Source organism: Eptesicus fuscus, chromosome 2 (assembly GCF_027574615.1).
Source record: "Eptesicus fuscus isolate TK198812 chromosome 2, DD_ASM_mEF_20220401, whole genome shotgun sequence".
Taxonomy (NCBI): domain Eukaryota; kingdom Metazoa; phylum Chordata; class Mammalia; order Chiroptera; family Vespertilionidae; genus Eptesicus; species Eptesicus fuscus.
Genome location: NC_072474.1, coordinates 65,060,854 through 65,132,942, shown reverse-complemented (window position 1 = coordinate 65,132,942; position 72,089 = coordinate 65,060,854). Strand labels below are relative to the sequence as shown.

Sequence of the window (72,089 nt, the reverse complement as noted above, 5' to 3'; positions counted from 1 at the left end):
TCTCTTGCTTTCTCTCACTCTCCCCTCCCCTCTCTCCCTTCCACTCTCTCTGAAAATCAATGGAAAAATATCGTTGGGTGAGAATTAACAACAAAGATATTAGAGAAATTCGTGGGCAAAGGGAGCCAAAGGATTGTGCCATTTTTATTTGCATTATTTTCAGTGCACATCCCATTTCAAGCTTGTTCTTCCAATGTTAGGCCTTGGACATCTTGATTTCTAAGCTCTGCCAGGCTTAGTTCCTGCCAACCTCCTGTCATATTTCCCCTTTTTACCTCCTGGGTGAAAAAGGCACCTTCCATTCTAGCCTACAACAGTTCTGAATTGCCTATGAAATCACCTTCTTCACTCCTCATAATGTAGCTCTGACTCTGTCTCTCCAATTTTGCTCATGAATCTATTTTGCTTAGTTCTGCTCATTTTCTTAAAACTGCATATCTGCAGTATCTGGTTCTACTTTCTGGGCATGCTCAGATTCTTCAACTTTTCTAAGTTAGCATTCACTTCTAATCCAGCTAAGACCTGTGTTGGCTTCAAAAAAAAAATCAACCAGGATACAACATATACAGTTAGATGGTACCCCAATGCTCCCGGAGATATATGGGGGTGGGGAGACTAGCACAAGGCCAGTGGGGCTGGGAGAAATGAGCACTATCATGAAGGACTAATTCACCTTGGCCGCTTACCTCATGGGACCAAACAAGGACTGATATAATACATGTAGCAAACCTAGAACAGTGCCTGTTCCATAAAAGTATGTAATAAATGTTAGCTATTATTTTCATTAACTATACATACTGAAGTTTGCCTTTGTGGTTGGATAATGCTGTCTATTATTGGTATTGATTATTCAGTCTGGGAATCATATCTCCATTTCCTGAAGAAGCAAAAAAGTAATTTGCTGTAAAATGTTAATACTTTAGACAATAAAAAAAATAATAAAAATGTTATTGTCCCACTTACTGCATATAGTTAATATTGTACCAACTGCAGACCACAAAATTAATTCATATTCAGGTCAGGGTAGAGAGACAATTTGCTATATTAGAGCAGAATTTGTAAAACCAAATTTGTTAAGAATGAGTACACAATGGTTATTTGGGAACCAGCTTTCCACATCCCTGGCATAAAAATTTATCCTAATCTATATCTCTAGTCACCTCTTCCAGTTATTCAGCTCCAATCCTTTTTATAACCTCTACACCACACTCCCTGGCTTTTTTCTCTGCCTGCTTTGATGAGCTTGTGTCATATCCTCATGAATTATGACAGAATTATCTACATTTCCTGCAAAGGTGACAGGGAGCAGCACATTGCTACTACCATGCAATGCTTGATTTCCAACAGAAAAATAAAAAACTGTAGCCTTTGCCCCAAGAATAAGGAAAGGATTCTTTCTGCATGTTTGACTTCTGTCAGCTTTCAGGTCTGCTTTAGTCAATACTTACCTGTCAGCCCAAAACATGCTGATGTTGAGCTCAGAGGAATGAAACAAATGTATTTTTCATCTACTTTTCTTTTACCTTTTGTTAGCTATAACTTTTTGTGAGTTGCATACTTTTTGACAGATACAGTAGAAATCCTTTATACCACAGACAATGGAACTGGATATAGACTTAGCTTAGGAGCTCAACAATTGAGATCCGTTAGGCAATTATCATCTATAGTTGCAGTGATTCTAAAAACATTACCAGGGTGAGAGATGGTGTCAGAAGAACCACAGTGTGAGATTCCCTTAGCCTTTCCCCTAGAAGTTACAACAATCTATATATACAACCATATAGCAACAAAGGATTCCTTATTCAATGCACAAATATACCTGAGAGATCCATGCATTGAAACATATAAAGGTAGGCAAGTGGATCAAAAAGGGAAGGCAAAAAGGGAGGGGCTGATACAAGCCAGAAATGCAGCCTGGAAGCTGGGAGCTCAGTGGGGACTCAGCCCAAAGAGGAGAGGAATCTGGTTGTCCAGGACACCATCTTCAGACAGGAGAGACTGGGTGGGTACTCCTGCAGGAGTAAGCAGCACTAGCTGTGGCTGAGTCCAGAGACCTGGGCAAGAACATAGCAAGGGAGAGCAGCTGCGGTTGTCAGGTGGTCCACAATTCAGACAGTGAAACAAAGTAATAAAGCCTGCCACCTCCCCTTAACCTTCCAGAGGTCACCTCCCTTTGCCCTTGATGTCAAGTATGGACCACATTAATTGTGCACCTAAGTTCTAATATTGCAGAATCACATTTCTCCCCAAGCAAAGGATACACTCTGTGACCGGAGCACAGGAATAACCCAGGCAGAGGACCAGAACCATCATTATTGTGTAAAACAACAAAGAACCTGGAGGAATCCCCTAACCCACCCCCATCCGGACACATCCCAACTACACTGACTGCAGAGGCACAGAGACAGCCCAGGGATCTCATAGAGCCACTAACTTGTGATTCATCGCCACCTACTGGAAAGTAATAGAAAGACTGCTTCATGATAATCTGCTAGAGAAGTACAATCTACATATTGATGCCTAGACAGAGAAGAAATACATCAAATACCATGAGTAACCAAGGTAGTGAGGCATCTTGAGAAGAAAATGAAAAAAATTTCCAGAAAACAAACTTAAAGTCATGAAAATATGTGCCATAAATGAAAGAGAATTCAAAACTGCAGTTCTGAAAATACTCAACAAGCTGCGAGAAAATACAGACAGGCAAGAAATATTCAAGAGAGTTATTCTACCTGAAACAAAGAACACAAGATCAAAACACTATAAGATCACCAAAAATCTTATAACATAAACAGGGATAATTTGTGACAATCAAAACATAAAATGGTAGGTAGAGAAGATCGGATTTGACAAAGGAAGATGGAGGTCAAATGCATTCAAAAGAAAAAGGATTACTGTATATATGAAAACTTTCTTTTTATAAACCTAACTAGAGGCCCACTGCACGAATTTGTGCATGGGTGGGGTCCGGCCAGTGGCAGGAGGTTGGCTGGCTGGCCCGCCCCAATCAGGGCCTGATCAGGGCTGGGCTGGCTGGGAGAAGGGGCTGCAGGTAATTGGATGGCGGGCCCTGCCCCTGATTGGGGTAGGGGAGCTGACTGGGGGAAGGGCTGGCCATGAAGAGGGGCTGTGAGCAGTGGGCCGGCCAGCCCCACCCCCAAATGGGGTTGAGGGTGCTGATCAGGGGCCAGCAGCCTGGGGGAGGGGCCATGGGTGGTCAGCCAGTCAGCCCTGCCCCTGATCAGAGTGGGGGGGCCGATCTGGGGTGGGGCTGGGCAGGGGGAGGGGCAGCAGGAGATTGGATGGCCAGCTCCCCCCTATTGGGGTTGGGGGGTATGATCAGGGGCAGGCTGGCTGAGGGGAGGTGCTAGGGGCCTATTGTGGTGGGGCTGGCTGAAATGGGGTGGGGCTTGCGGGGGTTGGGGGTGAAGGGAGGAGGTGATTGGCCAGCCGCCCTGCTCTTAATCAGGATGGGAGAGTCTGATCAGGGCAGGCCAGCAGGGGGAGGGGCTGTGAGGTTGGCCGGCCGGCCCCACCCCCTGAATAGGCCATTAGCTGGCCACAGTGGATGTCATAGCAACTGGTCATTATGGTTGTTATGGCCATTATGATCGCTGGCTTTTTATATATAGAGATGGTAAACACACACACACACACACACACACACACACACACACATATACACACAACAAATAAAAAAACAACACTGAGACACTTAGTATAGAAAAAGAAGAAACAGAGGAAAGAAGTTTAGAATACCATCAAACAAAAACAACAGATAGAAACACAAAGGCTGAATTCACCAATCAAGAGGCACACAGTAGCAGAATAGATCCAAAACCACATGTTGCCTTCAGGAGGTACATCTAAGCAGCAAGGATAAAGATAGATTCTAAGTGAAAAGGTGGAAAATAATTTTCCAAGCAAATAAAACCCACATAAAAGCAGGTGTAGCCATATTTATATCTGACAAAATAGATTTCAAGATAACAAAGGTCACAAGAGACAAAGATGGACATTTTATAATGATAAAGGGGACATTACATCAAGAAGACATAACACGTCTCAGTATATATGCACCCAATCAGGGAACACCAAAGTATGTAAAGCAACTACTCACAGAACTAAAGGAAGTAACAGACCAAAAGACAATCATAGTTGGGGGCCTTAATACTCCATTGACAGTTCTAGATAGATCATTCACACAGAAAAATCAATAAAGAAATATCGGCCTTAAATGACACATTAGACCAAATTGACTTTGGGTAGTGTACAACAGTGCAATATATCGATTTTGTATCATAGAAATATACACTTGAAAACTATGTGATCCTATTAACCAATGTCACCCCAATAAATTTAATTTAAAGTAGTCATGGAAATGTAAAGCACAACATAGGGAACACAGTCAATAATATTGTAACTACTATGAATGGTGCCAGGCGGGTACTAGAATTATTGGTGTGAACACTTTGTGAGGTATATAAATGTCTAGTCACTATGTTGTACACCTGAAACTAATATAATAATATATGTCAACTGTAATTGAAAAATAAAGAAAAAAATGAATAAGAAATTTTAAAAAACATTATTAGACCTACAGGGTGTTGAATCCATATAATAAATAGCTGTTATGACAAGATTCGTCAGTACCTGAAAAAAAAAATAGTGTCTAAAAACAAAACAAAGCAAAACAAAACAAAAAAACACATTTAGGCAACCATAAGTACTATGTAACCAAACTATTTTATTGATTTTGGCTGGTGTGATTTTTTTCTCCCCCTCCCCTTCCCACTTTCTCTTCCTCCGTGTTTTCCTCCCCCTCCTTTTCTCCTATTTCTTCTTCTTCATCATTGAGAAAGCATATATTTTACTGTAGTTCATTCCTGCAGTAATGCAGTATATCTTTTAGGCATGAATATGACGAGTGGGTTGTTGTTGTTTGGGTATTTTTGTAATGTATATAATGATTTCAGTTGTCCTAGGGCCTTTCTTTACTTGTTTTCTCTTACTTGGGGGTCTGAATCATTTCTTCTAACATAGAGTTGTTTTCCACCTGCTTGCTCCCTCCCTCTCACATCACTTATATAGGGGATGTTTGGAAAACAGAACAAACCAAAACTCACAGTATTTCCAGAACCTTCCCCTTTCAATCTTCTGGAAGGGCTTGAAGGAGATCCTGTCACACAGAAAATATGAACAGAAGTAGCATACCTGCAAAACAGATTTTCCTGTAAAACCTCAGCAGGGACATTCAGAGAAATTAGTAGGGCGGGATATAATCATTTACAACAATGTAAGTGTAAGATGCAAAACCAACACAGACATTTTTAGGGGGAAGCTACTGTGTCAATTATATCAGTCTTAGTAGTCCTTATTAATTAATGGCAAAAGTGGTCTGCTTTAAAAAGTAAAAGTGGAATAGTGAAAAGAAAGGCCCTTCAGTCCCAGCAACAGGAAACTGAGAAGCAGCAGCCAGTACAGAAGAGTGGGATCTTAAACCAGCCCCCATGGGGAATTAAAACTTGGTGGAAAGGAACAACACTTCACTTTTTCATTTTTATTTTATTGTATTATTATTTTGTTATCTCTCTTTTATTTTCCTTTTTTTCATTTGTTTCTTTATTTTCTATTTCTTTTCACATTATTTTTTCATCATTCTAATTTTTTTATTTTATCCTACTTTTTAATTAACTTTTTAAATTTTTTAAAATTTTTTTTCTTCTTTCTCTTTCTCTTTCTTCTTATCCACTCATCCTCTTTCCACATCCTCTATACTGAACTGAGGTCCTCCCCATATTCATCCAATTCTTTAACCTTACTTTCTGTAAAAAAGCTCGGCCTCTACAGATTCTACCCCCACCCTCTTGACTAGATATTTGGTATTTGTATGTTTTGGTTTATCTGTTCATTCTCTGTGGTGTTATATATATATATATATATATATATATATATATATATATATATTAGAGGCCTGGTGCACAAAATTTGTGCACTGGGGGGGGGGGTGGTGTCCCTCAGCCCAGCCTACATGCTCTCCAATCTGGGACCCCTTGGGGGATGTCTGACTGCTGGTTTAGGCCCAATCTAAACCAGCAGTCAGACATCCCTCTCACAATCTGGCACTGCTGGCTCCCAACCACTCACCTGCCTGCCTGCCTGATTGCCCCTAACCACTTCTGCCTGCCAGCCTGATCACCCCCTAACCACTCCCCTGCCAGCCTGATTGACGCCTAACTGCTCCCCTGCCAGCCTGATTGCCCCCAACTGCCCTCCCCTGCAAGCCTGGTCCCCCCCAAACTGCCTTCCCCTGCTGGCCTGATTGCCCACAACTGCCCTCCCCTGCTGGCCATCTTGTGGTGGCCATCTTGTGACCACATGGGGGCGGCCATCTTGTGCAAGGGTATGACGGTCAATTTGCATATTACCTCTTTATTATATATGATTTTTTTCCTTTTTCTTCCTTTTCTTCTTTTTCTTTTCTCTCATACCATTTTTTTCTCTCTTCAATATCATTTGTGCCCTCTTTTCTCTCCCCTAATTTTCTTTTCTCTGGTGGTCACTTATATTGGGATTATTGATGTCATGAGTACATTCGTGTTTTGTTTCCTTTGTGTCATGTCTTGTTGAGTTGCATTTTGTCCTGTTTGGTCAATGTGGTAAAGAGTGAGCCACATAACCAGACACCCGTAGAGGATACTCCATCCATGAATGGATCAATAACACTCCAGACCCAACTACAGAAGCAGAAAGAAGGCGGCAGTGAGGGAAGAGAGTAGGAGTGAGTGAGGGAGTGAAAGAGGAGTGTGTGTACATGGTGTGTGTGTGTGTGTGTGTGTGTGTGTGTGTCACAGTTATATCCCTCAGGGCATTAGGGGGCAGGCTGACCAGGCTTGCCTAATGAGGCAGCCTCTGCTACCATTGCAAACAGTCCTGGAGAGGCTGGTTCTTCTGCAGAGGCTGTGCCTTTTTGAAGGGGAGAGCTGCTGTGACTAGAAGCCCATCCTTCACCTCTACCCAGGGTGACCTCAGACACCACCTGGACTCTACAGCCACCCCTGCCAGGGTCCTGCTGCCTCAGCTGTGGTCCCACAGTCACTGAGACTACAGCCATCCTAGGAACAGGCTCCTGTGAGCTCCAAAGAATGCTCCCCTCTGGCTGGCCCAATGCTTTAGCCCAGGGTACCACAACCATGTGAGCAGCAGCCATGTGAGCAGTCAACCCCCATCCGAGGAGCAGCAGCCCTGTGAACAGCCCACCTTAGTCTGAGGAGTGGCAGCCTCACACAGCCTGCCCCCATCCGAGGAGCAGCAACTCCATGAGCAGCCTGCCCCCATTCAAGGAGCAGCAGCCACATGAGTGGCCCACACCTGACCAAGGAGCAGCAGCTGCACAAGCAGCCTGACCCCATATGAGGAGGAGCAGCCCTGCAAGCAGCCTGCCCCCATCAGAGGAGCAGCAGCCTCATGAGAAGCCTGCCTCCATCTGAGAAGCAGCCTGCCACCGCCAACCAGAGAAGCCACCACTGCTGTGAGCAGTGCCCACCAGAGGAGCCACCACCACTGAGGATCAGGTGCTGCTGCGACTGTACAAGAAGCAGCCGCCGCCTGAGGAGCTGTTGCCACCCAAGGAGCAGCACCCACACAACTTGACACCTAGATCCTTCAGTGAGAGCAAAAATGGGGAGAAAAAGAAACCCCCAAAGGAAAGAAAAGGAGGAATCACCAGAAAAGGAGCTAAGAGAAATGGAGGCATGCAATATGTCAGAAAAAGAATTCAGAATAACGGTTATACAGAAAAACTTAGTAAGAATCAAGAAGAAATAAAGAGTGATATAGCTGCAATAAAAACACTATGAAAAGTTTCAACAGTAGACTAGGAGAAGCAAAGGACTGAATTAGCAAATTAGAAGACAGGGAAGCAAAACACATCAAAACTGAACTGCAATTGGAGAAAAAAATTAAAAGACAGGAGGAGAGCCTAAGGGAGCTTTGGGACAACATGAAATGAAGCAACAGATGAATAACATGGGGTGCCAGAATGACAGGAATAGAAATAGGGCTTAGAAAACCTATTTGAAGAAATAATGTCAGAAAACTTCCCTGATGTGGGGAAGAAAAAAGTCACACAAGCACAGAGAGTCCCAAACAAGATGAACCCAAAAAGACCTACACCAAGACATGTCGTAAATACAATGGCAAAGTTCAGGACAAAGAGAGAATCTTAAAGGCTGCAAGAGAAAGAAAGAAAGTTACGCACAAGGGATCTCCGATTAGATTATCAAATGATTTCTCAACAGAAATGTATCAGGCCAGAAAGGAATGGAAGGAAATTGACAAAGTGATGCAAAGCAAGGGACTGAATCTTAGAATACTCTACCCGGCAAGGCTATCATTCAAAATTGAAGGGGGAAAAAAAGAGCTTCACACAAAAAAAAACACACAAAAAACTAAGGGAATTACCACCAAGCCAGCAATGCAAGAAATGGTAAAGGGACTGGTGTAAAAATAAGAAATAAAAAGGGAAGAAGGAACACAGGCAGAAAAAATAAAAATGGCTATAAACAAGTACTTATCAATAATAACTTTAAACGTAAACAGTCTAAATGCTCCAATCAAAAGATATCGAGTGGCTGAATGGATGAAAAAGCAAGACCCATGCATATGCTGTCTGTAAGAGACCCACCTCATAACAAGGGACTCACACAGAATGAAAGTGAAGGAATGGAAAAATATCTTACAGACAAATATCTTAAAGAAACAGCAATCCTAAATAACTCACTAGATCAGATGGATTTAATTGACATCTTCAGAACATTTCACCCCAAAGCCATGGAATACTGGTATATGTTCTCCTCAAGTGCACATGGGACATTTTCAAAGATAGACCACATATTGGGTCACAAACAAAGTCTCTCCCAATTCAAGAAGATTGAAAACATATCAAGCATCTTCTCAGACCACAAGGGCATAATATTAGAAATCAACTACAATAAAAACAATAAAAAAAAATAAACACTTGGAAGCTGAATACCATGCTATTAAACAATGATTGGGTTACCAAATAAATCAAAGAAGAAATTAAAATCATCCTGGAAATGAATGACAATGAAAACACAACAATCCAAAATCTATGGGACACTGTGTAAGCAGTCCTGAGAGGGAAGTTTATAGCTCTACAGGCCTACCTCAAAAAAAAAAAAAAAAAAAAAAAAAGGTAATAAATCATCTAACTCTACAACTTAAAGAATTATAAAGAGAGCAACAAGAAAAGCCCAGAGTGAGTGGAAGGAAGGAAATAATAAAGATCAGAGCAGAAATAAATGACATAGAGTCCAAAAAAACAATACAAAAGATCAATGAACCCAAGAGCTGGTTCTTTGAAAGAATAAACAAAATTGATGAACCTCTAGCCAGGCGCACCAAAAAAACAAAGAGAAAGGACCCAAATAAACAAAATCAGAAATTAAAGAGGCAAAATAACAACAGACCCCACAGAAATACAAAGGATTGTTAAAAAATACTATGAACAACTCTATTACAACAAACTAAACAACCTAGAGGAAATGGACATATTCCTAGAAAAATACAACCTTCAAAAATTTAATCAGGGAGAATCTAAAAATCTCAATAGGCCGATAACTATGGACGAAATTAGAGCAGTCATCAGAAAGCTTCCAGCAAACAAAAGCCTGGGGCCAGACAGCTTCACAGGGGAGTTTTTCCAGACATTCAAAGAAGAACTAAAACCTACCTCCTCAGACTACTCCAAAAAATTCAAGAGGAAGGAACACTTCCAAGCTCATTCTATGAAGCCAGCATCACCCTAACACCAAAACCAGATAAAGACACCACAAAGAAAGATAATTACAATCCAATATTCCTCACGAACATAGATGCCAAAATCATCAACAAAATTCTAGCAAATCGGATCCAGCATTACATCAGAAAGATCATACACCATGACCAAGTAGGATTTATCCCGGGGATGCAAGGATGGTATAATATCCACAAATCAATAAACTCGATACATCACATAAACAAATTGAGAGATAAAAATCACATAGTCATATCAATTGATGCAGAAAAAGCATTTGACAAAATCTAACACCCTTTCTTGATAAAAACCCTCAGCAAAATGGGAATAGAGGGATCATACCTTAACATAATTAAAGCCTTATATAACAAACCTACAGCCAACATCATACTCAATGAGCAAAAATGAAAACCATTTCCCCTAAGAACAGGAATGAGACAGGGATGCCCACTTTCACCACTACTGTTAGACACAGTACTAGAAGTGCTAACCATAGCAATTAAACAAGAAGAAGAAATAATAGGTATCCAAATTGGAAAATAAGACATAAAACTGTCATTATTCACAGATGACATGATACTGTACATAGAAAACCCTAAAGACTCCATCAAAAAATTATTAGACTGAATAAATGAATTTGGCAATGTAGCAGAATACAAAATTAATGCCAAGAAATCTATGACATTTATATACACCAATAGTGAACTTACAGAAAGAGACACTAAAAAAAAATCCCATTTACCATCACACCAAAAAAATTAAGATACCTAGGAATGAACTTAACTAAGGAGGTAAAAGACCTGTGCTTGGAAAACTACAGGACATTGAAAAAAGAGATAGAGGAAGACATAAACAGATGGAAGAACATACCATGTTCATGGATTGGTAGAATCAACATCATTAAAAATGTCCATACTACCCAAAGCAATATACAGATTCAATGCAATCCCATTAAAATACCAACAGCATATTTCAAAGATCTAGAACGAACTCTCCAAAAATTCATCTGGAATAAAAAGAGATCCCGAATAGCTGCAGCGATCCTGAGAAAGAAGAACAAAGTATGAGGGATCTCAATACCAGATATCAAGCTGTATTACAAAGCCACTGTTCTCAAAACTGCCTGGTACTGGCACAAGAACAGACATATAGACCAATGGAATAGAATACAGAACCCAGAAATCAACTGAAACCACTATGCTCAATTAATATTTGACAAAGGAGGCAAGAACATGCAATGGAGTCAAGACAGTCTCTTCAATAAATGGTGTTGGGAAAATTGGAACCTCTAGCCAGGCACCAAAAAAAACATTTAATCATTTAAACATGCAAAAAAAAAAAATGAAACTAGATCACCAACTTACACCATACACAAAAATAAACTCAAAATGGATAAAGGACCTAAACATAAGACAGGAAACCATAAAAATACTACAGGAATCCACAGGCAGCAAAATCTCAGACATATGCCGAAGCAATTTCTTCACTGATACAGCTCCTAGGGCAATGGAAACTAAAGAGAAAATAAACAAATGGGACTACATCAAAATAGTGAGGTGGGGAGCATTTCCCAGGAAGCCCAGAGCCCGCGGGATCCGCCAGACAGGGCACTAAGGAAAACTAATGAAAGCAGGTGGGACCTGCCGAGAATGAGCAACACCCTTCAGGAAATGTAAGTCATAGAGGAACTTCCTAGGTTTGCAGTGCCAACTTACCATCTTTCAAGTTGTTTACTTTAGAAAATGGACCCTGTTTCTTACTCATTGTTAAAAATAAGACTTCATAAAAAGTACTTTTCCAGTTGTATAACCTATAATCTACTGCTCCCTTCACCGCTGTAAAGGAACAGGAAGAAAGAGAATACATGCGCGGAGCTTCCACACCCTTCAGCAGGTAAGATTTAAACAGTGTCCTCGGATTCTGCTGTGGGACACCTGTGTTTTGGGGTTCTGTGTGTAGGACGAATACCAGAGTAAGGGGTGACTTGCACCACATGACCTGCGGGGGCAGGGGCAGCGGAGGCTTGAATCGGGGACCCAGTTAAATGAATCTTCAGTTGGACTGGAATTCTACCGAGTTGAACTGGAAAAACGAGGAATTGCCAAAGAAAGGGATTCAATAAAGATCCAAAGCCTAGAAAATTATGTTCAATTATAAAAATAAAGATTGATTTTTGTATCCCTATGTTTTATGGACTGCCGTAACTATAAAACAGCACAGCAGTCATACATACTTTGTTGTGAATTAATGTAAGCAGGGCATTTTTGTATTTTTTTTTCTATCTGGGATATAGAAAAATATAAGAAGCTCTTGTAAGTAAGGAGACAAAGAATGAAGGAAAATAATATTTATTGTGTTCTATATGTGTAATGATGTCCATTTTACAGATTAACTTACCTGTAGTCACACAGATGTTACTCAACTACAACTCAAAAATAGTGTATGCCCTTTCCCTACAAAAAAACACAGCAATGTCAAAGACAAATGCTGCTCACTTAAGAATTTTGCTGAGGGCTAACTTCTTGCTTCTTAAGGGCCCAGATTTCTCACCAAGTTAAAGCCATTTCTTGCTTGCCCCAGTGCTTATTTTTACAACTCCCACAAGGTGGCAGCATTTCTCCAAAAATACAGTGGTCAGCAACTAAAGTTAGAGGAATCGCACAATGGCACTAGAAACAGAAATCAGGGAACTGATACCAAACAGGTAAAAATGAAAAGTTCCAAAATGGTGATGGCGCCCAACCAAAATAAAGGGTTTCAAACCCAATCATTACTTTCCAATGGAATAGCCTCCAGCCTCTCTGCTGCTTAGAAAAGTTCATTCCTATTGGGTGATTTTAGAGCTGTGCTTGTTTCCACCACATGGTGGCAATATGACCCCTCAACTACCTAATACCCATTTTCTGTTCTGAAAGTTGGCCGTTCTGTCCCAGAAGTCCAGGGGCCCATGCCTTTATCCAGGGTTTCAGTTCCTCCTGCTTACGCTTCTGTGGGAAGGCTGCTCTGATCCTGCGTTAGGCCCATGGCCTCTCTCTGAGCTGTCGCTGGGAGCTAGTGTGGGGAACTCACAGACTCACGCTTTCTCTTTGGTTGGTCTAGTAACTTTCCATCTCTAATCCCCTCCACAATTAACCAAGCCTTCTCTGGTCCCTCCTGCAAATAGCTTGTGAATGACCATCTGCTTCCTGTTTGGCCTATCACATCTATACCTGCAACACCCAATATCCTCAGTTGCCCAGCATTCCACTCCAGGCCTTGGACACTGACACTGTGAAATGCAGTTCCTCCCTCGCTGTATCTAGTGGTGCAAGCAGCCACCAGACAGCTCCTGGAAGCAGAGGCCATGTCTTGGGCGTTCTTTCTGAGGCCAGATTTAAGTTTTCAGCAAAGAACCTAGCACAGTGCACTCCATGTGGAGTTATTGAAAGAACAGGTAATTGTGAAATTGTGAGTTCCTTTGCTTCAGTGACACTGATGATAAATTTCTTGAGAAAGGGACACTTTCGGTACCTCTGCTTTGACATAAGCCTACTGCTGGCCTGGTGATCCACAAAGATGATGATAGCAAGGGGGATAGGGAAAGGGGAGAATTAGGGGGTGAGGGAGAGTCCTGTGAGCACAGTGTGCTGACTCGATTCCACGACACAGCTCTTGGTGGCTTTTACAGCAGAGATGATGGCCCACACTGAAACTTGCTCTCTCTAGGCTGCTGTGCCTCCAGGATCAGCAGTTGGCTTGAATGCCTGCTGTGGAAATTGTTTTCCTGAAATGAGTTCAATTATACATCACTTTGGCCTCCTTAGCGATAATTTCTTGGCTGAACATTGTTGGAAAGAAACAATGGAGAGGATTTAGGAAGGCCACTCAGAAAATGAAAAGGCAATAGGCTGGAATGTCTGAGGTGTTGATGGGGGAAGCTGAGGAGAAGGCTTCTGTCTGGCTCCTCAAGTTCTTAAAGTTTGCTGAAGAAAGAAATGAATAAATGAATGAATGAATGGACAGGAGTCATCCTCAGAAAAAAAAAAGGGGGACCTTCATAAGATCATTTCAGTCTCTACACTTTCTTTCCCTCTAATCCAGGATGTACTGTTCCTTTCGCCTCTCGGGTGACTGCTCAGATTGTATCTCTGTGCCAAATGAAGCAACGGCGTCTTGGCACTCAGACCATCCACTCGGGGTGTCTGTAGACAGTTATCATATCATTAGTCATTGCTAGTTAGTTCGGCTTTCATGTTTCCACACAGATGGATACCTCCCACTCCTCTGTCACGTCTGCCCTTACTCTCTGATCTCCTTCCAGCATTTTCATCTCCTTCTAGGCCCCAGAGCACCTCGCTGACAATTCACTGTCTCGGATACCATACCAGAGGTACCCAGATGAAAAATAGGGTGTGGGGACGTAGGGGAGAGTTAACCATTTTCATACAACTCCAAAATTGGAACCAAGGACGAAGAAACCTCATTATTTGAACACCTTATTTGTATAAAATGTCCAAACTGTTTGGAAGGTCTCTTGAGAGTGAGCATCCCTTAAATTTGGTGTCCTGGTGCCTGACTAGCCTTGTCCTCACCCTGGCCCTGTGTGGTTGGTTACACAGCCATGGGTGACTGGCACAAGTATCTTCTTGATTTGGCTCCTGGAGAGATTATGCTGGACAATCACAGTACCTATACTGTGACCCACACACACACACACACACTCCTTGATCTCCTTGCTGCGTCTGATCACAGGTATCCAGGTAGCTGTGTCCTATGTATGACCTATTGGCCTCTACTTCTATGCCACCCATGGGCACCAGGGTAAGTCACCTGCCCGAAGCTTTACAGCAAATTAAGAAGGATCCTGACACAAAAAGTTCTGTTCAGACAAGGCTAGTGGTGTTAGCTAGACCAAGAGACTCTTAACCTTGGATTTTGAATCAGGAAATGTAGAGAAAATCTATCAGCGAACAAAAGTATTGACCCATCAGCTCCCACCTCCACACTCCCCAGAGCACCCTTGAATCCTGACTTGCCTTCCAGATTCAGCATCTGTGAAGCAGTTACATGAAGCACTGATGGAACATGGTTCTTAGATTTCCTCACGATTCCTGCCTCTGCTGAGCTAGCCTGGTAGAATTTGTCCCATTGGTACCACAAAAATCTACCACCCTAGTGGTTTTATTTTTTAGCCTTTTCCACCTTATGTTCTACTCACCTTTTATGTATAGTGATACTGCATCTCTTCTTCTAAACATCATTTTTTATGCCTTTGCTCAGTTAGTCCTTCTGTTAGAAGGCCCTCCTTTCCATGTCTGGAGAGGACCAGATCACCTTAACCATACATGATCCTTTTACCGCATCTCGCTTTCCTCCAGATTCTCCAGGCTCTGCTACTAAAGCCACACTCACCAGCCAATCAGGGTGAGTATGCAAATTAACCCCAACCAAGATGGCTACCAGAAAGGAGGCTTTGTTTCCCTGGCAACAGAGGAAGCCAAGCTTTCCACACACTCTGGCGGGCCCAGGCCTCCACTCAAGGATACAAAGTTTCAATTATAGAAGGTGAATTAACCCCAACAGAAATGGCCGCTGGCCTCGGAGCGAGCAGGCGGCTTGGCTCCGCTCTAGGATACAAAGTTTCTATTGTAGAAGGTAAATAAATTCCAGATACCAGGGCCTCTGCTTGGGTCACCAGGAGCATGGCTGGCCTGCAAACCACCACAGGCCCCTTGCCCAGGCCTCTCCACGCCCCAAGGGAACCCACCCTGATCCAGGACACCCTTCAGGGCAAACCAGCTGGCCCCCACCCATGTACCTGGCCTCGTTCCTATCTAATAAAAGAGTAATATGCAGATTGACCACCACTCCAACACACAAGATCAAGATAGCTGCCCCCATGTGGTCAAAGATCCTGCCCCCAGATGGACACAAAATGGCCACCACAAGATGGCCAGCAGGGGAGGGCAGTTGGGAGGCACCAGGCCTACAAGGGAGGGCAGTTGAGAGGGACCAGGCCTGCAAAGGAGGGCAGTTGGAGGCGATCAACCCTGCAGAGGAGGGCAGTTAGGGGTGACCAGGCCAGCAGAGGAGGGAAGATGGGGGCAAACAGGCTGGCAGGGGAGCAGTTAGACATCAGTCAGGCTGGAGGGGAGTGGTTAAGGGGTGATCAGGCTGGCAGGCAGAAGTGGTTAGGGGCAATCAGGAAGTCAGGCAGGCGAGCAGTTGGGAGTCAGCAGTCCTGGATTGTGAGAGGGATATCTGACTGCCCGTTTAGTGATCCCAATGGGATCGGACCTAAATGGGCAGTTGGACATCCCTCGAGGGGTCCCAGATTGGAGAGGGTACAGGCTGGGCTGAGGGACACCCCCTCCCGCCCCCGTGCATTAATTTTGTGCACCGGGCCTCTAGTATTAATATAAATAAGGGGATGAGCAACAATGTTCTAAATGACCACCTAGCCAATATGTGGCCATAGAAAGCAAAGGTTTGGGAGGCTATTGCAATAATCCTACCAAAGATGATGATGTCTTGATATGATGAAGATGGTGAGACCTAGTCAGTTTCTAGATATACAGGGTGTCCACCAAAAATGTACACGCACTTCACAGCTGATAGCTCAATTTTGAAAATGAAATGTATTTTAATAAACATCACATTTATAATTATTCAAAACGTGTCTATCCATTTTGGAGGGACACCCTATATTTGAGTAGTCGACAGTACTATTAATGTGCAGTGAAAGAAAGAGGAATCAAGTGATTTGACCTGAGCAGCCCAGAGGATTGAATTGGTGTTTATTGAGATAGGAAGATGGGAAGAGGCAGAGATTCTGGAAGTGTATCAGTCAGCATAGGCTACGTTATGCTGTTTGTGGTAACACCCCCCAAGTGTCACTGGCCTAATCCACAACGATATCTTTTTCACCCTTAGTACAAGTAGGTTGCCCGTTGGCAGGGAGCTCTCTGTTCATTCAGGGACCAGGGAGCTGAGACTTCAGCGTGACCCTCTTCCAGGAGGACATTAGGTCACTTCCACTCACACTTCCTGGGACAAAGCAGTCACAGAGCTCTGCCTAACTTCAAAGGGAATGGTGGAGTGCAGTCCCACCTCATGCCTGGAAACAAGAGAGCTATGGAGCGACTGGCCTCTGGTGGGAAAAATCAGGAGGTTTTCGGTTTTTCTTTTTTGGACAAGGCTGTCCAAGTGGAGGTGTAGCGTACAAGTCTGAAGCCCAGGGGATGACAGTAAAGAGTGGATCCAGGCTTGTGGATCCAGAGTTTATATCATTTTAGGGGAAGGTTCTTTCAGATAAAGAACTCAATACAAAGTTAGATATAGCATCTTACACATGGGCTGTGGGAGTTAGAGGCCCTGAAGTGTAAGCTTTGTAAGCTTTAAGGTGACTCTACCTCCAGGCAAGAAGACCTAGAGCTACAAGGGGGGAAGTCACCAGGTGGTAGAGGATTTTAAAATAACGAGACTGAATGAAGTAATCTATAAATGAATATCAATAAAGGAGTCCCTGAACCCCAGTGCAATCCAGTGCTTTGAGACTGAGAGGCAATCAGCAAAGAGACTGAGAAGTAGCCAGTGAGGTCATTTCAATAACAAAATAACTTCCTTTCTCTTCATTTACTCACTGCTTGCTCTCCTCTAGGCTGCTACTTATTTTTATTATATCCCTTTCCTTGGATGACTGCAGGATAGAAAGTCTCAGATCATTTGACTTTTAACACTTGCATTCTGAAACTGGGGGCAGCATCTGATCCACCCAGTTCAAGGGGAAAATTTTTTTAAAATTTCTTTATTGATTAAGGTATCAGATATTTGTCCTCATCCCCCCATTCCCATCCCAAACCCCTCCCCTCGCATGCCCCCACCCCCCTGTTGTCCGTGACCACTGGTTAGGCTAATATGCATGCATACAAGTCCTTTGATTGATCTCTCCCCCTTACCCCCACCCTCCCCTACCTTCCCTCTGAGGTTTGACAGTCTGATGGATGCTTCCCTGTCTCTGGGTCTGTTTTTGTACATCAGTTTATGTTGTTCATTATTTCCCCTAGATGAGTGAGATCATGTGATACTAGAAATACACTTATAAGAACCGCATTACCACCATTTGTCCACCATCCAGAACTGAAATATCATTGCTGACATGTACACATAAGGCACTGTTTGACATTGAAATTGGGTCTCAAAAGAACTGTTGGCCCAGAAAGAAACTCACTACAGACTGATTCATTTGCCTCTCAGCATAACCATTATTGCTTGTCTCATTTTCAGTTCTTATAAGTTCAAAGGGAAATTGAATTGCACCAGCAATATAAGGAGGAAGAGTTGACTCCTGGTCAAGAGATGAAATCTTAACATGTAGCCCTGTCACCACTTATTAAATCACAAGCTCAAGGGCACATCAATTCCCTGGGCCTTAGTGTTCGCATCTGTAAAATGAGGGCGTATATTTTCCCCCAGAGTTCTTTCTGACTCTACCTTTGGCCCACAGACTCCATCTCACCATGGGCGGCGCCTCGGACTGCATCACATCGGCTTTCACCATCTGTATTTCATTGCATTCCCTGATTTGTGGAAACATGTCCATTTCCCTATTCATTTGACATTGATTAGGGTATGATTGGAGGTAATAAATAAATGAAATGTGGAACCTAAAGAGGATATTTGGCAATAAAATGGAATGCTTATGGATGTGGAGTCCAAGGTAAAGTGTAGGAAGTATTATCTGATTCCTTTATAAACTCCTCTTTATTAGAAGGAGTTAATTAATGGCAGATTTCAACTAATAAATGAATTACTCATAAAAGGGAGAGCCAGTTTTCTAGGATTGCCATAACCAGGGAACACAAACTGTGCAGCGTAAACAACAGAAATGTATCATCTTCGCGGTCTGGAGGCTGGAAGGCTGAGATGGAGGTGTCGGCGGGGCCGGGCTCCCTTTGAAGACACCAGGGAAGGGCCTTGCCCGGCCTCTCTCCTAACTCCTGGGAGTTCCTTGGCTTGTGGCCACACAACTGCAGCTCACAGGGCGTTTTCCCCATGTCTGTCTGTCTCTGTTTCCACTCTCCCCGCTTTGTAAAGAATGCCAGTTGCATTGCTTAGATCCCATACTAATAACATCACTTTAACTTAGTTATCTCTGTAAAGACCTTCTCTCCAAATAAGGTTGCATTCTGAGATGCTGGAGTCAGAACTCCCATATATCTTTTTGGGGGGACACAGTTCAGCCCATAACACAGACCTACTTAAAACTGCTACCCCCAGCCTAGGTTCCTTTTCATTCTCCAGGGTGTCTACACCGTCAGTCACCTCCACCCTGGGCTCTCATCTCTGTCTTCTTAACACTTGATAAATGTATGTCCTCCTCTCCATCCTCTGTTTGGCTGAGGTCCTCCTGATCTAAGACAAGGATCTCCTACCCAGTTCCTCTAAGTGATCGTCAGGATCATCACCTCCCCACAAGCCACCCCCATGCCAATTCATCCTCTACTGAGCGGCCAGTGTGATCTTGCTAGAACGCACCCTGATCTTGGCACCTCACCATCAGTGGCTCCATAGACCCGTAGCATAAAGTGCTATTTCTCAGCACAGAGCCCAAATCTTTTCCCCATCGGGATGCTGACTACCTCTCAAACCTCAGCTTAAACCTTAACTCGGCCGTAAGAAACACGAGTGAGGGCTGGGTGGATTTCAGGCCCCAGCCATCTTCCTCCCCCAGAGCAGAATAACATGATACATCCACATATGGCTGCCTGGCCCTGTACCCACACGCATAGGAGTTCCCCAGGCAAACATTCATAACATCTCAGGTTTACATCTACCAGGAAAAGCTCTCTGATCTCCCAAGCTGATTAGCTAAGAATAGAGGACTTAATGGGAGCACCAAGGAAAGACCTACTGCCAACACCTGTTGCTGCATGAGGGTGATTTCCTCAGAAGGCAAGCTCCTTCATGTGGGTGCTGGGTCTTACTCACATCTCAGGAGCTTGGCATTCTGCATGGTGTGCAGCTATGTAGGCACTCAGTAAATCTCAAATGAGGGGTTTTTTTTTTTTTCTTCTTCTATTTTTTACAATTAAAGAATTAGTGAATTCAAAAGTCCTGGAATGGCTGCAAACACCACCAATAACCAAGGGTATGAAACTGGGCAGAGTCCCAGGCAGGCTGGCCTGTTTTGGAGGGAATCTGCTTGGCACAAGGGAACAGCCCTAGATTGTGGCTCTTGTCCCAGGCCAGACACCAACCAACTTGATGGCTAAAGGAATCAATCACTTGGTTATACCTTTAAAACTCTCATATTTTATGGCTTTACAAGGTCTCCTTCACCACATGTCTTCTCTTGCTGCCTAAATTTTTAAATTTCACTATCTTCTATGCCCTAGAAAGCTAGCATGAAATAATTCTCAGTCAGTCATGTAATAGCACAAATTAATGAACAAATTTTAGCCTTTGACTTGTTAGCTAAGGTCAAGAGACCCTGAAGAAACAGATGTTTTGATTTGGAGAGAGAAATGAGGGTACAGCACACGGTGAGGCGGTAGGATGGGAGCTAGGAACTTACCCGCATCGTGGAACAGCACTGTCTGTTACTGCTAGAGCTGAGTTTCTGCTCTTCATCCCCCAATCTTCTGCAGGTGTGGGTGGGGCCGGTGACCACCCACCTCCCAGGGCCCAGACCTGGTCCAAGCAAGGATAATTGATAGAACTCTTTGTTAAGCAAAGAAAAAAGAAGCCCTCTAGACACAATAGCACCTGGGAATTGTGTGGAAAGAACTAGCCAATCTTAGCAGTACCAGAACTATCTTCCTTCATTCTTTCCATCTCCGCTAGAACCAATAGGTTAATGAAGGAGAAAGTGTCTAGGAATTAAAGGCCCAACAGCCTACACCTGGATAAGGGGAGAGTAAAATTCCCTTCAGGGTTGTTCCATCTTAACAGAGTATGGACCGAAAAAATAACTCAAGAAAGAAAGACCAAAAACAGTTTGCACCATATTCTGAACTCTCTGAACACAGGAAATTCTATTAGTAAAAGTTTTTGGTAATAGCCCTGTACCCTTACTTCCTTTCTCTTTTGTTCCTGGTCATCACAGCAGGGCTGCATTTATTTCTAAGCCATGAGAATACCTTAAAGAAAAGAAAGCATTTTACAATTCTTGAGTCTTTTGGAAGGTACCTAAGAACCCTTTGGGTTATCCTTATTTTTTTTTTTGTCTAATTCTGAACTGACTGGCAGAGTGAACACTCCAGCCAGCTCCTCAATGCCCTGCGCCACGGCCTTGTTTGTTTTGATAGGTAGAAAGGGGCTAGTGATGCCTACTGTCCAGAGGTTTCTATAATTTATTTTATGGAGTTAGTTCAGTAAGTTCCTGTCACTGAAAAGAATTCTCCTAGTTTTTTTAGTTTTATTCTCTTACCTCACTTACCTACTATCTATTTGTAATTTCCCAAGAGAGCATATTTCCTAGCTTCACTATGGTCTTATTAGATTAGAAATGAGTTTGAATATTTCAGAAGCTCTAACACTGTTAATGTCACACCTCTTCTGAAACTCCTGCTTGGCGAATGCTTTCTTTACACATCCCTCTACATTTTTCTTCTCTTCTGAGTTCCTTGGTCTTTTCCTTCCTTCAATCTTCTCTCATTTGCAGAGCTCTTCCTGGATCAGGGAGCATATGTGGTCCCTCCCCAGGATGGAACATGCACTTTCAAGGCTTCCTCTAACAGGTGTGTCAAATAAAGTAGCTGGCCACTGTCTGGGCAGCCGTCCGAGGAGGTCTCTGCTCCAGTTCAAGGGATGAAAGTTGATAAAAGGCAGATGGGGATTCTGATCATCACTTATCTGAGTCTTGGTCTTTTAAGCCAAATATTGACTCATTTACCAATGAGTAGGTATGAACTGGCACTTTATATGTGATTTTATCTATGTAAACAAGAGCAATTACACACCAAAGTTATTTTCATAGTCTTTGGAAACTATGCTTTCTTAATCTAGTCCCTTTGAAATCATACAACTGGCCTTACACAAGAGGTGTTTTCTGGGTTTTGGTCTGGGTAGCAATCCTTGGTTGCTATAAAGATTGATCTCACTCATGATCTATCACTATCACATGATCTCACTCATATGTGGAATCTAATGAAAAAAAAACAAATTGATGAACAAAATAGATACAAAGACATAGAAGCATGGGACAAACAGATGAATCTCAGAAGGAAGGTGGGGTGGGAGGTGAGGGTTGGGAAGAGATCAACCAAAAAAGTTATATGTATATATGTATAACCCATGGACACAGACAATAGTGTGGTGAAGGCCTGAGGGTGGGAGGGCAGGTGTGTGGTGGAGGGGTCAATGGGGGAAAAAAGGAGATGTCTATAATACTTTCAACAATAAGATAAATTAAACCACAAAAGTGAAATCATTGACCCTAGAATAACTGCAAAATAACATATATCACACTTCATATGTGTGCAGCATTTTATGCTTTACAGGAACATGTTCACTTGGATGACCTCACTGGATTGTTACAATATCTGTGGAAACTAAGCTTAGCTGTCTCCCATTTTACCAAAGAGAGAACTGAACTCCAGAGACATAAATGACTCACCAATGTCCATAAATTGAGACTAGTCTAGTGATATTGCTGTTCCACTACATTTTTTTATTCCACAAATACATTATTTGCTCCTTTGTAGATCATTTTGTCTGCTTAATATAAAGTTGCACGTAAAAATAGATTTTTGACTCTATAGAAATTCTGAGACAAAAGATTTCGCTAAAAGAACATAGGTGCCATCTCTATTTTTAATACTGTGTATATTTGCTTTTCAGTTGATGTTGCTTTTCTCTGTGTATGATTATTCTGAATGAGTACTTCCATTTGGTGGTTCTAGATTAAAATTTTACTGAAAGGAGCTGGAGAATTATTGTCCAGTCAGATTCTTGACCCACCCATCCCAAGGTGATCCATCTCTAATCTGTCAAATCAATCTTTACTGGTTTTTATTTGTGCTGCTGAACAAGGTCATCTGCAGTATTCCACTCCAGAGGTCAATGAAAGTCACTGTTTCCTTCTCAAGATCAGCTTTAAGGAGCAAAAAAAAAGTGTTTGGACTACTTTTATAGCCAAGAAATAATTTGTCTGCCAGAAATGCAATTCAGAGTTGAGCTATATGATTTCCAGCTATATTTTTCAAAATTTTCTTTTAATCCCTAAAACCTCTTATAAATACCAACATAAACAGAATAAAATTGACAGTAACTTTTACCTGTTCCTTTGCCAAGGAAAAAAGCAATGTTCATTGGCCTGCACATTGATAGGCATGAGTTCAGTGTCCATTCAAAATGAAACAAATGAAGCCTAGCCAGTGTAACTTAGTTGGTTGAGCGTTGTCCCATGCACCAGGAGGTCACCAGTTCAATCCCCTGTCAGGGCACATGCTCAGTTTTCGGGCTCAATCCCCAGCAGGGGGCATGCAGGAGGCAGGTGATTGATGTTTCTCTCCTTAATGTTTCTATTTCCCTCTCCCTCTCCCTCCCCCTCTCTGAAATCAATAAAAATCATATTTTAAACAAACAAAAAAAGAACTCTATCTTGTTATGTGGCATGAGGTGCAACTGGAGGGGTGAGTTATGAGCCTTTATCACTCCTTTGTCGCCTATCTCGTAGCAATTAGCCTCTTATCCCTTCCCTCTTCAAACACCATGAAACTAAACACAAAAGAGCCAGGCAGGAAGAAGAAAAGGTTGGAAGCACAAATGCAGGATGCTGTATTTACTTGCTAATTCACCTTCGAGTCCCTCAAACTGAGAAAGTGCTTTCCCAAACCACAGACACTTTGACGGACATTCCACATCACTTAGTCCAGACCCATTACTTGCCGATGAGGACACAGGTGAAAAGGATGGGGATGTGGCCCCAAAGCCTCAGAAATCTGGGGGGAGTGAGGTTTAGCCCTTAGTTCTCATTCCACATCTAGTAATCTCATAGGGTGTATGTCAGACTTATCCGATGACCTTAAACAATATTGGTCCCAGTTGTTTTTTTTAAAATGATGGATTTTTATATTATCTTAGAAGATAGATTTCTTGTCATGATTATCAGTACTAATAAACATGTAACTAAAAAGCACTAATACTAATAATTATTTGGAGTGTAACCAACCTAATTAATAACAATATAAAACCAGGGCCTCAGATTTCCTTTGCTGATCTGTGGGGATAGTGCCATCCATAATTTCCAAAATCCAGATATCTTTGGGGGACATTTGATATTTATTCAATCTAAATAAACCAAAACCCTATGTCTCCAATAACCAGACTGGTAACAGACTGGCTCATGGATTCAGTATATATCTAGTGAGCACACATTCACTCCCCGCATGGCTCACTTGCACTTAGGAGGATTCATAATTGCATGGTGACAAAGTTAACACTGCCCACGGGCCACCACACTGGAGGTCTCAGCCAAATTGACAACACATTCTGCTGAACTTACTTTCCCACAATGATTCACCCAGAGAAAGATGATTTCACCATAACTTCAATTTTCTCCAGGCAGCGTAGGTGGGAGGAGGGAAAGAAAGCAAACTTTGTTTCACAGTAGAAAACCCACTGGTTTGGCACCCTTCAAGGAGTACCTGCTGAATTCTCTTGTTTATTCTGAGAAATATCAGTCCCTTCTTCCTCCTTAGTTCCCGACATTATGATCTCTACAAATCATTTTTTTGGAAGTCCTAAAATGTTGGCTTATGTGCACATTGAACTTTAAGTAGGTTAACAATATCCTATGACAGCCGCCTCATACTGTCCAACCCTCACACACATTGGGATGTTTCCTTTCTTATTAGATGGATGCTTGGAGAAAGGAAGCAGAGTTTCAGGCTGGCAAAATGGGATTTAAGTCTGTGGAAGGCTGCCAGCACTCAGAAAGGAATTGGCTATCTGGGAATTTCCTCACTGCATTAAGTAAAAAAAAAGAAAAAAGAAAAGCATTCTTTAAGAGTGGATTCTTATCACAGAATTAAGGCAGTGGTCTTCCATGCATGGAGCCAGCCTTATGTGCTAGTTTTCAATGATGGTCCTTAACCTATAAGGTTTGGATACATAAGTCACAAACCCCAACTTCTCTTTTGTTAGCATTGAACAGTCATGTGATCTTGATTTCATGAAGCAGGGACTTGAGGCAATTATCTGATCATTTGTAGTCAGAAAACAAGGCTTTGGCTTGAATCATCAAGAAAGTACCCCCCGCCCTAGCTGGTTTGGCTTAGTGGATAGACCATCGGCCTGTGGGCTGAAGGGTCCCGGGTTCGATTCCGGTCAAGGGCACATGCCCGGGTTGCGGGCTCCATCCCTAGTAGGGGGCGTGCAGGAGGCAGCTGATCAACCAATCAATGGTTCTCTATCACTGATGTTTCTATCTCTCTCTCCCTCTCCCTTCCTCTCTGAAATCAATAAAAATATATTTTTTTAAAAAGTACCCCCTTAGAAAAGTGCTCATTTACTATTAAACCTCAAAAAGCCCAAGTTTGACAGAAGCCCTTCCTTTTAAAATGCCTTAGGGTAAGGCTAATAGCATTGCCATCAGAATATCTTCAAGATTTATACATTTGGTTAGTAGTTTCCAGGTCCCTAACCACATTTATCTTCCCTAGAAGCCCAATCTAGGAATCTCTTTGAACCCTTAGCTCCAAAAGAAAGTTAGCCTCACCCTGCTTTCTATTCCAGTGTTCCTTCTCCATCAGAATAGTAAGACGTGTTGGGAATCGAGGTAGGCACTGTCTTCTGCTGAGAGAGGCCACGGAGTCAACAAAATGCACCCAAGCAGAAGGCAGAGAATGTCAACAATGCACAGTTCAGCACTCCTATATAGTTCAGCATCTCAGCTTCCGATGGGGGCTGTGCTTCCTTGAGATTCTAAGCACAGAGGCATATGGACAGCAGTTTAAGATGTGAAAGTGAGCTAGCAGTACAAGAGAAGTGAGGACATGGACAGGGGTGCCAGCGCCAGCGCCAGGCCAGGTGGAGAGGCAAAGCTGAAAACCTTCAAAGACCCAGGCAAGACAACCCATCTCTGATGACTGTCTTTGTTCTTTGTTGGATGAAAGGCCACCCCTGGGATACCCGTGTCCTGCTAAACAAGGGACGCTTCAAAGAGTGAAAGGTGCACTCTTACTTCTCTACTGAACCCAGCATGTTCTGAGGCTCCCTCGGGCCTCAGCTCAAAGCCTGCTGCTTAGCAATGCCTGGCGTGCCTGGACAGGACACATCCTGAATGGCAGTCTCCCCGACTGACACTGCCTGCTGCCGCTCATGCCGTGTTTACCCAGGCTTCCAGCCAGCTACACGAATTATAAATGCACCAGTTACCTGCTGGAAGTCCAAATCCTCACGCAGCACTAAGAGGAGGAGAGTAAATGATTTCCACAGACAAGTTAATGCATGGTCTAAATCTCTGGCTTATACGGACATTAAAACAAGAGGCTTGCCTGGCTGGTGTGGCTCAGTGGTTGAATGTTGACCTATGAACCAGGAAGTCCAGGTTCAATTCATGGTCAGGGCACACACCCGGTTGTAGGCTTTATACCCATGGGGGGCATGTGGGAGGTGGTGGATCAATTATTCTCTCTCATCATTGGTGTTTCTATCTCTCCTTTTCCCTTCCTCTCTGAAATCAATAAAAATTTAAAATAAAACAACAACAACAAAAAAACACACAAGAGGCTATGTGTGCGAATGGGAACTCTGTGAAACTCATTGATTAAATGGCCTCAGAATCATGTTTTAGGCCTAATAGTACTTCAGGAAATTTTTTCCATAGCCACATTTATATATCTAATGCTATAATAGAGACCTGATAGCATTTTTGCAGACTTATTGTAATGCTCAAAAGAACCACTTAGGTCAGGAGTCAGCAAACTTCCTTTAAAGGGTCAGAGAGTAAATATTTGAGGCTTTGAGGGCTGGCCATCCAGTCTCTGCTTCAGCTACAAGGCTCTGTAGCCGAGAGCAGCCACAAGAAAACACATAAACAAATGAGTGTGGCGGTGTTCCAATAAAACTTTATTTATGGTCACTGAAATTTGAGCTTCATATAATTTTCATGTATTATGCAGTATTTTCTTTTTCAACCACTGTTACCTTGTAGGCTGTAGAAAAGGGGCATATTTGGCCAGTAGCCCATTGCTTGCTGATTCCTGACGTAGATGGTTGCAAGTTAAACATCACTGCTGTCCCAACAACAACTACAGGGCCACAAAGTTCAGGGACAAGCAATGCAGGGGGAAAGGAGGCAGCTTTTGGGGGTGTCTTGCTACTCTAAGCCGATTCCAGGACTGCAGCATCAGCACCCCCTGAACCTCACTCCAGACCTATAGAATCCAAATCTGCACGAAAAGAAGATCCACAGGTTATCTGCAAGTTTGAAGGTTATGTTGAGGTTTACGAAGGCTTGGCGGTGGGTGGAAAGCTTGGCTCTAGAATTAGAAGGCTTAGTTTAAATCACTGGTCTTCTCATTAGCTTGGTGGCCTTGAACAAATCATTATTAATATGCCTGTTTCCGCACCTACGAAGAGGGGATGATGATCTATGTTAAACGCTTAGTGCCTCAGGCCTCAGCTCAAAGTAATGATTATTAAATGCTAACTATGATTCCTTTTCATCAATTCAGTGTCCACACACATACTCCCAAAGGCCACTTCCTAAGGACACACACATTTTTAGAGGGTCACTTGCGCTGCACTTCTGCAATGACAGCCCACCCCCACCCAACAACCCACCCACAGAAAAAAAGACGCCACCAGTCCAGCTGCAGAGTGTGAACTGTATTGATGATTCTAAAGGGAGAACTTGGAGAAGGGCAGGTCTGCTGAGATGGCGTGCAGCACACACACATGCTCTGTTTTCTGAAACCACGTCATTAAAATTTTCAAATACATCTCTGTTTCGAGCACGATGTTTTGGTTTGTTCATTAGCATGGTTTACTACTTACAGCTTCTCCTAGAGTAAATACGTACAACGCCTTTTTGCAGAGCAACTACAGACTTACTGAGATGTTTAACAAGGTGAACAATTTTCACAGTTAGGTTGACCTTTGAGTTAACAGCAAGATGTTTTTCATTTGCTTTGTGCACGGCTGTCGTGGGGGCGGGGGTGGCATGGGGGTGGTAACCTTTCCAACTTATTCTTTGTTCACATGTTTAGTCACTGACAGCCTCCGAAAGGCAATGAAAAATAACGGTCTGTTAAAAAAAAATTAAATTGTAATTAGGCCTGGGTTTTTCCAAGACCCTTAAAGTCAGATAATTTAAATTTACAAGAGAAAAAAAAAATGAGTCATGGAAAACTAAGTAACAAAAAAACTACTGAAAAACACGTCTGTCCAACACAGTGGTCAGCAGTAAACAGCTCAGAGGGGTAAAGGAAACAAAAACTCCTAGAACGTTAAGCAGTCCAATGACAAACTCTGCTTTTTCTTTTTCCTAGTGGCTATTTTCCTACCACAGTGTTGAGCTTCATTATTATATTAAATAACTTATGTGGGTAAAAAGGAGTTTGCTAACCAGCAGCCAACTCAAAACCTTGTCGGAAGAGGGAGGAGAGGAATTCACAACACAGCACACACTAAGGGAAACGAAGTCCACAGCCAGCTTTCAACCAGTCTTCCTCTCCTGGCCATTCACCGAGCTGAAGTTTGGGATCGAATGGGAGGGATGTTTCCTCTCCCTCCTCCATTTAAGTTAACAAAGAAACATGGGCTTCCTAAGAGCCAGCACTCAGCTGGACAAGTCCCATTAGCAGCAAATGTTCAACCAATAATAAAAACACACACAAAAGAAAGCTCCATCCAGGTGCAGAGCTGTGAGTCACATGGAAATTCCAGGAGATGAGTCATGTGCAGAGCTGGGATCCTCAGAGGATTCTTTCTCGAGTGTCTTCAGTGAACATTTCAGTCTCACGAGATCTGAGTCAGTCTGTCAGCTGTGGGGAACGAGTTCCCCGTCTGCTCTTGAGAGTTTGTTCTTCAAGGTCCCTTACAAATCAAGGCTGGCGGGGACTTCCTGACTGTTTGCAGTCCCAGGTGCCCGACAACGAAGGCCAACCCCTCAGTGACGGCGTGACGCAGCGGCAGCCAGCATCCCATGTTAAACTCTGCCTAAAAGGCTCGACCTGAGTAATAAAGAAGACAATGTAAGAACAAGTGTGTCAGGGTTATTTGAAATGGGATTTAAACGCCTTGCCTAACACTCATTTCATTTTTCCTGTGTTTTAAGTTTGTGTGTGTGTGTGTGGTTTTTTTTTTACAGATTTTAAAAAAGGAAGAAAAAAAATATTAAGTGTTGTAGTCCTATTTTTTGGGGAGAACTGCTAGTCACTTAAAATAACTATATATTAATGGAGATGGCAAAAACTTTGTTTATAGATAAGTCTGTATCTTGAGTGGCTTTATATTAAAACAACAAAGCTCAGCCAGTGTGGCTCACTGGTTGAGTGTCGACCTATGAACCAGGAGGTCACGGTTCGATCCCCGGTGTGGGGTATGCAGGCGGCAGCCAATCAATGATTCTCTTTCATCATTGATGTTTCTATCTCTTTCCCTCTCCCTTCTTCTCTGAAATCAATAAAAATATATTAAACAACAACAACAACAAAGTCATTAATGATAAAAAGCTTTTAGATACGTACTGGTCTTATCACCGATGGGTTAATTTAGGAAACATAAACATCCTCACATTCCATGCCCATCAGGGCTTTTAAATGGCAAGTGACAAGAGAGGTGTTTGCCCTCAGAGGTGTGTTTGTCATTGTCACTGCTAAACTTAAGTGTCTGAGTGAATGGCTCTCGGGCCAGCAGGAAAAGTGTCTATTTAAAAATATCTTACTGCCTTCAAAGCCAATGTAAATACAAGTTTTCAGGTAGAGTTAATTAGTCTTAGCATCCACTTAACATACATGGCTTTGCAAATGATCACAACTTCCTTTCTTTTCTTCATCCTCTCTGTGGGTGCTATGCCCCAGCCAACACCTGCAGGGACCGATCTCAGTCCTCAACACTGCAGGGGTGTGTCCAACCTCAGGGAAGACCCCGCACTGCCCTTACGGGGCTCACTAAGTAGGAAGAAGAAGGACATGCACTGCAAAACAGCACGGGGTCTGGACAGGAGAGGAAGACAGCCTTAGAGTGCATGGGCTTAGGAGAGAGATGGGCCAGGGAGTGGGAGGCGTTACAGTGGGGCCTTAAAATGGACAGGATGGGGAAGAGGCAGAGTTCATGCCTTAAACCGAGACACAAAGAAGAGTTTGTTCTTAAAGGTTCCTTACAAACCATTTTAACATGAAAACTAGTCTTTTATACCAATAATACATCTCTACTGGGTTTATATGCATATTCCCTCAGATGCCATTCATTCTATTTGTGCCACTTCTTCCAGAAGCATTACTGAGCACTTCTGAGTTGGGTACAATGGTGGATGAATTTACGCCAGTACAGTGCAACCTCTCGTTCACTTCACATTTCTAAATTCTCTACTAAATTTTAGAGTCACATGTCAACCAATCAAATGTTAACTGTTGTTCTGTACTGTGTGTAGAGTACATACAAATATGGGAAGAAATTACACAATTCAGTCTTTAGCTTCCACTATCAACCGTTTTACTGACAAACCTTACTGCCTTCAAAGCCAATATGAATACAAGTTTTCAGGTAGATTAATTAGTCTTAGTATCCACTTAACATATGTGGCTTTGCGAATGATCACAGTGAACTATACTCAATAAGAATATGGCATAAAAGAATAACAATCCAAGAGAATAACAACTAGACAAGTATGTGATACGTTTGGATTATTTTAGTGTGTCTGGATTTCATAGGTAATGCAGGTATCATTTATGTATAGTGAACTCAGATGCATAACAATTTTTTAAAAATCTATAAGAAAAGTAACAATAACTAAGTTGTACTCAGGGGTTGTACCAACTTAATGTTTTTAAAAAACAGAAAGGAGGATTAAAAAGAGAAATATGGAAGGCAAATTTTATCTAAAAAGAATAATTTAAAAAAGGAATTCCCAAATCTTTTATCCAGTAAGATGTGTACTCTGAAGCTCATGTTTCTCACATGAATGATATTTAAGAGTGTAGGTAATATCATTTAATACCAGCACAAAGTAATAAATGATTTTCAGTAAATGTGCCACTAGCAGGCACAAAACTTCATAAAAGTAGAACCAGGCATCAGCCCAGCAAGCTGTACATTCCCATGATTCCAGGTGATGGCCATACCATCTTCATGTCTGTGTCTGGGGATAAAAGTATCCCCAGTCCTCTACCTTCACCCCAATTTGTTCTAAGCATAGTTCCAGTGCCAATGTACCTCAGCCTTCTCATTGAGAAGTACAAGGAAGGCCTAAATTGTCCACTGAAACAAACAAAATTGCACAAACCAAATACATCTTAGATTTGTCCTATTTCATGAAACCTAGTCCAACATCATTTAATGAAGGCTCCCAAATGACTGTAGGAAGAAAAAAGAATGTGCTTGTCAACCCTGGTATAAAAAGGTACACATTCCCAGAGTGTCTTAAAAGAAAAACAAATATTGCAACTTTGATTATATTATTACTAGAGGCCCGGTGCATGAATTCGTGCACCAGTGGGGTTCCTTGGCCTGGCCCATGGGATTCGGCTGAAACTGGCTCTCTGACATCCCCCAAGGGATCCCGGATTGCGAGAGGGTGCAGGCCAGGCTGAGGGACCCCACTGGTGCATGATCAGGGCTGGGGAGGGATGCGGGAGGTTGGCCAGCCGGGGAGGAACTACAGGAGGGCTCCAGGGTGTGTCTGGCCAGTCTCTCTCAGTCCTAATCAGCCAGACCCCAGCAGCAAGCTAACCTACCAGTCAGAGCTTCTGCCCCTGGTGGTCAGTGCACATCAGAGCAACTGGTTGACAGGTTGACTGTCTGCCTCCTGGTAGTCAGTGCATGTCATAGGGAGCGGTTGAATGGCTTTAGCATATCATTAGCATATTACGCTTTGATTGGTTGAATGGATGACCGGACACTTAGCATATTAGGCTTTTATTATATAGGATATCCTGCGATGCTATTGCCTATTATTGTTATTGTTGTTGTGAATCCTCACCCAAGGATATTTTTTCATTGATTTTTAGGGAGAGTGGAAAAGAGAGGGAAAGACAGAGAGAGAAACATCAATGTGAGAGAAACACATCGATTGGTTGCCTCCTGCACAAGCCTTGACCAGGGCCCAGCCTGGGGAGGAGTTTGCAACCAAGGTAAGTGCCCCTGACCAGAATTCAACCCGGAACCTTTTGGTCCACAGGCTGATGCTCTATCTGCTGAGTCAAACCAGCTAGGGAGCTATTGCCTATTAAAGTATCTCAAATGGTTAAAATGTAAACTTACCTATCCTAGTTTTGTTTGAAACTACATTTATTTGAAAATACTAATAGATTAATACAATTTGTAAACTTGAAAAGATGCTGGATTATGTTTAAAATCCCAACTTTATCTCTCTCTCTCAAACCAAAGTGGGGACCAAGATCCAGTTGGTATGTGACCCACTCAAATTTACTGAACCAACTGGCATTTAGGTCTCTTTTATCTCAGATCTAATAAAATAGTGTAAGAACTATTCAGAAAGATAGTCTGAACTTCTTATCTTTCCGATCTTTCAGACGAAGACAATGAGTCACTGTTCTTTTTACCACACCAAGGGGTAATTTCAGTTCCTCATTCCATAAAATAATGGGAGATAGAAAGAAAAACAGAGACACCATGCACATCTGCCAATATAAAAAAAAGAAAGACAATAAAACTGAATGATGGCAATGAGGATTTTAAGCCACAAAAAAATCAGTCAACAGGAGGCAAGACACACAGGACTTGGAACACACAGACAGGAACTTCCTGCAGAAAGCATGCGGCTTTCTTCAGGTCAGGCGACATCTCCTTTAAATGTGTGCAGCCATAAGAAGCAATGAGACCCACCTTAAAGACTTCCATCTGTCTTTCTCTATATGATTTTCAGGTCCTTCACTCTCATAGGAAGCCAAGTACAGAGCTACAATCAACCAAAAGTAAGAAAGCATTAACATTGGAGCCTTCTCCTAATAGATTATCCACCACCTCCCATCCCCTGTTCAACCTGAGCCAAACGCTCTAGCAAACACATTCCTCAGCCCGCCAGTTGTGACTAAGAATGGTCATAGTTTTATTAAGAACACAGAACATCACTTTGCCTCGGATTGACCATCTCAACAAAAACTGAAGGGCCTCTGGGCCAAAGTGGAACTTAACTATGAGACAATTTATGAGGCCAAACAATAGGCTTACAAATACAAGCCATGTGTGCTATCATACACTCACATTTATGTTCTTTACAAAGGGGATGGGAGGCCTTCATCTACTCCTGGTAGCCTTCATCTTTTAAAAAAAACAGGTAATAAGCCTGATTTTTAAGGCTAATTTTCCATTCTCCTGATATATATATATATATATATATATATATATATATATATATATATATACATATATATATATATATATATATATATATATATATATATATATTTTAAAATCAAAAAGCATCTTCAATCAAAGATTTAAAAGCTTGTTATCAATCTTATGTAGAGGTTTAAAATGATCAAGTCCCCTCTAGAGTGATCATATTCATTCAAAACGTTCTTCAGACATTATCATGAACACTATGCATCTACCATAGGATATTATCAGTAAATAGGTGCTATTGATTTCTGTAATATTAGGATCTAAAAAATCAATAGAACAAATCCACAAGTCTTTTATAAACCTTAGCTCTCTTTTGGCCAATTTTTTCTGTATATCATCAATCACTTTATATCTGCCTCAAATTCCCTAAAGACTTTCCACTACTTTTTAAACAGAAGGGGGTAGCAATGGATTATTATTATTTTTTTTTTACTCAGATTAACTTGAATATTGATATATCACAAAACATCTTTCTCCACTGAAGCAAGCCCAAACAAGGGGAGAAAAGTCCTTTGGAAACTCTCCATTGATGCCCAAACCTCTGCAGATCTCATATTAGAAAGAATGTTTAAGCCCAGAAACATACTCTTTATGGGTGAATATTAAGTGAGTGTGTGGAAAATATGTTAGGGATACATCCTATGGTTTTCTGTGCTTTTCTGAAAACTGAATAGGTCAGAAGACAGGCCTCATACTATACGAAGAACCGGGCACCAGCATTTATACACTAATCTCCCAACAGCAGGGTCTGGGGACACGGATGGCAGCCCAGCTGGACGGCCTACTCACAGTCTTCACTGAACACTGGTGCTGTGAGCAGATACTGCAAGATCTTCCGGTCCCTCTCAAACGGGCACTCCACTTGTTTCCACGTCATGAATTCACTCACTTGTTTGGCCAGTTCCCAAAATTTCTAGAAAAGAATCAACGAATTTAAAAGCAGTCATCACAAAGCGTAAGCTCTGAAGAGCCAATTCCATTTAATGTTTTCCTCTGGCTTCTAATCTTCTGGACCACATCATTTTCTTAATTTAATAAAAATTAGGTCTAGGTATCTGCTAGGCGTTCAGGGATGGGGAACCTTTTTTTCTGCCAAGGGTCGTTTGGATACGTATAACATCATTCCTGGGCCATACAAAATGATCAACTTAAAAATCAGCCTGCCATATATGGTCAAACATTTAATTAACTCACCCCTAATGCCTTGGTAGGGCCAGACAAAATGATTTTTCGGGCCTTATAAGGCCTGAGGGCCGAATGTTTCCCACCCCTGCTATAGGTAACCATTTATTCAATGTTTAGAACTTCAGAATCAGCTTCGGCTGCCTGGCCGGAGGTGCAATGCTGGAGAAGTCCGCCCTCTCTCTGCTCAGATTTGTACACTTACTTCAAAGTTGACGTGGCCATTTGGAAGGCGGTTGGCACAGCCCTCGTTGAGGAAGTAAATATCTTTGATTAAAAGACTGAAGAATGGTATCACAATCTAAAGAAACCAAAAAGAGATTCTGGTTAGTTTTGGGCAAATAAACGTTTCACCTCTCATCAAACAATCCAAGAAATTAATGAACATTAACTCTGGATTACGTAAAAGGCTGGGGTGAATTAAGATACAGTGTTTTGTCTACCTCCCATGACAGCAGTTTCCTTACTTACATAATTTTGCTGAAGACACAAATGCTCTTAATAACCAAACCACAGTAAAGACGAGTAGCACTGGAAAGCGGATGGCTTCATGTTATTCCCCCCGTTTTCCTATTTTTCTCAATGCAATAGTATATAACAACATCTGACCATTCTAATTATAATCAAAGAAAAAAAAGATCTAAAATAACTTGCTTTTCATTTAGCAAATTATTAACAGAATACCTAACATTGCAGGTACCAAGATTTCAAGAGGTATGACCTATCTTCCTGCTAGAATCTTAACTATTATATCATTTAGATTCTACATTTTAGATGGATTTTTTTCAGATGAACACTTCATTTTAATCCAGAAGACATGGCTCAAGGTGATGTGAGTGCTCCAGGTTTCAGGTATTAGTTAATACGAACTTCCTACTGAGTAAACCTGGCCTTCGGATGACAGAACAAGTTCGCACCTGCTTTCCCGGGAAATCACCGAAGAAGTACTTTACACAATATGTTGTGAGATGAGCCCAAGTGAAGGAGGAATATAAATGTGCACATTAAAATTAATGGTTACTTAAAAAACACTGAGCCTTCTTTAGTAAGGCTTGCCTGCCTCTCATCTTTAGTTTGATGAGTGGTATTTAATTAACGAACTTAAAGTAATAATTATCTCTAAGAGTGCCCTAAATCCTATTACGCCCCTAATGAAGGAAGAACAAAGCTCGGGCACAGTAACTTCCACTTTCCCTCACATGCCAACATGATTTTAAAGATTCTAAAGTTGCTACGATGCAAACAGTGCTCCACACAATTGTGGGCCTACGTTGTTTACCCAAGAGCCAGTTTTTTAAGTTTCCCTAAGCTTGTGACTCATGAGATACACCTATACTAAATAAATGGGAGGTCTGTGAAACATACATTTCGGCTCATACCCCAACATATTAAATATCCATTTCCACTTCTAGAGAGCAATTCAGATTTTCCCCTAAAGTCGTTACACAACTTTGATTATTTTTTGTTTCATTGATCTCTGAAAATTCACTGTTGCAAAGTGAATCTCGGTCCTGACAGCCTCTTTGAATACACTTTTAATCATTTGCTATTGTCGGTGGTGGAAATCTCTTAAAGTGAATTATTAAAGATCCTCCTCTTCTTTCAAATGTCACTGTTTCTGTTAATTTTAGAATTCAGCAGGCACAGTACCAATGATAAAAGCACAGCTGAACCTCATTTCTTGGAAAGACCACTTGTGACTAGCAAGCAATGGACTTGGGACTCTGCCAAACATCAGTTTAAAATCTGGCTCCACAATTTACTGGCAACATGAGGCAGGGGTCTGCCCACTGTGGCCCGTGGCCCGGCCCCAGCCCACCACCTGTTTGGGGATAGCTTAAGTGCCGCATGGTTTACAGTTTTAAATGGCTGGAAAAACATCAAATGAATAATATTTCATGAGCATGAAAATGATACGAAATTCCAATTACAGTAGCCATAGAGCTTTACTGGAGAACAGCCACGCTCATTCACCCACACGTCTGTGCCTGCTTGTGTGCTACTATGTCAGAGTTGGGTAGCTGCAACAGAAAAGCTACAGCTCACGAAGCCTAAAATATTTACGATCTGCTCCTTAATGGAAAACGTTTGCCTAACATACTAAGAAAGCCTAGTGTCCTCACCTTAAAATGAAAACAGCAGCAACTGCCTCCTTGAGTTGTGGTGAGGATTAAATTAAATAATACAGGTTTCACTTCACTGAAGCAGTCCCCAAAAAACCAATGGGCCCCATACAAAGGGACAGGTACATTACTGATGCACTTAAAAGATAGTAAGAATACATCATCATAAGGCAGCTGTCGGGAAATGAAGCACTATTATAACTGAGGTGCAATATTTACATAGTGTAATGCTGTTGAGCAAGAACTCTATTTCTGTGCTCTATTCTGTAGTACTGGGCTGTGAGAGCCAGGGGGTGCTGATAATTTATGTCTCATAGTGATAGTTAAACTTTTCATAAGTTCATGTCATGTGCCTCTTGTTGGGTGGCCAAGGCTATGCCTTATGTAGTTTTTGCATTCATGGTGCTCCACTACTGACTGAATCACTCTTCTAGAAAATCTATATAATAAAAGCCTAAGCGACTGGTTCGGTGGAACAACCAGAACGACCAGTCGCTATGATGCGCACTGACCACCAGGGGGCAGATGCTCAACACAGGAGCTGCCCCCTAGTGGTCAGTGTGCTCCCACAGGGGGAGCGCTACTCAGCCAGAAGCCAGGCTCACGACTAGCGAGCACAGTGGCGGTGGCGGGAGCCTCTCCTGACTCTGTGGCAGCACTAAGGAGCAGTGAGCCTAGCGGTAAGGAGCAGCGAGCAGGTGGGCGGTAAGGAGCGAGGGCTCCCGGACTGAGAGGGTGCAGGCCAGGTGAAGGGATCTCCCCCACTCACATGAATTTCATGCATTGGGCCTCTAGTAGAAATATGAGTAATCTTCCTTAAGATACTTCCCTGCTCTGTTCCTTAGGCCCATCTGCAAGAAAAAGGCTTCTTCAACTTCTCATTCACTCATGGATAGTTCCCTTCAGCTCTCTCGTCCCTATCTAAATCCAACATAGGAAAAATCAGGAGAGTCCAAGGAAGTTGAGTTTCCCTGAGCTAAGGTGAATGCATGAGTTACTAACAGGAGTGAGCAAAAGTCTGGTTTCTAGGAGGTTTTGCCAATGATGTTTTTCATGGGAGAACGTCTCAAAAAATAATGTCTTCCAATTCCCTCTCAAAATGTGCTCCATTAGGAGATCCAGCCATTACACCTTAAAGGCATAATCAGCTCCACACCTAGAAATGAAGGCTGATGAGCACAAACAAGTTCCCAGGAACACAAGGAGAATGGCAAAAAGGAGTTATAAACATGCAAGCAAATCAAGAATGGTTAAAGACATGGAGACACATGTTCCCATAGGAAAAACACAACAACAACAAACCGGAAGGCCATTGAAGGCCCCTGTGTGGAAGACAGATTTGATTTCTTCCATAATGCGGTGTTAGATATGCCACTTTGGCCGCATAAACTCGAGATCTGAAAGAATACTAAAGATTCTAGTACTCTAATCATGTGGCCAGGAAGGTTTTAAAGTGGCATAAGAGAGTTCACCCTCACTTCAAAAAAGGAAAAGAATCCCAAGTCTCTTGAATAAAAGATGGATTTTATCTAGAAATGTTTATATTCACAGCCTTTGAGACCAATCGTGCAAGAGAAACAGCGTGTTTGTTAATGGTGGTGATTTCATTTGTTTTATGAACTAGAGAATACAATTCACATGCTCACACAGAATTGGTTTTAAAAAAAACAACAAAACTAAGCATTTATTAAATTATGTAAAAGGTAAATACTTTGGTGGAGGTGTTTTTTCCCTAGAAAAAGCTATTAGAGGCTCACAAGTATAATATTTAATGAAAATTGTTCTGGCCACTGCCACAGCTCCCTGCTAAGAGAGCTGATTCTGTGGCCGCCTCCCTGAGATGGAGCCCACCAAGCCCTCGGTGAGGCCGTGCAGACACGCAGAAGCTCAAAGGCAAGTGAGAAGCTGCGGACAGCCTCCAACACATCCTCACGCTTCAGAAATGCTGGGATATTCCCAGGCATGTGGTCATTTCTCAAAGCTTGAAAAGCTTCTGATTAGATCTCGTCTCAATCTAGTCACAGGAGTACGGGGATTTGGGCAGGTAAAACTGAAAAGCTGGTGAACTCCATGGGGCTAATTTAGAGAAAGTGAACTCTGCTTCATCCTTCCTCTGACCTGATTTATTTATTTAAAGAAAAGTTAATGCATTTATAAAACCTCTCCAACATGATCAGAACTGCTATTTCAGATTTTGTTGAGACTCAACTTAGCCTTCTTAAAATAGGGAGTTATTTTTGCATTTGTTTTTATTTTAGATCACAGAGGCTGAAGCTTTCTGGGGGAAAGCCCTGGATTATTTTTTACCTTTATTTTCTTCTATTAGTTGAAGATATAGTTTAAGGTAAAAGACAGACAGAATCGATACAGAAAATAACTTTCGTCAAGCAGCCTTCATCAGCCCTTTCCCACAAGCAGGTCTCTACTCCTCAGATAACATGATATCCAAATGTCCAACCAGCTTATCCTTCCCAGGAAAGGAGATACAACCCTGAAATATGTGCCAAGGAAGGACCCTCAGAGTCAAGAGTCTGATGGACCCAGGATAGCAGCCCACTGTTTAAGGGCAGGGTAGATACAGTAACAATAATGAATTTCTCAAACATCATTCTGTACTTTTTCTGCCACCCACATACCCAATGAGTAATAGCAAGCCTAATGCTACAGCCACTAACCTACTTTCTGAAAAAAAAAATGACTTAACCGTGGGAGGTAAGCCGATTCTTTTAAAAGGTTACAGTAAGTGAGCTACCTTGTGCAGAGCTTTAACATGTATTTCCCATTCAATCAAATTACTCTCTAACACTATAAATCATCTTAACATATGACTTGATGTATTGCTTGAAATGCAACTAAGACACATTATAAAATAATCATTTAAGTACGCAATAATAACACGGTGATATACATTTGCAAAATTCTACACCAAGTTACTCTTTCCCTTTCCCCAGTCCAACTTTCCTTTAGCACTCCCCTTCCCTATGCGGCGAGCGATACAATTTCCACAGTGTATCAGCTTTCTTAGATTTGAACAGGTAAAAGCAGCTCAGCCTAACAGTTCACATTGCGTTTCAGTGCAATACATGGCAACTCTACCATGACTAGAATGCCTGTAAACACATACCTTCTCTCTGCTACTGTGAGCAGTTAAAGACCTTTGCGCTGCCCCACGAAGAGCTGTTCGATAATTATAGAAATTACTGGAAGGGTCCATCTGATGCTATGGACAAGAGAGAGAAGAGTGTGAGCTACTTACTTCTCACCTGCAGAAAGTTTATGAGGTCATCCTTTCTAACTCTACACAGAAAATCCAAAATAACTAGAGAACTCATTGAGAATGTCATTTACCTCTCTTATACACACACTTAAGCATGAAACACATAAGAACACAAAGGTTTTCTTTCCTGAGGTTTGGTTTATTTATACAAGGTCTACGTCAGCTTCAATAATGTTAAACATAGACCAAATTCTTTCCAGGTGAACTGCTGAGATTAGACTTCAAACTGATAACAAAGAGTCAAACACCAACATGAGAAACCATTTCCCAGTTTCCTTTGAAGGTTAATGTGTCAGTTGATGGTTACCCATCATACAGTGACCCAACGCTTCAGCGTGAACTTGTGCTTTGTTGCAGGTAACAAACCATTCACAAATAATTGAGGCATACTACCTTTCAAGAAGGAAGTTTATTATACAATATGAATAAAGAAAATGTAACAAACCCAATGTTAATCCTCAAGTTGGGGGAAAAATACTTTATTAATGTCTACAAAAATAGTGCATTCAAAGCACCAATATGCCAAAGCAATAATGATATGAGTAAGTCTTACTATCCTGAGAACTATATGGAAAGGGCTTTTTCACAGGTTAGCTAAATTCGTTGGAAGGATGGAGAATGAATATTTCTGTGGGGATGGGGAACTCCTCCTTTGGGACACTGTGAATAAATTAAGTTAGCAGACACACTCTGAAGTAGAACTCCAGACTGTTTTGGATCCAAATTCCATCCTGGCATACAATGGGACGTGACTGACAGGTCACCATTTCTTCGGTCCTATGAAAGGTCTAGTCTACAAGCTGATTATCCCCCTCCTCCGATTCTACTTCCTTTCCTCCCCTTGGGTCTGTAAGGTGGGTTTTCTTCTGTGTAGAACTATCTGATCAAAAGGCAAGATCACACAGAGGAATTCCACTTTCCAGGTATAAAATGTTACTTAGGAGCGAAATACCAGCTACACATACCTCAAGAACATCAAACTTCGCAGTCTTCACTTTGGCCCAAGTTTTCTTTAGTCGAGACACTGGGCTCATATTCATGCCGGCTTCGCATTTAAAATGGGGAGGGGGAGAGAAAGTAGAAAGAGAGACGTAAGAAAAGCCATTCTAACTTATACTCTGAAAAGGTGTTCACTACCAAGTATAAGTTAAACGTTATAAATTACTGCCAAACAGTAATACCATTTCACACTCCCACCAAGAATGTCTGAGAGTTCCATGAGTTCCACTTGTTCCACTTCCTCACCAATATTTGATGCAACCAATCTTTTGAACTTTAGTCATTCCAGTATGTGAAGTGGTACTTCACTGTGATTTTAATTTGTATTTCTCTGATGACGAATGATGTGGATGGAGCACCTTTTCATATACTTATTATCCACTAGTATGTCTTCTTTGTGAAGTGTCTGTTCAAATATTTTGCACTTTTTTCACTGGGTTATTTGTCTATTGATTTGTAGGGTTCTTTATAGATTCTAGATACAAGTTCTTTGCAACTATAAATATGATAAATATTTTCTCCCATGATGTGGCTTGTCTTAACATTTTCCTAATGGTATAGGAGGAAAAATAAATACTGAACATATTCCATGAATTCTTATATACTTAAAATTAAGTCATCATCTATTACCTAGACCTTGGACCTATCAGTAGAGGCCCGATGCACGAAATTTGTGCAAGAGTAATCCTTCCTTCCCCCAGCTCAAATATCTCACTTATAAGCTTTTATAGGTAAATATTCCGATGAAGATAAAGTGACTAAATGTATTCCATGAATTCTAGTGTACTTATTAAAGATTATTCATACTTGTATCAATTTGGATATTTAAAGCTTTCTGAACACTCTGAAACAATTCAGTATTAAAGAGTATAGTTTTCATTAAACTGTATTATGTGCAAATTTTCAGTGGATACATTTCACAGGACCTATAAAAATAAAGAAGGTGGGAGAGGGCAATGGAGGGGGAAAAAGGGACATATGTAATACTTCCAAAAATAAAGATTTACAAAGAATTAAGAAAAGGACATGTATCTTCCAGAAAACACTCACAGATTATTGCCATTAAGGAATTAAAGTTGCCGATGTTAAAACACTCCCGAGCGACGTCAATGAAGTACTCAATCATCCTTGCCCGGTGCTTCTTCTTCACAGGCTGTATAGGAAAAGCAAAATGAGGCAAGTTATCCAACATGCAGGCCCCACAGATGTAAAATAATTATGGAAAAATAATACAGAGAGCCAGGAGACAGAGAAAATTCATTTTCTCACCATGCAGATTTCCGTTGCAACCAAGTAGCTGAGGCGATTAAACCATTCCACGTAAGCCTCCAAATTCCGTGTTTTCTTCCGTTCACTGTAGCAACTCTGAAGGAAAGACAAATGAGCAGATGAATTGGAGTGGGAAAAAAAGAGGCACTAATTTTTGTCATATGTGGGACTTTATTCTCAGTTTATGGATTAGGAAAGCTTTATGGGAAAAGAGAGATAAAGAGATGGAGAAAGACAGACACTAACATTCTTGACTATCTTTATAGACATATCGGAATCTCAGTATATATAGTCCAGCGAAACCCCTAAGGTTAGAAATGTACGCGGATGCATTCATTATGGTGCCCTTCCCTTCCAAGAAACCAAGTTACTCTGGGTGGGAGCTGTCCTCCAAAACACAAGTCAAAAGAAGGGTTTGGCTGCGTTCTAAGACCATTTTGCCTGATGCATGGGGTGTGAATATCAATTGCTACCAACACAACCAGGAGAAGCTGAGAGTGCCAGAGACTAGCCAATTTTTTCTAAAACCTATGTCTAGGACAAAATTTTGGAGCATGATATAGCAAGAAACTAAGTATCTTTCGAGGTAGATAAATGGAAGGCTACACCATCACGGTCCTTAGGAGGTTGAGTAACATAGTGTTCAAAAACCAAAGGAGGTAATAAGCTCATCTCGGAGTTCAAAGCCAAGCTTGTACAGGTTAATTACACCCCTCTGTCCTTCCTCCCGAAAGAAACAAATACCCAAAAAAGTCCACTAGCCTTCAATTGATTGCAAAACCTAATCTTCACTTCCTGTACTGCAGGAAACTATTCTAAGGCAGGAAAACAGCTGTTGCCCAGTCTCCCAAGGGAGAGTGTCATTAGCTGGTGATCCAGACTTTGCCTAAAAATGTGAAATGTTTCTGGAGGTCACCGGGGAAAAACTCCTTATGTGTGTACACTGAGTTTACAGTCCATGCCCAGTGTTGTTTTCCTTACATGTGGGCTTCACTCAGGCCATAAACCATTCCTGAGGGATTCACCTTAAAGCAAGAGGCCAAGCAGTAAATACCCTTGCTCAGCAGCCTGGATGTGCATCCTGTCTTTCCTGCCCCTACGATTGTTGAGTCATGGGCAGAGTATTTTCTTTCTCACTTAATCCGCTAAAACCATTACTCTGGTTATCTCCTAACTTCATCACCACAAATGCCTGCATCCACTTGCTTATTAAACTTCCCAACAAGGAGCAAGAAGAGGCTCAAAGTTGGTGATAGGGTAAGAATGCTGTAATGGCACTTGGACACCTGACTCAAGAAAACTGCAATGAATCAGGCAAGGCTAACTAAATAAAACTTTCGATTTTAAAACCTCAAACAAAATAGTTCCAATTTCTGTCTCCTCTACCCACTGCCACAGGCTAAGGGATTCCATTTCCGATTTCAGGGCTGACCCCTGGGTGGACTGATTACCTTGTCATTGTCCAAAGGGTCCTTCTGCACAAATGCCTGAACAAATTCTTCTGGTCCGATGTAATTGAGCCTTTCCTGGAACACAAACCCAGCAGGTCAACAGGATTAAAAAAAAAAAATTAGAAGAAATGGACTTTCAACTATCTATTGACTTTTGGCACTACCCCCATTTTTTTTATGCAGCTTGTAAAATGAGCCTTTAACCCTAAGCAAGAGGCAATTTTCTGCTTGAGTCAATGCTACACTAGATAGCAAAAGGCTGAACAAGTTACAGGAAAATTAATGAGAGGGGCAAGAGGAGGAAGGTCAATAAACTCTTTGCTCTTTCAGTCTTTACTGAGTATTTATTTTAAAGTGAATTCCCAGAATACCAGAAACATTCATATTCAAACGTCTAAACAAAACCCATTCCAGCTATTTCATAGTTTAGTTTCCATTTGGACTGTTCTAACCTCTCCTGTGACATTGCTGCTGACACACACACTGGTTGCCACAGCAAACCAAGCATGTGGCCACGGAGAGCAGGATGACAATAACCTTACCAGCTCTATGTGAGTCAGCTGCTGGGCCAGCGTGTAAGGGTCACTGCAGACAGTGATGATGTCCCTCTGTATGGACTGTGGCTTGGTCCTGATAACTGTGAGCCGGTCTGTAGATGTGGAGCTGATTTTTGCCAGGACTTCCTCGTACTGGCTGAGGGCAGCAAGCTTGCGGATTAGACATTGGATCATCTGCTGGACGTTCTTCCTATATGTCTGCCAAGGGAAGAAGCAACTGGTTACGTCCTCGCTCTGCAAGTCTGTTTCACCACTATGCACACTCACAGAGTATATACTTAAATGATTTCTTGGCCCAGAGCAGTTACGGGAGAATCCAGCCAAACTCTAACAGTTTAAAAGAGACAAATACACAAGGGCTATCTTTTCAGGCTTGTAAGATTTAGTTCTTTAATTGGGCTGCTCTTGAGAGTAGACTGGACCAAGAAAACACTACAGTGACGTTTGAGATTACCTATAGAAGAAATCCAGTGTACTAAGCGCCATGTATAACTAAATGTTCTCTGGGTTGCATAGGAATGTACTGGTTTAATTTTGGTGTGTTAAAATACTTGGATCTCAAGTCAGAGCATCCTTTTCCTAACACTTCTTATTTCGAGCCACCCCCGTGATTTCCCCACTCCTAACATTTCCAATCTCATTAGTCAAAGGCATGAACAGCTACTTGACAGAAATACACCAATACTTCCCACTCACCCCTCAACCACCTTCCTGGCTTCCACCCATAACGTGGGTGACACTAAGAAGCAGTGGATATCCATATATCTACCTGACCTCCACTTGACTCATGTCCATTTCTTTTGTACTCAGGAGTCAGTGCTCAAGTTCACAATCTCTTTCCCATGGCAATGCTCCCCGTAATGCTACTACCATCTGCCACCTGTTCGCTACTGCATTTGCTACGGCCACAACACTTAAGAGAAACTGGTTTTTAAAGCAATGCATATAGAATCAATAAAGGTCAATCTTCCTTTTCTAGCCCCAAATTGCCAAACAATTATCCTCCCTGAGAAGTTATGAGGCCGTATCAGAGCACGGCACTCTGGCCAGTTCAATGCCAGCATGGTCCTTAGGCTGACAGCTCCACAGGGGAGTCCCAGTGAACTGCCGGACAGAGAGGGCCTGTTTACATTCCACTGCCTAATCAGCTCCTTTCTAAAGGTTTGCCACAAAATCATTTCTTGAGATTAGTTATCTGAAAATTAAATGGCATCTTACCTACAAGTGTAAGAACCATGTTATTTTACGGAGGTAATTTGGTTACCAGAACATATTACAAAAACTCAAATGAATAGATATTTGCATACTGAAGCCAAGGAAAACCACATCTGGAAATGATCAGTTCTCACATAGTCAAGGCAAAAAGGCCTACACAGACCCCCCTTTTTTTCTTCTTCTCAACTTATCTGGTATATATTCCACTAAGTTCTTTAAACTGTCCATTAGATGACCCGCTTTTCTCTCAACATTCAAGACCACCCTAAAATCACTAGTGAAATGCCTAAGTGTTTTAAAAAAATTGAACCTTTTAAAATCTATCTTCTCCACGGCATTAAGATGACCAGTTTTGAAGATGCCATCTATCTATCTGTCTGTCTGTCTATCTATCTATCTATCTATCTATCTATCTATCTATCTATCTATCTATCTATCATGCTTGTCACACAGAGACAACATCTTTCTTTGAAATTCAAAGCAGTTCAAGGCTGAGTTAAGAGCTATTTCAAATCTTGCATTGGATTACTGGGTCAAATGGGAGTTCCATTTTCATTTTTTTGAGGAAACTCCATACTGTTCTCCACAGTGGCTGCACCAGTCTGCATTCCCACCAGCAGTGCACGAGGGTTCCTTTTTCTCCGCATCCTCGCCAACACTTGTTGTTTGTTGATTTGTTGATGATAGCCATTCTGACAGGTGTGAGATGGTACCTCATTGTTGTTTTGATTTGCATCTCTCGGATAATAAGTGACTTTGAACATGTTTTCATGTGTCTCTTGGCATTCCTTCTGTCTTCTTTTGAAAATATCTGTTTAGGTCTGTTGCCCATTTTTTTATTGGATCATTTATCTTCCTCTTATTAAGTTGCATAAGCTGCCTGTAGATGTTGGAGATTAAACCTTTATCAGTGATAGCATTTGCAAATATGTTTTCCCATGCGGTGGGCTTTCTTGTTGTTTTGTTGATGGTTTCTTTTGCTGTAAAAAAGCTTTTTATTTTGATGTAGTCCCATTTGTTAATTTTCTCTTTAGCTTCCATTGCCCTAGGGGCAGTGTCAGTGAAGAAGTTCTTTTGGCATATGTCTGAGATTTTGTTGCCTGTGGATTCCTCTAGTATTTTTATGGTTTCCCGTCTTATGTTTAAGTCCTGTATCCATTTTGAGTTTATTTTTGTGTATGGTGTAAGTTGGTGATCTAGTTTCATTTTTTTGCATGTATCTGTCCAGTTTACCCAACACCATTTATTGAAGAGACTGTCTTGACTCCATTGTATGTTCATGCCTCCTTTGTCAAATATTAATTGAGCATAGTGGTTTGGGTCGATATCTGGGTTCTCTATTCTGTTCCATTGATCAATATGTCTGTTCTTGTGCCAGTACCAGGCTGTTTTGAGAACAGTGGCTTTGTAATACAGCCAGTCAATGAAAGAAAAATACCACATGATCTCACTCATTTAGGGATAGTAAAGAACATTATAAAGTGGTGAACAAAAAGATAGATACAGAGACAGTAAAGCATCAAACAGACTTTCAAAGTACAGGGGGAAAGTTTGGGAAAGGTGGGGGAGTTATGAAATCAAACGAAGGACTTGTATGCATACATATAAGCATAAACAATGGACGCAAAACTCTGGGGGGGGGAGGGCATGTGTGGGTGTGGGGTGGGGGGTAATAGTAAGATATGTACACATATAATACCTCAATAAAAATATTTAAAAAAAAAAAAATAAATAAAGATATTCATATAAAAAAAAAAAAAAAAATCTTGCATTGGGAGGCTGAGGGGTTAGGAAGGCAGCACAAAATGAGAGGAGGGTCAAAAGTTATCAACTTCCAGTTATAAAATAAATAAGTCCTGGGGATATAATGTATAGCATGGTGACTATAATTAATAATCTTGTTTCGTATATTTGAAAGTTGCTAAGAGAGTAGATCTTGGAAAGTTATCACAAGAAAAAAAAATGTTGTAACGATGTATGGTGATGATTCTGAATATTGGACAGACTTACTGTGGTGATCATTTCACAGTACAGACTAATATTAAATCATTATGTTGTATAGCTGAAAATAATATAGTGTTGTATGGCAATTACACCTCAATAAAAAATAAATAAATAAAACCCCTCTTCCCTAGTCCCTTGCCTCTTCTTTCAAAATTGAGTTACAACAAAAGTTTATGAACTTAAAATTTCTTCAAAAATTTCTTCAGTCTTCTGTTTCAAATGTCATAATACATGCTCCCTCGGTGATTCTGATATTCAGCAAAGTGTGGGCACCCATGCTCCACTAGCATACCTGGTGAAAGGTTCTTACTCTACACTTTAGGGAATGCTTTCTTAGGAAAGAGATAGTGGAATGTACAGTCAGGGATTCAGCTAATGAGCAAAAACAACAAAGCATAAGGGGAAAACATATACAATAGCCTATGGGAGAGAAAGCTATTTAAGTAACAAAGAACTGGTCTCTTTCTCTATGTGTGTGTGTGCATGTGTGAGTAGGAGAGAGATGTTGAGAGACAGAAAGCACATATATATGTGCATGACCTCTTTAAAAGTTTCCTTTTGCCATTTGATTCCTTAAGAAACTAAGCTTTGTGTTGTTAAGCATGCTTCCTTACTGAGTCATGAATTGCTAAATATGTATTTATTCTTTTTTATAACTTCAAATGCCAGTTACAGTAATTACCTGGCAAATAAAGATAGAATAACGACCAGCTCCTTAAGAAAGAGAAAACTGCATTCTACCCACGATAGTCATTTGTCATGCAATTCACTCATTAGTTTCATTTCATGTTTCTTGCAGGCAAGTCTTAATAAACCACTTTATTTTGGGCAAACCCCCAAGGGGGAAACATATTAAGCCAAATTATGTGGAACTGTCCTAGCAGATTAAAAAAAAAAAATCTGACTAAAGTATATCTGGGGCACACCTGGATTCATTGACTGCCAAAAAAATCTGTAAAGTCCCAGGCAAGAAGCAACAAGTCCCAACCCCAGCCCACGCTCCTTCCAGTGGAGGGAAATAATTTTTCTGTGGAGGGAAATATTCTTTTCCTATTCCAGTAATTGAATAAGAAACAAGTCGTTCATTTTGTTCATTCATTCTGCTTGGAAAAAAAAACAATGAAAGCCAATAATGGGGGGAGGATGGTTGTGGTTGGGGGGCGACACCTAACCACATCACAGGTAAGTGGCATGCCAAGCAAAGAACTGAGGAAAGAGCATCTATCCCAAACTTCTAGAGCTGAAAGGGATATTAACAGGACAGTCACCTCTATGATTTACAGAAATGAAGGAGCAAGACATTTATGGACTTGCCAAAGCACATGCAGCTGTCAAGGGTGGACCCGATTCTGAATACTGGACAGCAACAGAAGGAACAAATCTCACTATAAACCCAACCTGACCATCTCTCCACTCAACACCATGGTTAATCAATTCTTTGTAGATTTGGCTTATGTTCTCATCTCTTTTCACACTCAAGAGTATCTGCAAATCTAAAGGTTTATCAAGGATTTGTTATTAACACGGAAATGCTGGTAAGAAGCCAGGTCAGAAGGCTGTTTGCCCTTTGCAGGTTCATCCAACCCCTAAGTGGCTTGATTTTGTTTAAAACAAGATCCACCTGGCCAACACAGATAGAAACCACTTCCTTTTCTCCCATGGCAAGAAGGACAAAAAGCCATCCATTTGGCATTTTCAAACCACTAACTTTCTTTAGTGTTGATTAGAAAACGGTGTTCCTTTTGGAAAGGACCAAGTCACCATTTCAGCCATATCAAGATACTGCCTTATCAAGAACTCAAAACACCACGTAACCGGGAGGAAGCACTGACAGACTCGGGGCTCAGCCTTCATACAAGAAAAAAGTTCCTATGAATTCACTAACCTTCTGAGCAGCTTGTCATAGTTAAATCACTGAGCCTGCACTGACCCTGCCAAGCAACCCAACAGCCAAGCCTCTAGTAAAACATTCACTACAAAAGTGAACTGTGATGCTTAATGTGTGCCTTTGTGAGTGAGGGACTTACCAATTCATACTCCGCTCAAACCTGTCACACACACTGGCAAAATGCTTATAACAGACGTAACTTGCAAAATGACTCAGGAAACCCCTCATTCAGCCTTATGGAGACAGTGCTGTCTTCAGCACCAGAGTCAATGTCACAAGGAAACAGTAGAAGGGTTAATTCTGTTTTCAGGAGAACATAATGTGGGGAAGCAAGAGCAAATTTTTCAAGCGCTAATCTTATAAAATTTTATTCTGACTTTTTATAAGTCAGGGGAAATGGTACTAAGACGTGTTCACGAGAAATAGAAGAGATACAGTGTCTCGTGACATGATCTTTATAGCACGCCAGTGAAAGATTGAATTCTCAAGGAAGGTTACTGTAAATGGGAAATGCATTGTAAGATGAAAGAAACAAGACATCACTACAACAGCCAAGAGCTTCATCTATCTCTTTCTATGTGGAAATGTTGTATCTGTGCCTAAGTCACTTGTTCCCAGGAGCTCACCAGCAACAGAGAAACTACAAAGACACCTTTGCCCAACAAGCCTCAACAACAGAATACCAACCCTCCAGGCCTGCTTCAAAGAGGATAACCTTGAATTTGTCACAGCTAGTTAGCTCTTATCAAAGGCTCACCTGGGGGAAGTGATATTTATGAAAGGTTTTCTAAGAGGCTTACTTTCCATCTCCACCTATTGTAGGTGCTAGCCTTGAATCAACTTCCGGATGCCTTGGATCCTTCTCTTTCTCTTCTCCTCTCACAAAGAGTCACCTTTGCTAATTTACCCATTAATCTTACGGTCTCTGTTTTTATCAAGGAGCATTTGTTATCAACACTACACACGGTGGTTTCCCTGACCTCATTCTATGGCCCCTGTACAAAGTCTCTCATACAAATGTTTTTTAAAATAGCATTTAACTCAATGCCCCGAAAAATTAGAATGCTTTCTCTTTTCTGACAGTGAAAATTACATAACCAACTGTATTTCCCTTTTCTCTGGAGCTTACACTCAAATCACAGCACACCTGTCCTATTGGACTGGTCTCAACAATAGCCTATTTGTTTTCCCATTTCCATGGTACAAACTCTATTTCTATTTTATTAATATACTACTTCTATCTGTTATTATATTAATATGTTATTTTCTATCTATTAGTGTTTATGTCTACCAATATGAAAACTAGTATCTATCTTAATATGTCAAATCTTTTTGGAGGAAAGAAGGCATATGTACAGTCAAATTAAAAACATCTGCAAAGGGAGGGGGAGGATGAAGAGGATAAAGGGGGTCAAATATAAGGTGACGGAAGGAGACTTAGACTTTGGTGGTGAATGTGAAATGTACAGATGATGTATTACAAAGTTGTACCCCTGAAACTCATATAATGTTATTAACCAATGACATCCCAATAAATTGAATTTAAAAAAAAATAAAAGAGACAAAAAACACCCACGCTTGCAACAGGAATCCTGTGCATGAATTGACATGAACATACCCCAAAATTAATCACATAAAGCTCTAGATCATACCCTTTGAAGTGGGATTGTATAATCATCCCCAATTAACACCCCAAACAGACCAATGTGCTATGGAGAGAACTTGCTCAAAGGTAAAAAACAAACAGGAAGCCGTGGAGATTCCAATACCTCGTTCAGCATCGTTCCTCACCAAGGCTCTGCCCAGAGATGCAAGCAGTCATGCTAAAGTCAGGTTACCCACCTCCTCGCCACTGGCTATTCGGTGAGCCAGATCTTTTAAGTTTCTCATCATTCTTTCATCCCGAAAATCATAAGGAAAAGTTTCTGTCCATTCTGTCAGAAGTTGAAGGATTTTGGGTGCAATTTTTCTTATCTGGTTCTAGGGAGAAAAAGCAAAATCTAATTCAGTGATGTCTACCACCATGGACCACATCAAATAAATAATTACAAACAGTGTCCCTGATAAACTTCTAGTGCAAAGTCTTTGGGGTTGAAGAAGCTCTAGTTCCTCCTTCCCCCAGTCAATGCCAAGTGCCACCAACTTAAGGCAGGATCCGGAATGTTCCATGGTATTAGATGTGTATTGAGCTCGTTATGCCATTCCCAATCCCCTTTGCATGGCAACAATACCACTTATGCACCTCAGTCTAGGGATAAGCTAGGGTCACTTAAGGAAACCAATTTCACAAAATCTAAGCCACAGAGTTACCAAACCTAATAGAAAAAAAAGTGTGAATTTCAAACATATAATTACCTTATCGCTGTTTGGGTCATTTAGTCTCTGGTGCTCAACACATAAGTGGCAAACTTTGGCCATTAGCTCATACGGATGCATAAATAACCGAGAACTGAGTAGAAAGGTAAATATGTATGTTCTCTGTGGAAAGAGTGAAAAAAAAAATCACATGGTTACATTCCTTCTGAAACTAATATTTGTCCTCTATATTACACATCTTTTTTCATTACGTTCTCTCAAAGTTAAATGCTGCAGTTTCAAAGGTGATGCTTACTAGTAGTAAAATACCACAAGATGAATTTCTCCTTTATCTTTTCATGTGTCTTTTCCTTTAAACCATACTAAAAATAATAAAAGTACAAGAGAAGTTTAGCTACTGAAATTATCCACAGCTCATTTTCACATCTATCCTCTGGGAGCCAGGACACCAGGGCATATAACTCATTCTAGAAAAAAAAGAATGAAATTCAGCCCAGAGAGATAAATCTAACTAAAATATACTACCAATACAGAATCATGTTCTGTGTTCAAATATTAGGGTAACTCAATGGAAACCAAACAAACAGCCAATCACATCAGCTCAGTAATTCTCCAGAGTGCCCAGTGTAACACACTGCAGTGTTTGTGCACTCTGTCCAGCTTTAAGAGGCAGGCTTTCAAGTCATCTATTTACTTGCTCAAAGGCTAAGCAATTTGATAAAATACAAAATCACACTATATTCTTTTCTTTAACCACATTATCTCCCAAGAAGCCAGTAATGAAGTAGTGCTTATTTGTTATAATAGTTTCAGACTCCTAATGAAAAAAAAAAAATCCCATGGGATTTTTTTCCCCAACCTTGGGCGCCTCCAGTAGCTCATAAACACTTACAGGGCTGAACAAGGGACTCCTTTTACTTCTGATTACAATTTTCCCTGTGTGGCAACATATTTGAAAATGCTATGTAACAAATCACACATAGAGAGATAACTCAGTAAGAAACATTATGTTGAGTTATAGAGGCAAGCACACACTACCCTTTGCACACCAAGGTCATTATAATAATAAAAGCGTAGCCCTAACCGGTTTGGCTCAGTGGATAGAGCGCCGGCCTGCGGACTGAAGGGGCCGGGGTTTGATTCCGGTCAAGGGCATGTACCTTGGTTGCGGGCACATCCCCAGTAGGGGGTGTGCAGGAGGCAGCTGATCGATGTTTCACTCTCATCCATGTTTCTAACTCTCTATCCCTCTCCCTTCCTCTCTGTAAAAAATCAATAAAATATATTTTTTAAAAATAAATAGTAAAAGCATAATATGCAAATAGGCCAAATGGCCGAATAGCAGAATGACCGTCCTGATGACCACACTATGACATGCACTGGCACCAGGCCTGCCAAGGCAGGTGCAATGCAATTGGTCGGGGCGGGGGGGGGGGGTGTGCATCACCCTATGATCGCCCCACAGAGAGGCCTAGGCCACCGGATGGTGGGGCGATCGATTGGGGGGCTCCTCAATTGATCACCCTAAAGAGAGAGGCCCAGGCTACCTAGCCAGTGGTGCTGTGGGGGGTGGGCAGGGCCTCCCTCTGAGGGGCAATCGATAGCGGAGCTCTGGCCAGGGAGAGGCTCAGGCTACCCAGCTGGCAGCACTGAGGCGGGTGGGCGGGGCCTCCCTCTGTGGGGCAATTGATCACGGACCCCGGCTGGGTGGGTGGGACCTACCTCTTTGGGGCGATCGATTGCGGAGCCCTGCAAACGATCGCCCCAAAGAGGGAGGCCCAGGCTACCTGGCCAGCAGTGCTATGGCGGGTGGGTGGGACCTCCCTCTGCAGGGCAATCAATGGCGGGGCTCCCAGACTGTGAGAGGGTAAGGGCACAGACCGGGCTGAGGGACCCCCCCCCCCACCCCCAGTGTACAAATTTCATGCACCAGGCCTCTAGTTATACTTATAAAAACATATGAATATGTGTCTACAGATTTTCCTGAAATTATTATCAACAACCGGCTGCTGGTTGGCAGGGGCAGCTGTAGCACCAAGAAAGGGGGGACTATCACTTGCCCCATAATTAGAAAAGCCAGGTTTGATTGTTAATACCAGGAGTGAGACCATGTGCAAATTTTGAATTTGTTTTCTCTTCTCTAGCTTTTGGAATTGCTGTAAAGATTGAGCTAATGTAAATGAATTGCCTAGATAAGAAAGTGTGATCTATAGAAATGTCCGTTATCAAAGCAAAACATAAGCTATCTTGTCATCTGACGTCCAATCACAAAGAATTACATCTTGAATATAACACTTGTTCTCTTTGCTATGAAATTTCTGACTTTACTTTTCCCAGCATTGTGATGCTCTTGGAAACGCAAAGGCATTCAATATTCGGAGAGCATCCAATATTCTCCGGCATGTCTCTTTAAGGACCAAGGCACATGCCTGAATCAAACCTGCAGATACTTCCTTCAGAATAGATGGTATCTGACTGTCTTCAATGTGGTACCAACCCTGGGAAGAAATTGATATGCAGACAACCAAAGTTGGGATCTTACCCAGGCTCACTTTGACCTCAAAGCAGTTAATGATCATAAGCAATTTCTTATTAGAAAAACCTTTAACATCCCAGATATAATTCTGTAGTAGCTAAGGTCATGACTATTATATCATACTTTCTGCTGAAGTAGAAACCAAGGATGTATTTCAGAGGAACACGGATACCTACATCCGGATAGTAATCCACGTTAGGTACTAAATGCTGGATGAGTGCTTCCAGAGATCCGGAGAGGAGGTTGTTGTCATGGTAATTCAACCCCCCGCAGCTGTCCTCTGCAGACTGATAGAGGTTTCGGTTATAACCACTGCTGTCAAACATGGCTGAAAAGGGAGGCGTCTGAGGCATGCTTTCCTAAAGTAAACAAAAAAAGGAGAAAGTACATTGTTAGTAATATACAATCCAAAAGAAAAGTAAGTTTTAACAAGCTTTCACAGTAAGGCAGGAACAGGAAGTTTAAAAAACAGGTTAGGTTCTGACACAACATCAGAATCGATCAAGAAGCAAACTGCTCTTTGAGTTACCTGTATATGCATACTTTTGAGTACCGATCTCATTCAATCAAATACCATGAAATGCTTAGATCAAAGGACTGTATGGACTTAAATTCGAGTTTCTGGCTGCCATACTTAGATATCAGTCCTTCACATTTGGTCACTGCTTTATCCCCGTGGGGCAAGGATTATACTAAGGAGGAAACGTGCAAGCTTTCAAAGTGCATCAGGAAGTATGACCTAACACTTAAGAAATATCAGAGTAGCACTGGGCCTAGATTAGGAGGCAACTGAAGCAAAAGTTGAAAAAGTGAAACAGTAAAAGAGGCCTAGAATGAAAGTGCACAGCAGGGCACACAGTGTGTGTGCTCACTGATGTGAGTGTGTGTCAAGAGACTGAATGCTGAGCCCTGAGCTTCCCTTGGAAGATGGGGATGCTGTTGATTTCCACCCCTTTGTGTTAAATTCCTGTGGGGATGAGGAGCTCTAGAGAGCCCGAGTTCTCAGTGAGCACACAGGCTGAGAAGGCGCCTGGTGTGGAGGACAGGAGCACGGCGCCAGGCCTCTCCACCCCTGTGTGTGCAGCTCACAGAGCCTTGTCAGAGGTGCTCAGCAGAGGCCAGAGGTTAGTAGGTTATTACCTGGATTCCTAAGGGCAGAGCTCCCGGCCCTGAGAACAGACCCCTGTTCTGGGAGCCTATCTAGACAACGGAGGCATTCAGGAGCTGCCCGGACTGAGGGTGTCAGAAATCACACAGTTGAGAGGAAGCCAAACTCCAGCCTTGGGCTGACAGGCTCAGGGTGTGTAGAGGCTGCAGGAGGATACAACCTGGGCTAATCCTTCTTTTCAAGATGCTGAAAGTCCTCTGCACCCGGATGGGGCAGGGGTGTGGAGCCCTGCCTCAGAAGGCACATCCCTCACTGCTGGGGCATCTGTTGCAACTCCAGAGAATGGGCCACAGCCTCACAATGTGTGCAGGTGCCTGGCAGCAGGCAGCCAAGGGTAGTGTTGGAAAAACAAACAAACAAAAAAAAACACATCCATGATATAGCCGACCTGGCAGGTGAAAACAGCATTTAGGGAAAGTAGCATCCAAAAAATCTTGCACCCCGCTGCTTTCGGTTTGATAACGTTAAGAATTGACCCATAAAACAGTCAGGTGTCACTCGGCACCAAAAGCCACCAAGGACTTGCACACGTCAGTTATGGGCTTCCATTAAGCAGATAAAGCCTCCAATCTAGACAAGGACTCCGATTTAGTGAAGTCCTAATCTGGTGCTTCACAGCCATGAACATTTTGGAAGGTCATTTGTCCTGCAACCCCCACCCCGGTAGGTCCTTCATCTGGAAAATTACTTCCAATGTTGTTTACCCCTTCTGAAATTCTAACCAAACTACCAATTCTCCATATAGCAGAGTTCTTCTTAAAGCCTTATTAGAGCAATGGCAAAAGGCTATTTTAGTGTCCCCTGGAAATGTGTCCCACACAGAATGTGTCTGAAGAGGTACAAAATCTCAACACTTAGAAAACCCCCTCCAAACAGGCGCCTAACAAAAATACTACAAGTAGCAACGGAAACCAAACCGAGCTTGGGCAAGTTAATTGGGGTTATAGCTTATTATACTTAAAGACCAATTTGAAGAAGAGAGTACGTCACAGGTCCTTCTCTGCCTTCCAATTAGCCCCAAGTTCTGTCGCTAATCAGCTGACTTGATTTTTCCCACGAGCCACCTTGATAGATGAACTTGCACAGAGCAACTACTGAGATTCAAGTCATTCCAAGAGATTCCAGCCCCTTCTTTATGCACAGTGGTCACATGTTCTACCTCGCCATGTATTCAAAAGAGCATCTTACAACTCCTTAGGCCTCCCCGCTTCCTCAGCTGTGCATTCCTCTACTATGGGATCCTGTGTGCGGGAAAAGGTCTCCAATCCCACTGTCCTTTACTCCTCCGATTCCCCCTCAAGGCCACTCGCCTGAGAAGCATGGTGTGGAAGGCTTTGAGAATGTCCACAGCCTCCATCTGTGTAAAGTTCACCACCTACAGATGCCTTTTTGGATTCTACAACCCCCCTGTTTGGCAGGCATCCCCACTGTTTTGACGGCATGAGAAGCTAAGGTTCAGGAAACCTGTAATAACTCGCCTGGGGTTATACATCAGATAAGGGGCAGAAAGGGCAGGGCTTCAAACCTAGGTCTTCAGATGTCAAGTTCAAAATTTATTACACCACATCGTTCCACTGCAAGTGGTCTTCTTTGAACTTCTAACGTTTAACCATAAAAAGAAAAGCCTGTCATTTTGCCCCAAATTGTAGGCTATTAGAGAAATTTATATATTTTACATGTTCTACATAAATCCTGGCTCCAAAGATGTATTACGGCCATTACGTACTCTTCTTACAAAGCAACACTATCAACAAAAGAGTTTAAGCTACTGACCTTTGCAATCAAAACATAATCCCATCTAAATAAAGATTTCGGAGACCCTAATATACATTTCTTTACATTTTAGTGCCTTTGAAACTGGGTTGGACATAAATAGTCATGTGATAAGAAAACATGTTTAATTAAGTCTTTTTTTAGTGATATATGAAATACAAGAGCAGCTTACAATGGATGGCATCTTAGAGTCAATGAAATACAGAAATATTTGCTTGTGTGCACTCTCTAGATTTCCAGTAAAAAGATTTAATGAGACAAATGACCAAAACAAAGATCATGCATCACAGTATTCACCCCCCACATCTGGATAATCTCCAACAAGTGGCCTGCCTAGACATTTTCTGGGAAGATCAGTTGCCTAGTGCACTAGTAATAGATGCCTTTGATAAACAAGGGGAAAGGTCAGCAGAATGGTACAGAAGGTGCTGTTTGTGAAGTGTATTTTTAAATACCTAAGAAGTAAACACACTGCATTCTTTTTTCTCCCAAGTATCACCCACATCAAGAACTACTGTTGTTCAGTATTACTCGAATTTCACATCCAGGACTTTGAGTTCTACCTGCTTCGCTTCTGAAAGTGAAAAGATTTAGAAGATTAAATACTGCCTTCATTCTTGTTTAAGAAGACAGATATAAAAGCCAAGTACTGGACATGAGGATCCAGAGAACCATTTACCCCTGGGTACTATCAACTCTAGGACTAATTTGCTAATGGTTTCCTAGTGGAAGGAGGGCTAAGTGTAAGGCTCCTATCTCATAGCTTCCTTTTCTTTTTTTTCCAATGTCACTGTAGTTCTGACTTCTTATCTGCAGCGAACTTCTTTACAGCTCTCACAATTAATATTTCCTGGTGTCCTGTGAACTCTCAATGTACTCCTCTGTACCCTTTCCAACATAATCTCAAAATCAACTTCTGCACGGTCTGTCATTCTTCTGTAGCAGAAATTTTGCCCAACCCAATATACCTATCTATGGGGACCTGCTAACCAAAATTCTTATTTAGGAAAAATAGACTCTGTCCCAAAATTACAATGTGTGACAGCATAAAGTTAAAAACCGGCATTAATTTAACCATTAAGTCAAACTTCAAAGTAGTTAATTCCTTTAGAAAAAAAGAGAGAGAGATTTATGATTGACACTTGAACAAGCTGTTGGCTTTATTCAAATCACTGCCAATAAGATAAGGCAGAGGGCAGGTTAATCTCCCAAGTAATGCTCACCTTACTAAATTTCATTTGTAAACCAGCTCCTGGAAACTCAGAATATAGTCTATTTGGTCAGTGGCTCTTAACTTTTTTTGGGGGAAATCAAACACCTCTCCCCATAAGAAATGCATATACTTTCAGGGAGCTCAGACCCTAGGTTGGGACACACATATGTGGGCACATGTACAGAATCTAGTTATTTATCTACTCTGGCTCAAAGGAGGAGAACGTGGTGGCTCTGCAGGGAACCTTGATCTACCATATTCCAGACTCCTCCTTCAAAATCAAGGAATACTGTATTTTTAGGCAGTACCAATCATATGGAGTTGGAGAGTATTATAAAAAGGACATTGCTTTTGGATTGGGTAGAGATATTTAAATAGACTTCCCCCCTCCTATATTAGAGCAGCCCTTTGGAATAGAGAGGACATAATGAGACAATGGAAAACAAATTTTGGTTTCTTTAAAACAAGGAATCGGGCTAGAAGAAAGTTTAGCAACACCAAAATTAGCATGCAGATTACAGGTCCTGCCAGGAGACTTCCCTGAGGGAAGTAAAAGATACATCCAATCCAGGTAGACAAGATGAATGTTCTTTTTAAAAATCAATTTGGTAAGCTGGAAAGTTGGTTGACAGACCAGGTATCTTACAGGGGCAGCTAATTCAGTCACAAAGATATATCATGTTCTCCCAAGGACCCTGAAAAAGTTCCGCCTGACATTGATCCAGCAGCAAGGAAGCCAGCTCGGGGTGATTTACGGGATGAATGGATTTGAAAGGCATGCCTAATGGTTTCAATCCAACTAAAGCACCAGATGAAAAGCTGCCTTTTTCTCAACAGCAGACTGTGTTTGAATTAGCGGCTGCTTTTGCACAACGTTATTTATGATGAGGCAGGTGCACCAGGATAAGGTAGTTTCAGGTGACAATTCGGATTGGAAAAGAGCTCTAGGAAAAGATGGGTGTGGGAACTAAATCAAAAGCTATCCTTCAACATCTGCTATAGTTGCATTGTAAATCTCTCCCAAAAGGTCGAGTCAGCATTCCCTTCACCCTCAAGTGAATGAGATAGAAAAGGCAGGAGTCAAAGAAAAAGTGTTGCTTCCCCCCCCCCCCCCCAAAGACTTAATAAATCCAATGCCTTTGCATTGATCACTATCTTTTAGCTTCTGTTCAAATGCTGAGCATATGTTCCAATTTAAAAAAAGAAAAAAACCAACACTGAGGTGGAGGAAGGCCTTCCTATCACAGCTGAACTCTGATAGCATGTTCATTTAGTGAGGAGTGGCCTAATTTAATGTCCTGGAATTACCATCTAGATCCTAAGGGAACTTTGCACTTGGGTGAGATATATCTTCTTCCTATTTACATTTGAGGTTCCAGAGATCTGAATGAGAAAGAGTTCCTATATTTCATCTTTAGTCCAGAGTGTATCTAACTACAGATTTGAACCAGGGTGAAAGTCAAAGTCAAGTTTTTGATACTCCCTAAAATACGGCTTATATGAGCTTGAAAATGTCTAAAAGATTATCTCCTCAGGTCTTTCCTCAGCCAGGGAAAATCTAAAAGCAGCGATCTCTAGCAACAGCCCTGAGAACTGTAGAAATCCTACACCTCTGCTCACTTCCTTGGAAAAAAAGAGATATTAGGTAGAGAGTACAAATATACAAAACCGACAACTCAGATCAACTCACTTCTCTGGCATCTGAACAAAAAGTAAGTAATTTCCAGACAAGTACACTCTTTGGAAAGGCGCCCCAAATGCTGAGTAGATTTCAAAGTCAAGGGAGAAAAATCAGTATTTTTGAGGAAAGAAGGTCCAATTTTTCTCCATAATAATGAAATGGTGGTATTATTTTCTTATTTTTATATAGGCTTCTATACAAAAAGTATTTTGTATTTTTTATTGATTTCTCCTAGATGTTACTTTAAAAAAAAGTCTTTATTAATTTCTAATTGATGAAAGGAGGGGATTCTGACTCAGATAACTATTATCTGGTTTCCCTGGAAGATAAACAAAGCTAAAACTTGTCATCTTTTGTCTTACGGATATCTTGCTAGTAGTTTATTAAAACACAAAATGACATTTCAGTACATGGAAACTCTAAATGGGCTTGGATAATCATTTAAAACTTCTCTATGAGATAAATCTTTGCAGTGTGGGAACTGATCACAGAACATGTTGACATTATGCATTGGTTTAATCTACAACTTTCCTGCAGTTCCTGCACTTAACAGCAGATGGCTCCACATCCCTTGTCTTTGAAAGAGTTGGCGCTTTCCAGCAATAACAGCTGGTGCTGGATCAGAAAAGTAAAAAGGACAACTACAGTTTTGGGAAGAAATTTTGAGAAATTAGTGTTTGCAATCTTGGCATATCATTGATCTTAAGAAAGTGGCATTGTTCATTCTGTACAGTTGAAAATATATACTGGCTGATAAAGCCAGTTTGTCTTATTTCCTATGTCTTAGGTGCCTGTCTAAGACAAGATTTAATTACTTTGTTTTCCCAGAGGAATAAAAGTGATCTTCTGGATAATCAAAATCATCACTAGCTAATTAAGTGCTGCCAAAAAGAACTTCTGGGATATTGGAAATGTTCCCCTTCAGCACTGTCCAATACTGGGCCGATAGCCACATGTGCCCATTGAGCACTTCAAATGGCTAGCACAACTGAGAAACTAAATTCTTTATTTTATTTAATTTAAACTTAAGTTGAAATACCCTCAGGTGGCTATTTGCTGTCATAGTGAATGGCAAAGAAAATAGCTGAATCATCATTTATACATAATGCATCCCAAGCCAAATTACAGAATATTATTTGGGGAGAATCCTTTACCAAAAGGATATATTTTTCTCAACCCAATTCATCTCAGCAGTTAAATGGCCTAATACTTAAGAGGACATTTAGTAAACAAGCAGAATTTTCTATTTGAATTGCACTATAAAACATGATTACTGAGATAATTTTATTTTTTGGCTGCAAGTTCTTAAAAAACTACCCTAATGTCTCCCCCTCCATTCTTTTAGATAAATAGAAAGATACTAGTAGTCTAAAGTGTCTTTCTTTCTTACAAGGCTTATTTGTGTTTTCCCTGTGTTCAACTAAAATTTTCATACCAGAGTTTCCTAATAAAATTTCTATCAATTGAATGACTTCCCAGATGTAGACATACCTTGAAGTAAAAGAGTAAACATATAAACCTAAGAAAAAAATGACTGCTCAAAAAACTGATTAAAAATTTAGTAAATAGTAACACTGACTTAATTCAAAAAAAATGTCCTGACTCAACCTCTTGATAATTAGTACTTCTTAAACATACTAACAAGAGAAAAAAAAACAGTTTAATAAAATATTAAATCTCTACATAGTTTTCATCAATAAAAATAAACTTCAGCCCGGCTGGTGTGGCTCAATGGTTGAGCGTCAACCTATGAATCAGGAGATCACGGTTAGATTCCGGGTCTGAGCATATGCCCAGGTTTCAGGCTCGATCCCCAGAAGGGGGCGTGCAGGAGGCAGCTGATCAATGATTCTCTCTCATCATTGATGTTTCTATCTCTCCCTGTCCCTTCCTCACTGAAATAAATAAAAATATTTTTAAAAAAGAAAAATAAACTTCATTCTCCTATCCTCTCTTCCATGCACCACCCAGAAAGGAGGTGAATATCTGCCTGCAGATCACTTCAACCCTCATTCTTCCCCCGCTAATACAAGGTGCAAATGCATGAAGTGATGGCACAGCAAATAAATAAGTTATCACAGAGCTGAAAGAGACCCGTAAATCATCGAGTTCAACATCCTGTCTAATTTTACAAATACTGCAGGTACAAGGAGAAAGTAAGTGACTTGTTAAGGCACCAGGTCTGCCAGAACCTTAGTCTCTCTCTATTCAGAAATCTGTCCACAGCACTAGGCTACAGCATCTGTCATTTTAGGATAAGGGAGGGTTGCAGGAATATAGTTTTTGTAGATTTCACTGGAGGACCGAGAAAGGACAACTGTGGTTCTTAAAAAGTGAAGAGGATGGGGAGGCAACTCCTGAATTCAACCACCACAGCACAATGTGTGTCTGTAAGCGCTCACAAAATGTTGTAATGGTCTCTCCACTGATTATTTGTGGACATCAGACTCAAGAGTCTCAATCCCTGCTTCAGAGATTCCAGATTCTTCTCTCATTAGGAAAACTGCCCTCCTTTCCCCATGTCCTCTCCAAGGAGATCCTTTCTTTGGGGCTATCTATATGCTCATCCAAAGTCCCATTCTTCCAGGTTCCCTTGGGAGATTGATACAGTTGATCCCATCACTTCTGTGCCACATTAGGTACCTTGCCTAGCATAGATAGTCACACAGCTTCTCCCTTTCAATTTTCTGACCCTTTCTCTTTTTCCTAGATAGGTGTTATTCAATGGATTTTATTTATTTGCTTATTGCAGTTTATTAGCCAGTAGCTAATTTTAGATTATAAGAAAGTAATGTTAGCAATAATATAAGAAATGTCTTATTATGAAATGATATTTTGAAATACATACCCATAAAAATAAAGTTAAATTAGATACTAACCTGGGAGGGGGGGGGGGGGAGGCGGAGAGGATATACAAAAAATATAAATGTTTTCTGGTGATTTTCTATTCCAAAAGATTGTATGATCCCCAGGTATCAGGTGTGGTAGTAGCAGATTCACTGTCTAATGGGGCACATAAAACCAAGCAAGATTGAAAATACACATGGGAGAAATAAATTCTAAGAATTTAACACTCCATTAGACAACCAGAAAGTCCAAGGCCAGTATGTTCAGTAGCCAGAAATGTTGCCACCTCTAGGAAAACAAAGGGCTGACAGAGTGGAATGGAAGAATGCCAACAAGAAAGTTGCTAGTCAGTAGCTGATCTTCGCACCTTTGCCAGACAATCTGCTCGAAAGGCCTAACACAGCACTGCCTGTGAGCCCTGGGCCCTCATCGGCTCAACCGCTGTCTCCCCCCAAAATAAAGAGCCATTAATTGAAAAGGTCTCGCAAGCTGTCGCTTTATTTTCTATGAAAATCTCAATAGGCAAGCATTTTCATTTTTTTGTTATTTCTTTTTGGACATCAATTCTTACATTTGCTCCAACCCTCACCCGACCTGTCAAGATCCATATATGCTGTCTGGTTCATTCTGACCTCCCTGTTTCTTAGCGTAGGCTTATCACTATGGTCCCACTGTGTTTTCAATTGAGACACAGATACCACATGACAAGCCCTAGCGACTGCTTTCAGAGGAAAAAATAATTATTCACCCCATCTGAGTCTGACTGTACCAGACATGATTGAAGAATGCACAAAACCTGCTCCCCGGACGCTTCCCCTTTTTTTTTAATGTACCCTGTTCAGAGACCTTCCCTGGGTCACTAGAGATCACCCAGGACTAAATATAGATCTACGCACACCAGCAGTTCCTCCCCGAGGTCACATGGTGCTGCTTGGGAAAGATTCCTTGGTGATGTGTTCAGCCCAAAAAACACCTACGCACATTTCAGTGTACCCATCCATACACACTGCAGCCACCAAGTTAATAGGCGATGACAGACCTAAATATCCACCTTCACCAGAGAAAGTCGCTCCCCTAGAGATCTCCCCCTGCTACGTACCACACTTGTGCCACCCTTCACACATTGCTTTGGCTTGAACTGTGCCAACGGGGTTGGGGTAAGGTGAGAAGCAACACTCAAGTGGTACACGGATGGGCACACCCACAGCCCCTGTGCGCCCCCTTCTCCCCCGCTTTGCTCTTTCCTCTGGCTCAGCACTGAAGTTGTCCCCACCGTTTTGCCCTAGAAAGAGGAGCCTTCCTCACGCTCGCTGCCCACAAGGCACCCAGCTACCCCCCCAGTTCAGGTTATTACTGTCCGGCCAGGTCACCCGCGGCGACTCACCTGAGCTCAGGCAAGAGCAAGGCGTCCCCAAGTTCGCCAGTTGAACGCGGCGCGTGGGATAAAGGAATATTGGCGGCGAGCACAGGACTTGACTGTTCCCCTGTCCCTTCCTAAATCAGACCCTAGATGATCGGCTCCGGCATTAAAAATGAACAGGTTCCCCTCCACCCTCCACCACACAAACACACCCCCAAACTAGCCAATGAGTATAAGGGAGCAGCTTAGCCGTGCACAGAAAGAGGGGGATGAAGAAAGGAGGAACGCGACTAGAACTCGGACAAATCCTCAAAAAAACTGTGCCAAGATGTCTCACCAGAAGGCCTGGCCGCGGGATCAGGGTGAGAGAAGCGAGGCAAAACCCAAGCCCGTCCCCGCCCGGGGCCCCAGGGGCTGGGCCCCGCACCTGTTGGCACTAGGTCCGCTCCCGGGGCAGCCCCCGGCGTCCACGGCGGCGGGACCGGGGGGGTTCCCCGGTCCCTGGCTTTGGCGGGGCACTTTGAGCCGGTGAGAGCTCGCTTGCCCCAGGCTTTCTCACCACCCAAGGCGCACCAGGCAGCTCCGGGCGCAGGGTGAGAGCCGGGCCGGCTCGCGCGCAGCTCCCGGGGCGCCTGGAGGAGCGCAGCGCAGCGCAGCGCGTCCTGCTTCCCGCCGCCCCGCTCCGTCCTTCCAGAAGAACAGGCTGGCCGGGGAACACCTACCTGCAGATGGACCCCAGGTCCGCGCCTTCCCGGCTGTTAGCCGCGCGCCCACAAATACTGCCAGAGGACGGGGAGCAGAAGCGCGCGGGAAGTGGAGAAAAACCCCGCACAACCAGTCGGGCTCCTTGTTTATACTGAAACCACGGCCCGCTGCCGCGCACACCCCCTGGGCTCCGAGCGCCCGCCTTCCGCTGAAGCCCCGCCCATCCCGGGTAGACGCGGGCCAATCACGGCGCAGCTCACCGCCCACTGCGCTGGCGCCTCGGGTGCCGGGACCTGCCCACGCGTCTCCGGGGACGGGACTCCAGTGGTGCGGTCACCCGGGTGCCCTCCCACGCTGCGGAGCCCGGCGGAGCCCACGCAGCGGTCTTTGCCCGCGCTGGGTCTGCCCGCTCCGAGCGTGAGCGATTCCTCCTGAGTGCACCTGCCCGGGGGCTGTTTGTGCGTTCCTGTGTGTGTGTGTGTGTGTGTGTGTGTGTGTGCACTCATTTACCTGTGTACTACTGTAAATACCGGCCAGACTCGTCATACAGTATCTGGTAACATAATTATGAGCTAAGGCTTACTGTCTAGGTAACTTTCAGAAGGGAGCGGAGAGCAATTACAAGAACCTTCGCTCAGCAAGTATTTACAGAGCGCCTGGGTGCTAGGCATTGTGCAAAACGCGGGGGGCGCACTTCAGGCAAAGGTAGGCTGGTCCCTGCCACTGTGAAGCTTACAGTCCAGCGGAGGGCAAGCCTCAAGTAAATGGTTACCCAAACAAAATGTAAAATTGTGGCTACTACAAGTTCCACGAAGGATGGGAACCTGTGTTGTGAAATAGTATTCTGGAGGCAAAAAGGGGAGGTCAGGCCTCAATAAAGGCTGTTGTCATGGTAACCATATACGCTATCATTGTATACTCGATAACCATTTTTGAAAGGTCAATATCTCAGCACTTCACCTTGTATAAATAGAAGGAGGTTGGAGGGAAGAAACAATGGAAACAAATAGAGTGTAGAAAAAGACCAAAGGAACAAACACACACACACACACCCGGGGAGACTACCTGGCCAGCTGTGTGACCTTGAATAAGTGAAGTAGCTTTTGTGAACTTCAGTTTTCCCATATATAAAGCAACGCTATTCACACCTGTCTCTTAGGGCCATAATTAGGCTTACGGAGATACAGAAACCTTTTTGGTCTCTGCACCATCTTCTCCCCCTCCCTCCTCCTTCCTGGGGTGGAAACAGCCACCTTGCAGTTCACGTTGCCTATTCGTAGCTGATGTCTACCTTCATTTTCCTCATCTGCACCTCCTCTCACTTCTCTTCCTCTAATTCTACTCCCTCCTTCTCTTCTGCAAATGGGTGTCCCTGACTCAGTAATTCGCTCTCACTTATCCCAGCCTCTCTGCAGCTTAAAGGAGAAACCAAAAAGCCAGGAGAGATTAGCTGGGGCCACTCACGCAGAGTAAAGCACAGAGACGTGAGCAGCCCAGCCCAACGGTTGTGGCTGGTTAGTCTTTCACGCTCAGTTTTCCATCCTGATTCTGTGACAAACAAGCCATAGGAAGTTAGACAAGTCATTTGCAATCTTGAGATTTCTGGTCCTATAGCAATAAATTAAGAGGGTTGGACTAAATCAGGACTTCTTAATGGAAAATATTTGACATATCCTTTGAAACCGCTGGATCCACCCACCAACCCAAAAGATTTTGCCCGGTTTTATTTTCTGAAGTTTTTTCCCATCAAACAACAAAAATGTTTATTTTAGTTTCTCAAAGTATAAAATGGATACTATTATAATACTAGAGGCCCGGTGCATGAAATTCATGCACAGGAGGAGGGGGGGAGGGGAGGTCCCTCAGCCTGGCCTGCGTCCTCTCACAATCCGGGACCCCTCAGGGGATGTCGGGCCTAAACCGGCAGTCGGACATCCCTCTTGCAATCAGGACGCTGCATGCACCAGTGACCATACTTTTCATACAGGTGAAAGGCATCTTGATGTTGTATGGGCAGCTACATTTTTTTGCCCTGATTATAAAAAGTAGTACATAACATGATCCTTCTGAGGCAGTAGTACCATTTTCTCCATCTTATGGGTGGAAAATCTGAAGCAGAGAGAAGTTAAGTAATTAGCTTTGTCACACAGTTATAAGTGTCAGAATCAGAGCTGACCACAAAATGTGCAAGCCAGAGTCCATGCATGTCATCGCTGCATCATCCCGTTTTTTCAGTGTTTGAGTAGCCTTGCCAGGTTTTAATTTTTAAATCTAAGAGACTGTTCCCAATATATAGGGCAGGTATATATATAGGTACACAGTATCCAGTGTGTTTTTCAATCCACCTTTCATGAGCAATGATGGTATTGTTCTATGTAAGTGCCCATGAGTGTATTTATGTAAATGTTACTGTGCAATCCATCTCATTCTGCCGCTCACTGGTTCCCCTCTAGCTTTTGATTTTGATCATCCATCCATGTTGACATTTTTTTTGTTGCTCACTCCTTTTACTCCCGGTTGAGTATTTCACCATATTTGTGTTATGCTTTCTTTACGTGTATTATCTGCTATCATCATCAAACCCGTGAGATACAGGTACAATTCTCTCCATTTCTGAGAGGAAGGGATGAGGCTTAGGAAGGTAAGTAACTTGCCAAGGCCATTCAGCTGAAGAAGCCATGAATTAGATGCATATCTCTCTGATTCCAACGCTCCCGTCTTCCCACTCTATAAACTGGGTAAGGTTTATGAAATAATGCCTGAAAAAAATATCCTCAACCATTAACTGGATTCAATTTACCTGTCTAAGATATTGCTGTTAAAACTAGTAGATATGTGTGCAGCGGCACAACAGGGTTGTGCGTGGGAGCACTGGGTCAGACTGGTGGCAGGTGGGGAGCACCCGGGGGCCCGGGGCAGAACAAGCAGCGGCCCTCAGGTGGCAGCATCCATCAGGCTGCATCACCACGGTGCCCACTGTGCCACTGAGCATAATCATCTCACCACTGCCGTCTGTGCCGGACCCAGCCAAGGTTCAGAGCCTCAAGGACATGATCTGGAAGGCCCCAGACAGTGTGCCCCCATCAATGTCCATGCAACAATTCATACACTGGGCCTCTAGTTCTATATAAAGAAAAGAGCAATTGCAGTTGCATAGAGAATAGAGTTGTAGGAAGAGGAAGAAAATATAACCATTCCACTCTCATTCTGCCCCCCCCTTCACAGAGGGCAGACCATAGAGAAAACCCCTTACTTTCCCCTTGCTTTTGCACGTGCTTTTTTCCTTGACTTCCCTTTCCTTACCATCTGAGGGCCTAGAGTGAAAGGAGGAAGGAGACTGCTTGGCATGTTCTGGTTTCATGCCCTCTTCCTGCTTCCAGTCTGAGTAAGAGGAATTCTGTTCCTGGGCCAATCTAGCTTACTAGGGGCCAGGTTGGAATTTCATAGTAATAAAAAGTGTATGTGTATTTGGCATTGCTCTGTACATGCATTTCCCTGGAACCTGAGAGAAGAATGATGAAGGACGGACACGAAGATTTAGATAGTCAAGGTCCTGCATCCCTGCCCAGTCATATCAATCCCTTCAAACTATAAAATGAATCCGCCACATAGAAGGAATTTTTTTTGTGTGTGTGATGAAATACAGGATCGGGTCAGCCTTGGAATGGTCATCTCAATAATAATTCCCAATATTTGTTATAGTTTACAGTGTTCTTTCACATCCATTATCTCGTAGGGAGAACATTGGGTCAGTGAAGATCAGTCAATTATAACAGTGGTCATTACAGAGGCATATCTTTTCCTTTCCTGGGATCACTAAAAATGTCATAGATAGTTATTCATTTAAATTTGCTAAGAAAATACTCCTAAATAGAAGGGTATTGATGATAAAAGATAACTTCAGGAAGTCTCTTCCACACATCCCTCTGATCCCTAATCACTGTCACTTTTTATCTCCCAGACCTTAAAGTTGTACAGAAGAATGCAACGGCTGCCTGGAAAATTCCACAGCAGATAGAGTGGGTTTCAAAGTCCCATAAGAAGAAGTAAAAATGACTATGTTTTTATTATAGCAGACAAGAACTATTGAAAAGCAAATTTATTATTTCCCCTGTATAAGCCTTATTATTTCACTAATTTGTCAATTCTTATATATTCTTACAAAGTAATTATTTGTAATATCCTCAAGTGGGATACTGATATTGAGAAATTAAATATAACTTGGCCTAACCATAGGGTCATGAGACAGTCTCGTCATCTTCATCTATTATATAATGCACAGTGAATTATTTCTGCACTGACAAAATATATTTCATAACCTAAACTGTGCATCATTTTGATAAGATATATATATCATTGTTTTGAGTAGAAATTCAACTATGTTTAATGAGAGTATATTTAGAATGTTCTTCAATCTATAAAATATTTATAGTTAATAGTAAGTATAAATATATTTCTCTATTTCTAATGTCTCTTTCAAACAGTTTTATCTGGTTCTTATGAATGAATTGATTTTATAATGAATTATGAAAAGGTTTTTTTTGTTTCAAATTCTTATTACCTTTAATATTAAGTCTGATTGTCTTGCTAGATCCCTTCAGTTTTGACTAATTACCAGTCTATGTCCTAGAACATTGAGTGGGAAGGGAGAAGAAATAAAATGAATAATATAATAATAAAATTTTAGAGCTCGGAGAGATATTGATGATCATCTCTTTTCATCTTTCCCCACCCCTATGCCAAGACAGTTTTTTTAAAAGGCATTTTTGAGTTGAGGAAATTGAATCCTAGGGAGATTAAATGATCTCTCTCCAAGGCCATCCAAAAAGATAATAGCAAAGTTACAGGAGTCAAAGAGCCTTCATGATAAGCCCAAGACTTCAAACACTATATGATTTTACTTCCTAATTATTCCTGCAGCAAAGTCTATGGAGCTACTTTGACATTATAGAAGCACAATTTGTTTTCAAATATTGGTGACAAATATTCTCTATTAAACACTTCTTGATAAAATGATAAAGTATTCTCTAGATGTTGCTGAAGCCTTTTATTAGAATTTTCTAAATATTGTTAATATCATTTATCTTATGTAAGATTTAAGATAGTAAATTAGTAAACTCTCTGTTGCTTTATCATTAAAGTAACATGGTCTGGACTATTAATCAGACTTCATAAAGTGTATTGAAGAAATTATGTTGATCAAAGAACTTATCCAGTAAACATTTACTATTGCCATCATGAAAACATCCCTAAGGTACTTCCTTTTTATATAATAAAATAATTTATTTTCATAAAACGCTATCATTTAAAAAAATATTAGAGCATTGTTGTGCTTTCTAGATGATTCTGGGAAGGTTAATTCTGTAAAATGTCCAAACATTCATTTTAACACATGGAAATCATTATTTCCATAGTAAAACCAGAATTTCTGTAAAATATATTTAGCTAGATATTGCTATGTGAAAACATAATGCTAAATATACTTTCTGCACAAAAACAAATGGAGCAAATCATGTAGTTTAACTGTATTTCTCCAGCAAATTAGAGAAAATGGCTGTCTCTGGGAATGGGTGGAAGGGACACTGGGATGGAAGACAATGGGAACTTCAACTTTATGTGTAGCGTTTGATCTCTTCCATAAAGAAAGACATAAAGCAGATGTGACAAAATGTTCATTAGTATCATTTGTGCATGATGTGTACACGGGTGTTTTTACTTATATATTTTGTAAATTTCTTAAAAAAAAAACACAAAAGAATTTTATAATCAAAATTGGATATTTTCATAGAGCCATACTGCTTAGTCTTAAACTATATTTAAAACTTACATTCTAAGGTAATATATACTGGCAAAGTTATTGTTTTACCTTTTCCTGCTCACTGATTAGTCACATTTATAAAATATAATTGTCAATCAAAAGAACAGAGAATTTTATTTGGGATCACTGTACAAAATGATAATATGTGAAAAGTTTATTGAAGAATATTATTCATCTCCCATAGTTTATTAAAATCAGGATCTCTTGCTTTTTGATGTGATTGTGTGTATCCCCTCTCAGACAGTGATGTGCATTGTGAATAAACACACAAAAGAGCTTTGATTCTTGACTGAAGCCTGCTTTAAAGTCAAATCTCCCACAGACCAGCACCACTAGCATATGATTAGTGTTTCTAGGGCCTGGAATTAACTGGTGATAATTTTAGAATCTACAATTATTCACATAATTGTCTCTAATTAGCTGTCTCTGAAGAGTGGTCAAGAACTAAAGGCAAATGGAGGTTGTATAGATGGATAAAATGTCCCCTCTAGAGGAATGGTCCATTTACTTCAGGTCTGTTGAGAGAGTCAAGGTGTGTGTTTCAAGAAGTGTTTGGATGAGTGACTGGTGTGAAGGGATGTGGCTGTTGCTTATAGAAGTAGAGTTTGGAAGAGAAGAGAAATTTTCTGGCCCAGATTATTGGTTCAATTATTTTAAAGAAATTTTTGCCCTAAGAAAATGTACATAAAGAAATAGGCCTAAGAAAAACCAAGGTCTTTTCTACAGAGGTATGGATTTAACATCTCTCATGGAATGAAATTCACAACAAAGGGTAACATAAAATGTTTCACTCTGGATAAAATTCCCCAGCCAAATAAAATATTCATCTTTAGGTTCTGTTTTTTTTTTTTTTGTGTGTGTGTTTGTGTTGTTTTTGTTTGTTTGTTTGTTTTGTGCATGTGTTGTTTTGTTTTTTGTTATTAAGAACTCACAAAAAAACTCTTCTTTAAATTTCTATGACCAACTATTACAAAAGACAGTCATGAATCAAAACTTTCTAACTTCCAAAATACTAACAACAAGCTGTACACTTTCTCCAAAATAGTTACACTAGGACATACTGATTTGAAAATATCTCTAAATAGATGCAATTCTTGTTAGCCTTACCCCTGCTGTTACATTAAGGCTAATGGCAGGCATATACCATTTTTTGTTTCAGAACATACAACAAAATAAAATGAATGTGACTTTTGTTCTGTGTCTTTCTATCAGTGAGGAAAAAAACATATCTATTTCCAGAACCAATCTTTTAAAGTGTATCACAATGACACAAACTCCAGGAACATATTACCTGACAAGTAAGGTGCCTATTAAGCTTCACAAATTTTTAAAAATTTTATGTTCTTTTCTTTCTTTTCCTTCCTTCCTTCCTT

The 72,089-nt window shown here is 41.7% G+C and overlaps 1 protein-coding gene across 4 annotated transcripts; it reads right to left on the bottom strand.

Annotated features, from left to right (window-relative positions):
• Nucleotides 1–28,051: 28,051 nt before the first annotated feature.
• Nucleotides 28,052–65,031, bottom strand: RASGEF1B (RasGEF domain family member 1B). Of its 4 annotated transcripts, none has more exons than XM_008143628.3 (14): nucleotides 64,916–65,031; nucleotides 54,328–54,510; nucleotides 51,655–51,777; nucleotides 51,142–51,279; nucleotides 44,178–44,390; nucleotides 43,636–43,710; nucleotides 42,185–42,280; nucleotides 41,966–42,068; nucleotides 40,882–40,961; nucleotides 39,764–39,859; nucleotides 34,722–34,817; nucleotides 34,124–34,247; nucleotides 32,816–32,888; nucleotides 28,052–28,980 (listed from the first exon to the last, which is right to left on the bottom strand). In XM_008143628.3, exons 2-14 carry the CDS (start codon nucleotides 54,502–54,504, stop codon nucleotides 28,956–28,958), a joined length of 1,419 nt encoding a protein of 472 aa, XP_008141850.1. In that variant the 5' UTR covers nucleotides 54,505–54,510; nucleotides 64,916–65,031; the 3' UTR covers nucleotides 28,052–28,955. The 4 variants fall into 4 exon arrangements, with proteins under 4 accessions (XP_008141850.1, XP_054583905.1, XP_054583902.1 ...); XM_054727930.1 differs by lacking the exon at nucleotides 64,916–65,031 and adding an exon at nucleotides 57,548–57,561; XM_054727927.1 differs by lacking the exon at nucleotides 64,916–65,031 and adding an exon at nucleotides 55,292–55,343.
• Between the last annotated feature and the right edge of the window lie 7,058 nt (nucleotides 65,032–72,089).

Bases quoted from the DNA above. Each gene is read 5' to 3' on its own strand.
- RASGEF1B (XM_008143628.3), bottom strand. From the start codon at position 54,504: ATGCCTCAGACGCCTCCCTTTTCAGCCATGTTTGACAGCAGTGGTTAT. The intron at 42,281-43,635 runs GTAATCAGTCCA...TCTTTCCTTCAG, and splicing joins ACCCTTTGGACAATGACAAG to AGTTGCTACAGTGAACGGAA. The intron at 34,818-39,763 runs GTATGTGTTTAC...TGGTTTCTTTAG, and splicing joins CTCACAGTAGCAGAGAGAAG to ATTGTGATACCATTCTTCAG.